The 72089-nt window shown below is 35.7% G+C and overlaps 4 protein-coding genes and 1 non-coding gene across 6 annotated transcripts; 4 read left to right on the top strand and 1 right to left on the bottom strand.

The window, feature by feature from the left end:
* The first annotated feature begins 37623 nt into the window (after positions 1-37623).
* LOC139887837 (NADPH-dependent pterin aldehyde reductase-like) lies at positions 37624-41048 on the top strand. The gene is made up of 7 exons (XM_071870889.1): positions 37624-37660; positions 37938-38185; positions 38534-38603; positions 39264-39352; positions 40092-40196; positions 40304-40476; positions 40778-41048. The coding sequence occupies exons 1-7, from the start codon at positions 37624-37626 to the stop codon at positions 40926-40928; spliced, it is 873 nt and encodes a 290-aa protein (XP_071726990.1). The 3' UTR covers positions 40929-41048.
* Positions 41049-42483: 1435 nt separating this feature from the next.
* Positions 42484-45322, top strand: LOC139890804 (glycosyltransferase BC10-like). The gene is made up of 3 exons (XM_071873719.1): positions 42484-43384; positions 44174-44490; positions 44945-45322. The coding sequence occupies exons 1-3, from the start codon at positions 42809-42811 to the stop codon at positions 45264-45266; spliced, it is 1215 nt and encodes a 404-aa protein (XP_071729820.1). The 5' UTR covers positions 42484-42808; the 3' UTR covers positions 45267-45322.
* A 212-nt stretch (positions 45323-45534) lies between these two features.
* Positions 45535-45607, top strand: TRNAR-ACG (transfer RNA arginine (anticodon ACG)). Its single transcript has one exon. It is a non-coding gene; the product is annotated as a tRNA-Arg (tRNA).
* Positions 45608-46463: 856 nt separating this feature from the next.
* On the top strand, positions 46464-48045 carry LOC139890805 (uncharacterized). Its single transcript, XM_071873720.1, has 4 exons — positions 46464-46519; positions 47258-47332; positions 47627-47731; positions 47861-48045. The coding sequence occupies exons 2-4, from the start codon at positions 47288-47290 to the stop codon at positions 47948-47950; spliced, it is 240 nt and encodes a 79-aa protein (XP_071729821.1). The 5' UTR covers positions 46464-46519; positions 47258-47287; the 3' UTR covers positions 47951-48045.
* Positions 48046-49674: 1629 nt separating this feature from the next.
* On the bottom strand, positions 49675-51503 carry LOC139890806 (probable protein phosphatase 2C 59). Of its 2 annotated transcripts, none has more exons than XM_071873722.1 (3): positions 51363-51503; positions 51176-51225; positions 49675-50771 (listed from the first exon to the last, which is right to left on the bottom strand). In XM_071873722.1, the coding sequence occupies exon 3, from the start codon at positions 50750-50752 to the stop codon at positions 49883-49885; it is 870 nt and encodes a 289-aa protein (XP_071729823.1). In that variant the 5' UTR covers positions 50753-50771; positions 51176-51225; positions 51363-51503; the 3' UTR covers positions 49675-49882. The 2 variants fall into 2 exon arrangements, with proteins under 2 accessions (XP_071729823.1, XP_071729824.1); XM_071873723.1 differs by having other exon boundaries at positions 51176-51261.
* Positions 51504-72089: the final 20586 nt, after the last annotated feature.

Below are 72089 nucleotides of genomic sequence, written 5' to 3' on the forward strand. Positions count from 1 at the left end.
ACCAACTGATTCCCCTTCGTGTTCGAGTTCTACCAGTGCTAAGCCAGCTGATGACCAATCTACTGGTCACCCAGTAGCTGCAGACAAGCCAGTGAAATGAAATACTGGCAAATCTAAGGCAGCAGTTAAGATACCTACTGGTTCATCAGCATCAGAAGACAAGCCAGCAACTTCCCACGCTAACTTGTCAAATGATAAAGGATAGACAGTTCGCCATGGTCATGGTACTGGTTCCAAAAGGAAAGCTGCCCTTAAGGGAAAAGCAAAAATTGACTCGACTGATGAGCTGTCTATCACTGAGATAATGACAGTCAAGCTTGACCAGCTAATTGAGGCAGTAACCAAAAGTCGACCCGATCTTACTGCCCCTATTAGATCTGTGCATGACCAGCCACAAAAGCCAAAAGTGAGAAAATGCTACAAATGTGGCAGCAAAGCTCACTTGGCTAACCAGTGTACTCAAACCCAAACCCCATCTGCTGCTTCTTCTAGCAAGCCAGTAGAAAAGAAGAAGTCATCAAAGGTGACTCCTTCAGAACCCATCCTTGGATGGGTTCCCAAAAAGAACTAATCTCTAAGCTATTGTGCAGGGCATTCAAAACAAGCAAATCTGGTATCTCGATAGTGGTTGTTCGAGACATATGACCGGAAGTAAGTCCCTGCTGATGGACTATCAGGAAAAGGATGGTCCAGTTGTTTCGTATGGAGATAATTCGTTGGGTTACACAAAGGGTTTTGGTACCTTGACAAATGGGAATGTCACGTTCTCAAATGTTGCATATGTAGTTGGGCTTAAACATAACTTACTCAGCATAAGCCAACTGACAAGCAAGAATAAGATAGTCCAATTCAGAAAGAAAATTGGTACTATTTTTGATAAGACAGGGAAGCCACTGCTGACTGCAAAACGTCATGAAAACATGTATCAAATTGACATGAACACAGCAGTCACAACAACTGATACTTGTTTCTATTCGAAGGCAGCAGACAACCTGAAGTGGTTATGGCATAAGAGACTCTCACATCTCAACTTCAAAGATATTCACAAATTATCCAGTAGAAGTTTGGTGTCTGGGCTACCCACAATGTCTTATGTGAAGGACAGATTGTGTCCTGGTTGTGAAAAGGGAAAACATCACCATGCCTCGTTCAAATCAAAGCAAATCTCATCTGTTGAGAAACCATTTCACTTACTTCATATGGATCTATTTGGTCCAGTGAATGTGGCCAGCTGTAGTGGGAAGAAGTATACACTGGTTATTGTTGATGAATACTCGAGATACACTTGGGTGTTCTTTTTGAGGCAAAAGAGTGAAGCTGCTGATGAAATCATCAATTTTATCAAAAGAATGGAGCTTTTGAATGGGCAACTGGTGAAGCAACTAAGAAGTGATCATGGTACAGAATTCAGAAATGCTACATTAGAAGAATTTTGTGCTGACAAAGGTATTTCCCAAAATTTCTCTGCTGTGAGAACACCTCAGCAAAATGGTGTTGCAGAAAGAAGAAACAGAACTCTCATTGAAGCAGCAAGATCTATGTTGGCTGAGTCTGGGTTGAAGAATTCCTACTGGGCAGAAGCTGTGAATACTGCCTGTTTTACCCAGAATAGATCTCTTATTGTGAAAAGACATCTGAAAACTGCTTATGAAGTTCTCAAAGGAAGAAGACCCTCAATTTCATTTCTTCATGTATTTGGCACTCCCTGTTACATTCTAAATAATAGGGATCAGCTGGGCAAATTCGATGCTAAAGCTGATGAAGGTATATTCCTTGGATATTCCAACATGTCAAAGGCATATAGGGTCTACAACAAAAGAAGGGGTTGTTTTGAAGAATCCATTAATGTTACATTCGATGAAACTGCCTCTGCTTCATCTACTGATCGTGAAGATGAAGTGTTACTCTTTGAAGAGCCTACTCAGCAAGCTCTTGATGATGAAGAGCCAGCAGCACAACCCTCACCAAACCATGCTGCTGGGTTCTCTGATGATGAAATGGAACATTCTGTTCCATCTGTGTCTAAACCAAGTGGACCTACTGGCTCTACTGAAGTGCTGCAACTTGAGCCTAGGTCTGCTGGTTCTGAGAGATCACAAGCTGGTACTGATTCTACTGATATTGATCAGCAACCTTCTGTTGCTGCTCACTCATCTGAACCCGCTGATGATCAAGATGCTGTGTGTTCTACAACCAGCTCACCTGTTCATAACACCAAATGGACAAGGGAGCATCCGATTGAGCAGATTATTGGTAATCTTGCGAGTGGTGTTAAAACACGGAGGCATGCAACCAGCAACTTTTGTATGCATGTTAATTTTGTGTCTACCATTGATCCCACGTGTCCTGAGGAAGCACTTCAAGATCCTAGCTGGGTTGGTTCAATGCAAGAAGAAATTACTCAGTTTGATAGGAACAAAGTGTGGACATTGGTACCTGAACCTGAGGATAAGACAAAGAAGATCATTGGTACTAAGTGGGTGTTTAAAAACAAGATGGATGAAGATGGTGTCGTTATCAGAAACAAAGCAAGATTGGTTGCTCAAGGGTTTAGACAGGAAGAAGGATTGGATTATGGGGAAACTTATGCACCAGTGGCTAGGATGGAAGCTATCAGATTTTTCTTAGCATATGCTACTAGGATGAACTTTAGAGTATTTCAGATGGATGTTAAATCTGCATTTCTGAATGGGAAGCTGCAAGAAGAAGTTTATGTCAAACAGCCTCCTGGTTTTGTAAGCAGTAAATATCCAGACCATGTCTACAAGTTAGACAAAGCTCTTTATGGCCTTAAACAGGCTCCAAGAGCATGGTATGAGACACTTCATGTGTATCTCACTGGTATAGGTTTTAAAGTTGGAACAATTGATACCACTCTATTCTCAAAAGAGATAGATGGTGATCTCTTGTTGGTACAGATATATGTGGATGATATTATTTATGGTTCTAAAAATGAAAAACATTGTCAAGATTTTTCAAAACGTATGTCAAAGGCATATGAAATGAGTTTACAAAGAGATCTGCAATACTTTTTAGGATTGCAGATCAAACAACTTGATGATGGAATATTTATAAGTCAAGATAAATATATCAAAGATATGTTAAAGAAATTTGGTCTGACCTGTTTAAAAGACATAGGGACTCCAATGGCAGCATCCATTAAAATAGATGCTGATCCAAATGGTGAACCAGTCAATATCACTGAATATAGAGGTATGATTGGATCCCTACTTTATCTCACAGCCAGCAGACCAGATATTATGTTCGCCACATGTCTCTGTGCCAGATATCAAGCTGATCCTAAAGAGTCACACTTGCTGGCAGTAAAAAGAATATTCAGATACCTAAAAGGTACTGCTAAACGTGGTCTTTGGTATCCCAAAGACCAGGATTTTGAACTAATTGGGTATTCAGATGCTGACTTTGCAGGGTGTAAAATAGACAGGAAAAGTACTACTAGTGGTTGCCAGTTACTGGGTAGTAGGCTAGTCAGCTGGACAAGCAAAAAGCAAAATACTGTGTCCACATCTACTGCTGAGGCAGAATATGTCTCTGCTGGTAGTTGTACTGCTCAAGTACTGTGGATGCAAAGCCAGCTAAAGGACTATGGTGTTCATGTTACAAAAACTCCAATCTACTGTGACAACACCAGTGCAATTGCTATCACCAACAATCCTGTGATGCACTCAAGGACTAAGCACATCGATGTTCGGTATCATTTCATAAGGGATCATGTTCAAAAGGGTGATGTTGAGTTACATTTTATTTCTACAGACCAGCAATTAGCAGACCTATTTACAAAGCCATTAGATGAGAAACATTTTAACTATCTCATCTCTGAGCTGGGTATGCTTGAACTTTAAATAAAAGACAACTTTTGTTGGTGTGCTGGCTCTACAACGTGTAGGGCAAACCAGTAAGTCACATTTATTTACTTACTGCCTACATGTCAAACAACCAGCACAGCAAGGTCTTTTATATTTTGGTTACTTAAATGGTTTCAATGAAATAATAAATAGCTCTCCAAATTTAATGATTCCTTAAAACTGGAAACTCATTTTCTTCCAATGATTTAAATTAAATTCATGACATATTAAATGTAACAAAAGTATTTTGTATTTAATGCAAAAATTATTTTTGAGGTTTTAAATCAATTTGTTTGAAATGAAATCTGATGCATTTAATGCTGAATGGGAAGAATGAGTGTTTAAGCCGTATAAATGTCATGTCAACAGTCTGTGTCCCCTTGAAAATGTGCCAGTCTGTCACATCTGCCCACGCGCCTGCAGATGACAGTAATTTTCTCTCTCCTGCACTTTTTCACCCAATCACAACGGATAAAAGTGTGTTTCATCTTACATAATAACCTTCGGTTATTCATTATTCAAAACACACATACTTTTACTCTCAAAATTTTTTCAATCTTCAATCTTCAAATCTTCATCCTACATTCATCAATGGCAGAACAACAACAACAATCACCACGTGCTGCAAGCCAGCAAGAGGAACAACAGCAACAACAACCTCAAACAGTCGAACCACAACAGCAACCACAACCTGCCCCACAACCGCAACCGGCACCGGCACCGGAGGAACCGGTGGTTCAAGAACAAGTCGTTCAAGGACCACTGTTCAATCTCCACCCCAACCTGATTAGGGCTCCCAATGCACCTGATCACTCACTGATTCGCCTATCTAGAGGCAATGCTGCATATGCCCTCTCTATCCCCAAATCGAAGGTTAACAAAGGGTATGAGGCCCTCATCGAATATATCCGTCAATCACCTCTGGCAAGAGCCATCACCGGTGTACCTTCCCGATTCTATGCTGCCTGTTTGGCACGATTTTGGTATACTGCCACTGTTGCCACCACTCCCGGAAACGTTCCATGTATTCGTGGCATGGTGACTGAAACCCTAAATTGCTCTGTCACCGTCGAAGCTATTAGACGTGCTCTTCAATTGCCAGGTGGACCATTTGTTGATTCACCTACTAGTGACGAATTCAGAAGGGAGGTGTTGGAGACCATTGGGTTTGCTGGACCAGTGGCACATACACCGTTGAGAAAGCATATGCCACCACTGTGGTACTACTTCTTTGGGTTGATGACTCAGTGCATGAGTCAAAAGTCAGGAAGCTTTGACCAATGCTCAGATTTTGAGCTCAAGCTTGGTCATGGGTTGTTGTTCAACAGGAACATCGATTACGCCCTTGAAATTTATTTGAGGCTAAGGGAAATGGTGACTGCTAGAGTAAGAACCAACTTGATTCCATTTCCACGATTCTTAAGCCTGGTATTTGAAAGTGAACTGGGTGAAGCTTATCAGCAAATTGCTGATCAATCATTTGAGGTCCCAGTAAAACAAGGGGGCATGCCAAAGGATGTACCTGCTGCTCCATATGCTGAGTTGACACCAGCAATGAACGAGTATCTTGCTGCTCGTCGTGGAGCCACCCAATCGACTGCCTCTGGTTCTGCACCAGCTGAGGGGGAGGGTCCTCAGCGAAAGCCAGCAACGCGAAGGAAGCAGCCAGCTACCTCAACTAGTACAGCCACCGTCTCATATACTGGTAAAGCAGTAGTTGTATTAGAATCTAGTGCTCTCTGATCATAAAGAACAGCCCTAGTCTTATATACTGACTACCCAATTCTAGTGTTGGAATCTGTTGCTCATCTATTTCTTGGTAACAGGCAAACCTAAGCGTGCTAAAGCTGGCTCCAAGCGAACCACAGGGGAGATTGCACCAGTCTCAGCTGCTGCTCCTGCAAAGGATGTAGCTATGGAACCTGGTGCGTTTCTAGACCAAACAGCAGAACAATCTAACTTAATTGAAAAAATTTTAACTGCTGACTTGAAAAATGTTGAGGGAGTTAAAGGTATAACCCTGGCTCCCAAGCTGACTGGTTTTAAAACAGGTGTCAAGAAGAGTAGCAACCCATACTCTTCTAACCAGACACTTCCACATTTTTCTGAAATGAACTTAATGCAATACTCTCTGCTGACAGTACAACCAGCAGAGAACATAACTGACCCCCAAAGAAGGCTTGAGCTGGATCTTCATCGTGTTGAACCAGCTCAGGTGACTGCACAGCCAGTATGTTACTCGGATACTGATAAGAGTCACACTCCTACATCATTAACAGCCAGATCTCTTACACTATCTGGGTCAACATGTGTTGCCAATGAGTCAGCAGAGTCACCGCTGTACTTACAGACACTTTCTTCTGTCTCATTCGAAGGGCTGACCAAATCACAAGTCTGTCCCCAGAGACCAAAAACAGATGCAATTGTTGAGTCAAATTTATTTGGTTCTACAGTTGCTAACATAACTTGTTCTATTGTTTCAGTTCTTAGCAGGGTAGATGAACAGGCAGAGGGGGAGCAAAATAAAGATGTTGTTATTCCTACTGGTGATATTGCTGCCTCTGCTACTGGTGTTGGTACCACTGATTCTGTTACTGGTGGTGCTGATGCTGGTACTGTTGATTCTGCTGCTGCTGGTGTTACTGAGGAGTTGGCCACTACTACTGTTCCTCCTCAAACTCTCAGTACCACTACTTCCACTACTGAGCATGATGTGGAAGATGTTATCATGGAAGAACCTCCTGTTCTTGAGAAGGTTATTGACAATATTGTCAAGGATGTTCTTCTTAATGAACCTGTCACCCAGCCAAGAGTGGACTCTGCATTAATGTCTGATGAGCCTGCTGATTCTTCTGATTCTTCTACTATGGAACGTCAAGTTCTTACAGAATCTGCAGTTCGTCATCCTATTGGTCCAATTTTGGTTGCTACTGAACCAACTGCTGAGATGGAGTTTGAAACCATTCAGCCGAATGCAGCTAATGTTATTGTCATTCCTGGTTCTGATTCTGGTATTGTTACAGCTGATGCTAGTGCTAGTGCTACGTTTCCATCTGATTCTGCTATGGATGCTGGTACTAGTGCTACTTTTCCTTCTGATACTGGTGCACAGGTTGCTGATGTTAAGGATACTGGTACCTCTGCTGACACAACTACTGATTCGACTAAGGCTCCTGTTACTGAAGAAAAAAAGCCATATGTTGTGCAGGTACCAGATCCAGATGAAGTTGTTCCTAACTTCATTTTCAAGGGAGCTTCAATCTCTCCCAAGATTGCTATGTTGGTCGATCAGCTGACCATTGATCCCGAATCTGCAATAGTCTCAGCCAGCAGATTACCTCGTGAAGAGATGGTTGAGCTATTATCTCAGCTTGATAGACCAGCTAGAGAAGAAATTTATGAGAGGATAGCCCTGCTGGAGCAAATCAATGAACAGCCTTACTATCATGTTTTTGGTATGGCTCCAGCTGCTTCGCCATTTCCTGGTACATGGAGGCCTCTCAAGTTTGTCATCGATCCTACTACTGGTAAGTTTGTTATGCAAAATGTCCCTGATTCGCCAGTACCTTCTTCTTCCTCAGCTTCTTCCTCATCATCTTCTTCTGATGGGGATGCTGATGAAGGTACTGGTAAGGGCGAACCAGTCATTCATGATAACGTGACTGGTTCCAAAGACAAACCAGTGGATCTTATTGATGACAATGCTGATAATAATGCTGATAAGGATATCAGTGGTTCTAAGCCTTCGGGCGAAGGTAAAAACGATGGTGATCATGGTGATGAGTCAGCTCCTGACCTTCCACCTCCACCACCCCACGGTGATACTCCTCTGTTAGCTGGTGCTGACCAACCTTCAACCTCTGCATACTTAAAGTTCAATGCAGATGAGGTTGCTGATATTTCCACCTTTGCTGTCTATAAGACACTGCAAGGGATCACACCAAATTTGGAGGAAACTATTCGCAGAGCTATTGTTGATAGTGTCTCTGCTGCTGTCAGATCTGCTGGAGAGGCTGTTACAACTCCTATTGATCTTAAACTCCAGCAGGTGTGTGCTTTTGCTGATGTGGCAGTCGAAGCAATCACAAAGCACCACGAAGATGAAGAGGAGCTTGAAAGGCGAATTATCTCTCATAATGAGTACTGTGAAAATATCACCCGACTCCAAGCTGATTTGGATGCTGCTAACCGCAGAAATACTTTCTTAAATGAGGAGAACAGGGTGTTACATGAGAGATTGGAATCGCAGGAAGCTCAAATGGCTAACATGATTCCTGCTGCTGCCTATGTTCAGATGGTTGAAAACATGCAACGAATGGCTGCTTTGCAAGGTGATGTTCGAGCCATCGTTGAACAAATGGCTATGGGTGTAGCCAAGAATGAAGTTAGATCCTCCAATCTTCTGCTAAGACAATTTGGTGTGGATCCTGGTGCCCATCTTACTCCAGAGGTTGCTGAGTGGAACAATTTTGCCTTCTCTGCTCCTCAGTCAGACAGTGATCTTGATGCTACTGTCTCCCCTACTATTCACCCTACTGCCCGTGCTGATGACAAAAAGGGGGAGAAAAAGTCCAAAAAGAAATCTAAAAAGAGAAAACAGTCTGAGGGGGAGCATGAACATGAAAAGGCTCCTAAACACCCCAGGAGAGATGGAGATGGTGATGGTGATGGTCAAGACACTGGCCCTAAGCCCAGCAACGCTCATACTGAAGCTGGTGGTGCACAGGCAACTGATGGTACTCAACCCAGTGTGTCTGCCACACCAGTGGATGATATTGGTTCTGGCAGTAAGCCCAGTGATGTTTCTGATATGGCTGTAGCTGAAGCTTCTGTGCTGTCTCAATCTATTGAACGTAAAATGAAGAGGAAGTTAGAGAGACATCAAAAGCGACAGCAGGAACTAGATGATGCCTTCAATGCCAAGTTTGAGGCCTTTGCTGAACTTAAACGTCGTAAGATTATGCACAGAAGATGGCTGAGTCCAAAAGCAATGGCAATCGATGATGACCTGACTGCCTTTGATAAACACAGAAAAGAGGCAAGAAAAAGAAATGCCAAGTTCATGGTCAAATACGACAAACAGAGGGCAAAGCTGTATGCACAGAGAGCAGAAAGAATCAGGAACATGACTCCTGCTGAGATGAAGGATTACCTTGATTCTACTAAGTCAACTGGTGGAGTTAGAGCTGATATTTTCATGAAATGGGTTGATGCTATGTTAGAAGCCAGCTCTACTCCTCAACCAGCATCTGCTGCTCAGCCAGCTACACAACAAATACAGCCAACAGAAACAATCATCCTTGATGATGATGATGTTATTAGTCAGGGGGAGCATCTTGCTATTGTTCCTTACCTGCCTCCTATTCAACCAGTATCGACACAAGAACCATCAGCTGAACCCAGGCCTATTGACAAACACAGGGTGAAATCTGCTCCTAGGGACAATCAGCCCCTGAGGAAAGGACCCCTATTCGAGGCAGCTGATGAAGGTACTGAAGTGGTTGAGCCAGCTGATACTAATCAGTCAGCTGGCATTGAAGACACAGCAAGGAGTGCTGTGATAGAATACCCAGCCAGAAGTGTGCTGCTGGGTAGTACAAGTGTTGAAGACCCAGCAAAGTTGGTTGAGCTGGGTACTAAACAAGTAGATGATGAAACGGTTGATCCTGCTGACTTCACAGTCTGGGGAAGAGACGGCCAAACATTTGTTCTATCTCCTCTTCCTCCCCAGATTCAAGTTTACTTTGACAGAACACAGGATAACCGGGTCAATCAGCATCCAGTTAGTTCATCTGGCAGCTATGAATCATCTATGTATCCTCCATCTTCCCCAAGGGTTCATGACAAACATATCACTTGGGAAGATGACTCAGTAACCCATAGTGAGCCGAACATCAGAAAAATGAACCCAGATGAAAGAGATGCCTACAGACTTCAGATCACTGTTCCAGAGCTGCTTGAACAAAGACAAATTGAGCTTAATGAAAGAATTCGTCAAGTCAGGCTGCTGCATCATCCTCTTGATCAGCCACACTATATTGCTGCACTAACCCATGGCATTGACATTAGGGTGTACTTGAATAACAGTGGTCTCAAGCTCTCCACTACTGATGAAAGAATTCATTTTGAAGATGCTCTCCAGCTGGGTATGGATATAAGGGAGTTTTGTGCTGCCCTTAGTACTGAAGAGGGTAGAAAGATGGTTGAAGCAGTAAGATCCCTGAACATTTCTTATGACGATTATCTGTTGGGTTTAGCTGCTGAAAGGGAAGCCAGAGAAGCTGCTGATGCTGAACTTGTTGAACGAACAAGGCTTCAGGATATTGAAGACAGATTGGCTACTGACAGAAAGCAACAGGCTGAGTCCCTCAAACTAGCCAGAGCCATTGTCAAAGAACAGGATAAGGTTTTTGATAAGATAGAAGCTGCTGAGAAAGTACCTACCACTGCTCCTGTAGTACCTGATCACAATATTGAGTTTCCTGATACTTATTATAAGAGCAGGTATGGTAATGTGATGAATAGAAGATCTAATCCCTGCAGAATTATCAAGGTAAACAGAGGGACAAAAAGGGCTTTCAATGTTGTCAGGGATAATAATGTTCAAGAAAGGATTAGTTTTGATGACTTAAGAACTCTTGGATTCAGTGAATGGATAGAAATCTTGGAGTATTTCATTGGTAAAGGTGAGAGTGCTATCAAGAGTGCTATCAAGACTTAAACTCCAATAACTGTTCAAGAAGGCAACTAAGTTTGGGAATGCACCAGTAGTTGATGTTGATGAATTTCTTGCTCAAAAGCCTAAAGGGAAGCAACCTACTGGTGAAGGACCAACTGGGAGAAGCCGAATTGTTCTACCTCCTTTCATCCCTGTTTTTGACCCTACTGAATTACCTCTCCTGTTCCCTGAAGCCTGGAAGATTAAACAAGAGGAGCTATCTGATGAAGAAAGAGAAAGAGAAAGGGATAAAGATAGATAGTCTCCTATGTGCTTAACTTGTATCTTTTGTAATTTACTTTTCATTACGAATTATCTTGTAATTATTGTATATATCTGATGTAACGAAAGTAAAGTAAGTTTATCTTCAAAATCATATCAAATTATAAGATATAGATAACTCACTAGGTCCCTAAGTGCTGGCTTTAGTGTTTTCTCTTCAAGTCATAGGTTTTGTCATCATCAAATAGGGGGAGATTGTTGAGTCCCCAAAATAATTAAGGATTTAATTATGACAAAACAATATTTATTTGCACTAAAGTGTTATGTGCAGCCAACACAAGTTTGTTTATGTATAGTCAGCTAATATAGCTGTGTCGAGTGTTTAGTATGCTGCCTAGTCTATCAGCACAAGGTAGAAATGTATTCTTCGAATCAGCACAGGATGTGCACCCAGCAAATCAAGAATATCAAGTGACTCAGCATATGAAGGACCAGTAAGTCTGGATATCAGCATACAACACAAGACAGCCATGCTCCATTACAAGCATGGTAAGTTTCCCTGAGTGGTCTACATCAAATGTACTATTCAACCGAAGTCGAAGACAAAGTTGAACAGAGAAGGACACGCGTCGGCGGCTGACAAGTGACCTTACAAGACCGCATGGGAATGCAGAAGTTTAACTTATGTGCAGACATAAGTTATCCGTTGTCAACACCTAGGGAACACAACATTCTATTTGTTTAATCAAATAGTGGTGCCAAACCGAATTGGGGTGTTCCTGCAAATAGCTACTAAAGAGGAAAGAAAGGGAGCACGCCTCCTTACACAATTGTCCCCTCAAGTACAGACATCCTATGTACCAGTGGACAATAGATCAATTACACGGTTAATAGAACTACTATATATATTGTTGTATCCACTATTGTAAAAACTAGTGGTGTGGGTTTATCTGTTAGAGTCCAAACCGTGTAATAGCTTTAGTTTATCTCTTAGCTATAATCTAGGTAATCTGTATCAACCAACTATCATTTCCGCCAAGGATAGTTGTGATTCTTTCTGATTTAATCAATAAAGAATAACCGTTGAAAATTACCTGTGACTCTATCTTATTTACTACAGAATACGAAACGTGTTTAACTGACTAGTTAATTAAGAAAAGAATTGTATTCACCCCCCCTCTACAATACTCCTGTTGTTATTAAGGGACCAACACTATGTAGCTATGGAAAACCAATTAAACCGACTATCTTATGAATGGGATAGATCATATAACTAAGAAATCTATTTCACAGGTATGTTTGTACAGTTTTTATTTTATTTTTTTTATTTTTAACCTTTTGATAATAAATGCTAATTTGTTCGTTATAAAGTATTAAATTGGTATTGAATAAAATTAGGTTTGGCGACCGAAATTATTGATATCATTCAAAAATTTATTACATCACTGCGAAATTTAACGTTTATTCTTAAGGTATAAATATCTTTAATCAATCAACCCAAAATATTTCAAAAATTTGTCATGAGTTAAATTAGGTCTTGGAACCGAAATTACTTTACCGAAAAGAGGGGCGCATATTTTTGATAATATTTGATTGATTAAAGTGGGATAAAAAGCCAAAAAAGATTTTTAATTTTATTTTTACCATGTTTTTAAAATCAATATTTAAATCTTAAATTAATATTGTAAACTTTGTAAAAACAATATTTTTAAAATTGTAAATATTTGAAAAATTAATATAAGTTTGGTGTGAATTTATAATATGAATTTTTAAATTAAGTTTGGTGCGAATTTTTAATTTTTAAAATATGAATTTTTAATTTTATGCATTTCAAATTTTAAGTTTGGTGTGAATTTTTAATATTAATTTTGAATTTTATATTTAAATTGTGTGAATTTAAAAACAAAAATTTACTTTATCTCATTAAGTTAAAAATATGATTTTTAAAATTCGTCGTAAGTTGAAGACTAGGTCTTTAAACCGAAATTGCTTTACCCAAGGGAGGGACGATACCTTTTATTATCATTATTTTTAATCTTATTGAATTAAAGTATGCCAAAAACATTAAAAAAAAACCCAAAAATCTTAGCTTTTAAAACAATCGCTACAAAAAGACAAATTTTAAAATTTTGTCGAAGGACGGACTAGGACATCGATCCGAAACGACCTCGTCCTAAATAACAAGGGAAACAAAATTTTAAAATTAATTACTTAATTGTTTTAATTAGTATAAGATGTTATAAAAAAAAAAAAAAAACTCCGCGAGTCGCGGAGTTTGAAGGGTAATATACCGCGACTCGCGGAGTTCCTAAAATCCAGAAAAAAAATATAAACGCAGAACTGATCAGTCCCCAACCCACAACACAGAAAAAACTGCGAAAATACTGCCGAAAAAACCCGCAAAAACACCCCCAAAATTACTATTTTTAACCGTTAATCATCAAATCTTTTACTAAAATCATGTTGAGAAGGATGCTATCAAGGAATTACTCAAGAAAAACGGTAAATTTCTACACCTAAACACCATTTAATCCGAAAATTAGTGTTCTTGAGCAATTTTTTCCCCAATTTGATTTTGATGCTTTTTAGTGTAATTATGCTTAAATTGCTTATGTATTATGCTTGTATAACCTAGATTGATGCTATTTAACATGATTAGAAGCCTTAAACTTCAAATTTTGAGTAATCTAGGGTTTGTGTTCTTGAGAAAATTTGGGGCTTTTTGATATAAACAGGTTATGGCCGATTTTTGTCATGAATTGTTGCTAAATTAAGTAGTGTAACATGTTTAGGTAGTTAAATGATCCAAACTTTGAGCCTAAACATGATTTTGAGAATTAAAGTGGACTTTTTCAAGTCTAAAATTCATGAACTTGATTTTTGAAAGATAATGCCATTTGAAACTTGTTTAATTGCTAGTAATGATTATTTTGACATGTTATTTGAGTTAAATGCTTATGAACTTGGCGAACATTTTCGTATATGCTTATTTGAAAAAGTGTAGATTTGATAAAAATATGAAAATGAGCTTAAGTTTGATATAAATTGATCATGTCATTGTAATTATTTTGATTGATGATTTTGCTGATACTAATGCATATTTGGATGCACAAAAATTGTGTTTGATGTGTTTTGCAGACTGAAAGGGGTGAATCTTCATCCTAAGCTCGCAATGCTCCTGCTGAGAATGCGGAACAACAGGAGGTGGATAACTACTACAAGCAAGATATACCTCATCCATTCATGATATTTTCTGATATGCACTTGGAAGATTTGCACCCGAACCTGAGATTTGACAGACTTTGGATAGATTATCCAAAATACCAAAGGGGTTTGCATACTCTTCATTCTAAAGTTGGTAAGGTACCTAGGGTCATAGAATGGGGACCATTAGAAGCTGTAGAATTGGCCGGGCCAATTAGGGAATTACTTGCACAGAGGTATGGTAATTCTACTTTTAATGACTGGGTACGTTTATTCACCATGCGTAGACCTGTATATAAAGTATGGTGTGAAGAATTGTTGTGTAGTATAGAATTAAATGATCGTGTAGCTAGTTTAACCGATCGATCTTTTATTAGATTTTTGTTAGGAGGTTCGATGCGCCACATGTCTTTACTAGATATGGCTCAGGCTTTACGTATATATACGCCTGAGGAGTTAGCATCTGCCGATTGTAGAGGGTTGATACTAAATGGTAGAAAGATAGATGAAAATTTTGATACACATGGTTTATGGAGTCAAATGACAAGCCATCACCGATTCAAAGGGGGAAATTACTCTTATTTGGATATAGATAGAGCTGAATTAAGAGTAATTCATAGGTTTTTAGCTAATTCGATTACACAAAGAGGTAAGAACAAGGAAAAGGTAAATGAACAGGATTTGTTTTACCATATGTGTATTCGAGACCCACAAAGCGCTGTAAGTATACCTTATTATGTGGGTTATTATTTATCAGCTATGGTTAGGGGGATGAGACAGCATAGCATAATAGGAGGTGGTATTTTTATTACTTTGATTGCTGAATATCTCGGTGTGGATATAAGTCGGGGGGGATTATTAGTCGAAGAACCAGAACCCCGCGATACTATAGGTTTAAATGTATACCATGATGCGAAAGTTTTGAAGAGGCGAAATAACGCCGCAGTACAATACCATGGTAGACATCCACAGGTTGAGAGAAACCAACAGCAAGGTAATGTAGGAGGGGGAAATGAAATGCAAGAAATGCAAAGGTTTATAGCTTCACATAAGTACGAAAATGCTAGACAAAGAGCATTTGAAAATTGGCAAGTTCATCAAAACCAAATCATAGCTTATTACCAACATATAGGTAGAAACTATATTCCTACTCCAAAGCCAATATTCCCTCCCTGGTCTATAGAGATTCAACCACCGTATCCTACGTATAACCCAGCCGAAGCATTCTATAGCACCTATGGTTATGCATGGAACCCCTATTGGTATCAGTATCATCCCTAGTCTACTTAGTTTTATTTATTTTGTAATTTGTAATGTTGATACGTTTAATACTTATGTTAATATTGTAATAGTTTTTATAATTTTCTAACTTTTATTCTTAGATTTTAATAATTTTTGAATGTGGGGTAATATACCAAACTTCAAAAATATGTATATATGTTTGCAGTTTATCTTATGTACACAACAGGGTAAAACAACGCATTTTCAAAGACTGGCATTAAGTTCGGCAAAAGCAACTAATTTTGACGACAAGATGCAAAATATATGTGAAATAACAACAAGACGGAATGAACAAATGATGTGCACCATTTATCATTCAGCAAACAAACGCCAATATATTTGGAAACTTTGGTAAAATTTAATCATTTTCACACAAATCACCCTCAATAATTTAAATTGTTACTGATTTCTTGCAAATGAGGGCATTGCAAGATCTTAAGTGTGGGAAGGGGTTAAATTCTTTCGGATTTTAAAATTTTTATCTTAAACACTGGGTTACCATTAAAAATACTAGTAAAGCAGTAGTTGTATTAGAATCTAGTGCTCTCTGATAATAAAGAACAGCCCTAGTCTTATATACTGACTACCCAATTCTAGTAAAATTTTTCAAAATTTTCAATTAAATGAACTCAAAATCATGTTTATACATATTTATGAACGATAAAACTAGGTTTTAACACCGAAATTATTGTAACCTCGGAAAGGACATAAATTGAGAAACAAACCAAAATATTAAAATTCATTTAAAATGGAATAGAGGACAATAAAAAGGAAAATAAAAGCCAAGTGTGGGAAAATTCTCCAAGTTATTCAAAACATATATCACATATTTTTGTACAAATAACTGAAAATACTTTTGCTTTGGACTAAACTAAAAAGTTTTACCTGATTTACTGTAAGAAAGATGGATCTACACGATGAATCAATTCCATCATTAAAAGGAAGTAAAGTCTTCCGAAAAAGACACGCGCTTCTTGATTTAGGTCAAGAAGTTGTCGTCCAGACCAGCTGTAGGTTGACGAAAAATCTAGAAAAGTCATCACTAAAATCAGCAGGAAATCCACGGACCTCAGCATTAAACAGGGTCGCCAAGTGGTCAGATTTATCCTAGCCATGAGAAGGATTTATCTCGTAAAATGGGGGGCATCATGCAAATTAGCTGGATAAGACTAATGAATCAGATCCCCAGAAAGGATAATCTCCTTAAAAGATCAAAAATCAGCTTTTAAGCCTGATATTACTCAATCCTTGAGATTGACCTTAAAGATTGAGAATTACAAACTCATGGAATTCAATGATATCTAAACTCGAGCTTGAACGAGAAAATATTTTGATCAAAATTACAAACCGATTTGTTTTCTGAAAACCCTATTTTCAATGCGTTCATTACCATTGAACGTAAAATCCTAGGAATTCACCTGGAATTCATTAGGTCACCTGAACTAAATCGGGTGTCAACCGTAAGAACGGTGGTTGCATAGTGGTCAAAGACAGGACCTTGTGCCAGACCGAAAAATCATAAGGGTGAGCTTTACTATTGCTCCTACCAAGGATAGTAATTGCGTCCGACACGTTATAGACCATAATTAAAAGCATGTCAGGGGACATTTCCTTAACAGTTGCTTGTTCAACGCTTTCCTTTACAGCCGGACGGTAGTTTACCGAAAGGTAATATACGGGACAAGTAAACTGGACGTGTTGCTTTCCAAATACAAGGTTAGCAAGTGGGTGACACAAAATCGCAAGTTTTGAGCTAAAATTTTCAAATCTGAAACCCACCAAACCCACAAAAATATTTTGCAAACACCGGTAAAGGGTTATTCCGGAAAACTTATCTAGGGTAAAAACTAGATTTAATTTTCAAAAGATCAAATGTTTTCATAAAGATCCAATTTCCTTAATGGATCTAAATTTTTATAGTCATGTGGGACTGTAAACCATATCATTACTACCATTGTTTATACAGAAATCACTGATGTACAAAGTGTGAAGAATAAAGAAGTGATTCTAGCATTTCAAGACGATATTGCTTGAGGACAAGCAACGCTTAAGTGTGGGAATATTTGATAATGCTAAAAACGAACATATATTTCATAGCATTATTCCTCAAGAAAGACAAGCTTTTAGTTGCAATTGTTCTATTTACAAGTGATATTCGTTTAAATAATAAAAGGTGATGACAAAAGACAGATTCGACGAATTGAAGACGCAAACGACCAAAAAGCTCAAAAGTACAAAAGACAATCAAAGAGGTTCCAATTATTGATAAGAAACGTCTCGAAATTACAAGAGTACAATATTCAAAACGCAAAGTACAAGATATTAAATTGTACGCAAGGACATTCGAAAATCCGGAACCGGGACCAGAGTCAACTCTCAACGCTCGACGCAACGGACTAAAAATTACAAGTTAACTATGTATATAAATATAATATAATATATAATTAATTATATAAATTATATATATATTATATTTATATAATAAACCATCGGTAAACAAAGAGCCAAAATGGAGTGAGCTGTATTTACAAACTCCGCGACTCGCGGAGTTTGAAGGCAAAAAGGGCCGCGAGTCGCGGAGCCCCAAATTCTGAAACTCCCTATAAAAGCAAACGAATTCTGATCGCAAAAACCAACATATATATCCATCCTCTCTATATCTATACGTAAATATTTATATTTATATTTTAATTTTAATTTTAATTTTAATTTTAATCCTAATAATAAGGGTATGTTAGCGAATGTTGTAAGGGTGTAAGTCGAAATTCTGTCCGTGTAACGCTACGCTATTTTTAATCATTGTAAGTTATGTTCAACCTTTTTAATTTAATGTCTCGTAGCTAATTTATTATTATGCTTATTTAAAACGAAGTAATCATGATGTTGGGCTAATTATTAAAATTGGGTAATTGGGCTTTGTACCATAATTGGGGTTTGGACAAAAGAACGACACTTGTGGAAATTAGACTATGGGCTATTAATGGGCTTTATATTTGTTTAACTAAATGATAGTTTGTTAATGTTAATATAAAGATTTACAATTGGGCGTCCCTATAAATTACCATATACACTCAATCGGACACGATGGGCGGGGTATTTATATGTACGAATAATCGTTCGTTTAACCGGACACGGGAATGGATTAATAGCCACTAGAATAATTAAAACAGGGGTGAAATTATGTAAAAGGACACTTGGCATAATTGATAACAAAATATTAAAACCTTGGGTTACACTCAGTCGACATCCTGGTGTAATTATTAAACAAAGTATTAAAATCTTGTTACTGTTTAAGTCCCCAATTAGTTGGAATATTTAACTTCGGGTATAAGGATAATTTGACGAGGATACTCGCACTTTATATTTATGACTGATGGACTGTTATGGATAAAAACCAGACGGACATATTAAATAATCCAGGACAAAGGACAATTAACCCATGGGCATAAAACTAAAATCAACACGTCAAACATCATGATTACGGAAGTTTAAATAAGCATAATTCTTTTATTTCATATTTAATTTCCTTTATTTTATATTTAATTGCACTTCTAATTATCGCATTTTTATTGTTATTGTATTTAATTGCACTTTTAATTATCGTACTTTTTAATTATCACAAGTTTATTTTATCGCACTTTTAATATTCGCAATTTCATTATCGTTATTTACTTTACGCTTTAAATTAAGTCTTGTATTTATTTATTATTTTACATTTGGTTTTAAATGCGACTAAAGTTTTAAAATCGACAAACCGGTCATTAAACGGTAAAAACCCCCCTTTATAATAATAATATTACTTATACATATATTTGTATTTTTATAAAAGTAAACTAATATAGCGTTAAGCTTTGTTTAAAGATTTTCCCTGTGGAACGAACCAGACTTACTAAAAACTACACTACTGTACGATTAGGTACACTGCCTATAAGTGTTGTAGCAAGGTTTAAGTATATCCATTCTCTAAATAAATAAATATCTTGTGTAAAATTGTATCGTATTTAATAGTATTTTCTTGTAAAATTTAATAGTATTTTATACCCCTCCGCTACGACATCAGAACTTGAGAGAGATTAATTAGATGAAGAAAATTGAAGAATGAAAGTATTTGTAGGTGTTTTTGGTCGTTGGTGTATGGATTAGATATAAAGGATATGTAATTTTGTTTTCATGTAAATAAGTCATGAATGATTACTCATATTTTTGTAATTTTATGAGATATTTCATGCTAGTTGCCAAATGATGGTTCCCACATGTGTTAGGTGACTCACATGGGCTACTAAGAGCTGATCATTGGAGTGTATATACCAATAGTACATACATCTAAAAGCTGTGTATTGTACGAGTACGAATACAGGTGCATACGAGTAGAATTGTTGATGAAATTGAACGAGGATGTAATTGTAAGCATTTTTGTTAAGTAGAAGTATTTTGATAAGTGTATTGAAGTCTTTCAAAAGTGTATAAATACATATTAAAACACTACACGTATATACATTTTAACTGAGTCGTTAAGTCATCGTTAGTCGTTACATGTAAGTGTTGTTTTGAAACCTTTAGGTTAACGATCTTGTTAAATGTTGTTAACCCAATGTTTATAATATCAAATAAGATTTTAAATTATTATATTATCATGATATTATCATGTATGAATATCTCTTAATATGATATATATACATTAAATGTCTTTACAACGATAATCGTTACATATATGTCTCGTTTAAAAATCATTAAGTTAGTAGTCTTATTTTTACATATGTAGTTCATTGTTAATATACTTAATGATATATTTACTTATCATAGTATCATGTTAACTATATATATATATATCCATATATATGTCATCATATAGTTTTTACACGTTTTAACGTTCATGAATCACCGGTCAACTTGGGTTGTCAATTGTCTATAAGAAACATATTTCAATTAATCAAGTCTTAACAAGTTTGATTGCTTAACATGTTGGAAACATTTAATCATGTAAATATCAATCTCAATTAATATATATAAACATGGAAAAGTTCAGGTCACTACAGTACCTACCCGTTAAATAAATTTCGTCCCGAAATTTTAAGATGTTGAAGGTGTTGATGAATCTTCTAGAAATAGATGCGGGTATTTCTTCTTCATCTGATCTTCACGCTCCTAGGTGAACTCGGGTCCTCTACGAGCATTCCATCGAACCTTAACAATTGGTATCTTGTTTTGCTTAAGTCTTTTAACCTCACGATCCATTATTTCGACGGGTTCTTCGATGAATTGAAGTTTTTCGTTGATTTGGATTTCATCTAACAGAATAGTGAGATCTTATTTAGCAAAACATTTCTTCAAATTCGAGACGTGGAAAGTGTTATGTACAGCCGCGAGTTGTTGAGGTAACTCAAGTCGGTAAGCTACTGGTCCGACACGGTCAATAATCTTGAATGGTCCAATATACCTTGGATTTAATTTCCCTCGTTTACCAAATCGAACAACGCCTTTCCAAGGTGCAACTTTAAGCATGACCATCTCTCCAATTTCAAATTCTATATCTTTTCTTTTAATGTCAGCGTAGCTCTTTTGTCGACTTTGGGCGGTTTTCAACCGTTGTTGAATTTGGATGATCTTCTCGGTAGTTTCTTGTATAATCTCCGGACCCGTAATCTGTCTATCCCCCACTTCACTCCAAAAAATCGGAGACCTGCACTTTCTACCATAAAGTGCTTCAAACGGCGCCATCTCAATGCTTGAATGGTAGCTGTTGTTGTAGGAGAATTCTGCTAACGGTAGATGTCGATCCCAACTGTTTCCGAAATCAATAACACATGCTCGTAGCATGTCTTCAAGCGTTTGTATCATCCTTTTGCTCTGCCCATCAGTTTGTGGATGATAGGCAGTACTCATGTCTAATGCTTGTTGCAATGTCTGCCAGAACCTTGAAACAAATCTACCATCCCTATCAGAGATAATAGAGATTGGTATTCCATGTCTGGAGACGACTTCCTTCAAATACAGTCGTGCTAACTTCTCCATCTTGTCATCTTCTCTTATTGGCAGGAAGTGTGCTGATTTGGTGAGACGATCAACTATTACCCAAATAGTATCAAAATCACTTGCAGTCCTTGGCAATTTAGTGATGAAATCCATGGTAATGTTTTCCCATTTCCATTCCGGGATTTCGGGTTGTTGAAGTAGACCTGATGGTTTCTGATGCTCAGCTTTGACCTTAGAACACGTCAAACATTCTCCTACGTATTTAGCAACATCGACTTTCATACCCGGCCACCAAAAATATTTCTTGAGATCCTTGTACATCTTCCCCGTTCCAGGATGTATTGAGTATCTGGTTTTATGAGCTTCTCTAAGTACCATTTCTCTCATATCTCCAAATTTTGGTACCCAAATCCTTTCAGCCCTATACCGGGTTCCGTCTTCCCGAATATTAAGATGCTTCTCCGATCCTTTGGGTATTTCATCCTTTAAATTTTCTTTTTTTAAAACTCCTTGTTGCGCCTCCTTTATTTGAGTAGTAAGGTTATTATGAATCATTATATTCATAGATTTTACTCGAACGGGTTCTCTGTCCTTCCTGCTCAAGGCATCGGCTACCACATTTGCCTTTCCCGGGTGGTAACGAATCTCAAAGTCGTAATCATTCAATAATTCAATCCACCTACGCTGCCTCATATTCAGTTGTTTCTGATTAAATATGTGTTGAAGACTTTTGTGGTCGGTATATATAATACTTTTGACCCCATATAAGTAGTGCGTCCAAGTCTTTAATGCAAAAACAATCGCGCCTAATTCCAAATCATGCGTCGTATAATTTTGTTCGTGAATCTTCAATTGTCTAGACGCATAAGCAATCACCTTCGTTCGTTGCATTAATACACAATCGAGACCTTGCTTTGATGCGTCACAATAAATCACAAAAGCATCATTCCCTTCAGGCAATGACAATATAGGTGCCGTAGTTAGCTTTTTCTTCAATAACTGAAACGCTTTCTCTTGTTCATCATTCCATTCAAATTTCTTCCCTTTATGCGTTAATGCAGTCAAGGGTTTTGCTATTCTGGAAAAGTCTTGGATGAACCTTCTGTAGTAACCAGCTAGTCCTAAAAACTGATGTATGTGTTTCGGAGTTTTCGGGGTTTCCCACTTTTCAACAGTTTCTATCTTTGCCGGATCCACCTTAATACCTTCTTTGTTCACTATGTGACCGAGGAATTGAACTTCTTCCAACCAAAATGCACACTTTGAAAACTTAGCGTACAATTCTTCCTTTCTCAATACTTCTAACACCTTTCTCAAATGTTCACCATGTTCTTGGTCATTCTTTGAGTAAATAAGTATGTCATCAATGAAAACAATGACAAACTTGTCAAGGTATGGTCCACACACTCGGTTCATAAGGTCCATGAACACAGCTGGTGCATTAGTTAAACCAAACGGCATGACCATAAACTCGTAATGACCGTAACGTGTTTTGAAAGCAGTCTTTGGAATATCATCTTCTTTCACCCGCATTTGATGATACCCGGAACGTAAGTCAATCTTTGAATAAACAGACGAGCCTTGTAGTTGATCAAAAAAGTCGTCGATTCTCGGTAGTGGATAGCGGTTCTTGATGGTAAGTTTGTTCAACTCTCGGTAGTCGATACACAACCTGAATGTACCATCTTTCTTCTTGACAAACAAAACAGGAGCTCCCCACGGTGATGTGCTTGGTCGAATGAAACCACGCTCTAAAAGTTCTTGTAATTGGCTTTGCAGTTCTTTCATCTCGCTGGGTGCGAGTCTGTAAGGAGCACGAGCTATTGGTGCAGCTCCTGGTACAAGATCTATTTGAAATTCAACGGATCGATGTGGGGGTAATCCCGGTAATTCTTTCGGAAATACATCGAGAAATTCTTTTGCAATGGGAACATCATTGATGCTCTTTTCTTCAGTTTGTACTTTCTCGACGTGTGCTAGAACAGCATAGCAACCTTTTCTTATTAGTTTTTGTGCCTTCAAATTACTAATAAGATGTAGCTTCGTGTTGCCCTTTTCTCCGTACACCATTAAGGGTTTTCCTTTTTCTCGTATAATGCGAATTGCATTTTTGTAACAAACGATCTCTGATTTCACTTCTTTCAACCAGTCCATACCGATTATCACATCAAAACTCCCTAACTCTACTGGTATCAAATCAATCTTAAATGTTTCGCTAACCAGTTTAATTTCTCGATTCCGACATATATTATCTGCTGAAATTAATTTACCATTTGCTAATTCGAGTAAAAATTTACTATCCAAAGGCGTCAATGGACAACTTAATTTAGCACAAAAATCTCTACTCATATAGCTTCTATCCGCACCCGAATCAAATAAAACGTAAGCAGATTTATTGTCAATAAGAAACGTACCCGTAACAAGCTCCGGGTCTTCCTGTGCCTCTGCAGCATTAATATTGAAAACTCTTCTGTGGCCTTGTCCATTCGTGTTCTCCTGGTTCGGGCAATTTCTAATAATGTGGCCCGGTTTTCCACATTTATAACAAACTACATTGGCATAACTTGCTCCGACACTACTTGCTCCGCCATTACTCGTTCTGACACCATTTGTTCCTTTCGTTCTATTAACCCCTGGTCCGTAGACCTCACACTTTGCCACGCTATGACCATTTCTTTTACACTTGTTGTAAAATTTGGTGCAGAACCCCGAGTGATACTTTTCACACCTTTGGCATAGCTGCTTCTGATTGTTGTTGTTGTTGCGGTTATTATTGTTGTTGGGATGATTGTTGTAGTTGCTGTTGTTGTTGTTGTTGTTGTTGGGCCATTTGTTGTAGTTGCGATTGATGTTGCGATTGTTGGGATAATTGTTGCGATTATTGTTGTAATTGCTGTTGTTGTTGTATTGGTGATTCTTATCACCGTTTTCCTCCCACTTTCTTTTGACTTGCTTCACATTGGCCTCTTCAGCAGTCTGTTCTTTAATTCTTTCTTCAATCTGGTTCACTAGTTTGTGAGCCATTCTACATGCCTGTTGTATGGAGGCGGGCTCGTGTGAACTTATATCTTCTTGGATTCTTTCCGGTAATCCTTTCACAAACGCGTCGATTTTCTCTTCCTCATCTTCGAATGTTCCCGGACACAATAGGCACAATTCTATGAATCGTCTTTCGTACGTGGTAATATCAAATCCTTGGGTTCGTAACCCTCTAAGTTCTGTCTTGAGCTTATTGACCTCGGTTCTGGGACGGTACTTCTCGTTCATCAAGTGCTTGAATGTTGACCACGGTAGTGCGTACGCATCATCTTGTCCCACTTGCTCTAGATAGGTATTCCACCATGTTAACGCAGAACCTGTGAAGGTATGCGTAGCGTACTTCACTTTTTCCTCTTCAGTACACTTACTTATGGCAAACACCGATTCGACCTTCTCGGTCCACCGTTTCAATCCAATCGGTCCTTCGGTTCCATTAAATTCCAAAGGTTTACAGGCAGTGAATTCTTTGTAGGTGCATCCTACACGATTTCCTGTACTGCTAGATCCAAGGTTATTGTTGGTATGTAGCGCAGCCTGTACTGCGGCTATGTTTGAAGCTAGAAAAGTACGGAATTCCTCTTCATTCATATTCACGGTGTGTCGAGTAGTCGGTGCCATTTCCTTCAAAATAGTCAAATGGAACAAGTTAATCATACAGAATATTAAGAGTAGTTAATAGTATTTCGTAGCATAATATGAACTCATTTATAAAAGCTTTTTCTTCATATTAGCGTTTTATAAGTTTAAATTCGGGTAGTACCTACCCGTTAAGTTCATACTTAGTAGCTAATATACAATTCAACTACTACAATTCTATATGAAAAACTGATTATAATAATATTTCGCGTTCAAACTTTTACACAATATTTTACAAACTTACAATACCGCTTATTTTACATATAGCATGAAATATAGCACACAATAAATTTGATACAAGATGGTTGTGAAGATAATTCTAGCTAGTACACAAGTCGTTCAACAAAGGCAATAAAGACACGTAATTCATACGTCCAGAAAAAAGTCATGCATTCTGGTTTTACTAGGATTACTTCCCATCCTTGGTCTTGTGGAACATAACCGTTATGGCCATTGATATTTTGTTTAAGTTATGTGCAAAACAGGAACAAAAACAGTAAAAATGAAGAAAGTTAGATGAAGCCGCCGGCCTGTGGGTATTAAAGCCGCCGGCTTCCCTGAATATATTCAGAATGTTCCAGACTTGATCGTATAATGTGATGAACTTGAAGCCAAAGAAAAAATAGAGTAAAGCCGCTGGCTTCACCCTGAAGCCGCCGGCTTTAGTAACACGGTTTCTCGACTTGTCGACCAAGTTCACGTAAAAATGGAAACAAAATCAAAAAGATTACTGGATCCAAGAAGCCGCCGGCATGCTACCAAAGCCACCGGCTTAATTATGACGGTTACACGTTTTGTGCTTGTGGATCAAGTTTAACTTGAAGAAGAATTCACCGACTCAAGGAAGACGCTGGCTTCACACTGAAGCCGCCGGCTTGGCAACCGTTTTGAATCAGTATAAATAAAGGCCTTAGGTTAGAGTTTTTTATCATCAGATTAGTTTTACTCTGCATTCAGAGCAAAAACACGAATTAGTTAGGGTTTTATTTATTTTCAACATTCAAGTTCATTAATCAATCATTTGTTTTTCAATCTCTTCTATGTCAGTATGATCTTTTATCTTAATTCTTATCTTTTATTTGTTTTTTACTTTAGTTATGGGCTAACAGCCTTACATATGCTTGAATCATGTAACACTTTGTGATCAATTGCCTAAATAATTAAACTGTATGGAGGAAAACAGAAACCCGGATTTGGGACATGAAGCTGTCGGCTTCATGAACCAAAGCCGCCAGCTTTATTTGATTATTTTAGTATTCGTATGTTATTTATACTCAGCTCAAATTAAAAAGTATTCGGCGGAATTATTCAACAAATCCAACGAAGCCGCCGACTTCGTTGACAAAGCCGCCGGCTTTATGTAATAAAAACAGAAACTGTATTTTGACAGAATCTCTGGAATTCCTGTTATGTTTTATGTCTGATTAAAGCACCACCGTTAGATTAATCTGATTTACATTAATCAATTATTATTATTATTAGGTTTTAACTAGAACATCAGTAGGTTTAAAACTTGATAAACTCAAACATAATCGGATTAATTTAGTTGTGAGAATTATAGGGACGAGGGTTACGTAATGTCCAACAGTCCCGTAACAATCTAAAAACCTCATTTCTTACCCCAATTACCGACTCTGTCACTTGTGGGAACGTTTTGTTTAATAGTTGTAGCCCGATGTTCTTGTTCTCACTTTGGTTAGAAGCGAACATTACTAATCCGTAAGCATAACATGCTTCTTTATGTTGCATGTTAGCCGCTTTTTTCTAAATCACGAAGTCCAATATTCGGATATATTGAGTCAAAATAATTTCTTAACCCATTGCGTAAAATAGCATTTGGGTTCCCCGCAATATATGCGTCAAAGTAAACACATCGTAACTTATGGATTTCCCAATGTGATATCCCCCATCTTTCGAACGAAAGCGTTTTATAAACCAAGGCATTCTTGGAACGTTCTTCGAATGTCTTACAAACTGATCTCGCCTTAAATAGTTGTGCCAAAGAATTCTGACCGGCTCTAGACAAGATTTCATCAATCATGTCTCCGGGTAGGTCTCTTAAAATATTGAGTTGTCTATCCATTTTGTATTTTTATACTGTAAAATAGACAAGAGTTAGATTCATAAAAAAAATACTTATTAATACAAGCAATTTTTACATATATCATAAAGTATAAGCACACTATATTACATATATTACACCACACGAATACAACTATCTTATTCCGACTCGCTTGTTTCTTCTTCTTCGGTTTTGGTTCGTTTTGCCAAGTTTCTAGGGATATATGATGTTCCCCTAATACGAGCCGTCGTTTTCCACATTGGTTTAGAAAAACCTGGTGGTTTAGAGGTTCCCGGGTCATTGCTACAACTTAAGGACTTCGGGGGTTGACGATACATATAAAGTTCATCGGGGTTGGAATTAGATTTCTCTATTTTTATGCCCTTTTCCTTATTATTTTCTTTTGCCTTTTTAAATTCAGTTGGGGTAATTTCTATAACATCATCGAAATTCTCGTCGGAATCCGATTCATCAGAGAATTGGTAATCCTCCCAATATTTTACTTCCTTGGTGGAAACACCATTGACCATAATTAACCTTGGTCGGTTGGTTGAGGATTTTCTTTTACTTAACCGTTTTATTATTTCCCCCACCGGTTCTATTTCTTCATCCGGTTCCGATTCTTCTTCCGGTTCCGATTCTTCTTCCGGTTCCGACTCTTCTTCCGGTTCCTCTTCGGGAACTTGTGAATCAGTCCACGAATCATTTCAATTTACATTTGACTCTTCATTATTATTAGGTGAGTCAATGGGACTTGTTCTAGAGGTAGACATCTATCACATAATATCAAACACGTTAAGAGATTAATATATCACATAATATTCACATGTTAAAAATATATAGTTTCCAACAAAATTTGTTAAGCAATCATTTTTCAAGTAAACACGGTCGAAGTCCAGACTCACTAATGCATACTAACAAACTCGATAAGACACACTAATGCAAAATTCTGGTTCTCTAAGACCAACGCTCGGATACCAACTGAAATGTCCCGTTCTTATTGATTAAAAACGTTCCATATTAATTGATTTCGTTGCGAGGTTTTGACCTCTATATGAGACGTTTTTCAAAGACTGCATTCATTTTAAAACAAACCATAACCTTTATTTCATCAATAAAGGTTTAAAAAGCTTTACGTAGATTATCAAATAATGATAATCTAAAATATCCTGTTTACACACGACCATTACATATTGGTTTACAATACAAATATGTTACAACAAAATAAGTTTCTTGAATGCAGTTTTTACACAATATCATACAAGCATGGACTCCAAATATCGTCCTTATTTAAGTATGCGACAGCGGAAGCTCTTAATAATCACCTGAGAATAAACATGCTTAAAACGTCAACAAAAATGTTGGTGAGTTATAGGTTTAACCTATATATATCAAATCATAATAATAGATCACAAGATTTCATATTTCAATACACATCCCATACATAGAGATAAAAATCATTCATATGGTGAACACCTGGTAACCGACATTAACAAGATGCATATATAAGAATATCCCCATCATTCCGGGACACCCTTTGGATATGATATAAATTTCGAAGTACTAAAGCATCCGGTACTTTGGATGGGGTTTGTTAGGCCCAATAGATCTATCTTTAGGATTCGCGTCAATTAGGGTGTCTGTTCCCTAATTCTTAGATTACCAGACTTAATAAAAAGGGGCATATTTGATTTCGATAATTCAACCATAGAATGTAGTTTCACGTACTTGTGTCTATTTTGTAAATCATTTATAAAACCTGCATGTATTCTCATCCCAAAAATATTAGATTTTAAAAGTGGGACTATAACTCACTTTCACAGATTTTTACTTCGTCGGGAAGTAAGACTTGGCCACTGGTTGATTCACGAACCTATAACAATATATACATATATATCAAAGTATGTTCAAAATATATTTACAACACTTTTAATATATTTTGATGTTTTAAGTTTATTAAGTCAGCTGTCCTCGTTAGTAACCTACAACTAGTTGTCCACAGTTAGATGTACAGAAATAAATCGATAAATATTATATTGAATCAATCCACGACCCAGTGTATACGTATCTCAGTATTGATCACAACTCAAACTATATATATTTTGGAATCAACCTCAACCATGTATAGCTAACTCCAACATTCACATATAGAGTGTCTATGGTTGTTCCGAAATATATATAGATGTGTCGACATGATAGGTCGAAACATCGTATACGTGTCTATGGTATCTCAAGATTACATAATATACAATACAAGTTGATTAAGTTATGGTTGGAATAGATTTGTTACCAATTTTCACGTAGCTAAAATGAGAAAAATTATCCAATCTTGTTTTACCCATAACTTCTTCATTTTAAATCCGTTTTGAGTGAATCAAATTGCTATGGTTTCATATTGAACTCTATTTTATGAATCTAAACAGAAAAAGTATAGGTTTATAGTCGGAAAAATAAGTTACAAGTCGTTTTTGTAAAGGTAGTCATTTCAGTCGAAAGAACGACGTCTAGATGACCATTTTAGAAAACATACTTCCACTTTGAGTTTAACCATAATTTTTGGATATAGTTTCATGTTCATAATAAAAATCATTTTCTCAGAATAACAACTTTTAAATCAAAGTTTATCATAGTTTTTAATTAACTAACCCAAAACAGCCAGCGGTGTTACTACGACGGCGTAAATCCGGTTTTACGGTGTTTTTCGTGTTTCCAGGTTTTAAATCATTAAGTTAGCATATCATATAGATATAGAACATGTGTTTAGTTGATTTTAAAAGTCAAGTTAGAAGGATTAACTTTTGTTTGCGAACAAGTTTAGAATTAACTAAACTATGTTCTAGTGATTACAAGTTTAAACCTTCGAATAAGATAGCTTTATATGTATGAATCGAATGATGTTATGAACATCATTACTACCTTAAGTTCCTTGGATAAACCTACTGGAAAAGAGAAAAATGGATCTAGCTTCAACGGATCCTTGGATGGCTCGAAGTTCTTGAAGCAGAATCATGACACGAAAACAAGTTCAAGTAAGATCATCACTTGAAATAAGATTGTTATAGTTATAGAAATTGAACCAAAGTTTGAATATGATTATTACCTTGTATTAGAATGATAACCTACTGTAAGAAACAAAGATTTCTTGAGGTTGGATGATCACCTTACAAGATTGGAAGTGAGCTAGCAAACTTGAAAATATTCTTGATTTTATGTAACTAGAACTTGTAGAATATATGAAGAACACTTAGAACTTGAAGATAGAACTTGAGAGAGATCAATTAGATGAAGAAAATTGAAGAATGAAAGTGTTTGTAGGTGTTTTTGGTCGTTGGTGTATGGATTAGATATAAAGGATATGTAATTTTGTTTTCATGTAAATAAGTCATGAATGATTACTCATATTTTTGTAATTTTATGAGATATTTCATGCTAGTTGCCAAATGATGGTTCCCACATGTGTTAGGTGACTCACATGGGCTGCTAAGAGCTGATCATTGGAGTGTATATACCAATAGTACATACATCTAAAAGCTGTGTATTGTACGAGTACGAATACGGGTGCATACGAGTAGAATTGTTGATGAAACTGAACGAGGATGTAATTGTAAGCATTTTTGTTAAGTAGAAGTATTTTGATAAGTGTATTGAAGTCTTTCAAAAGTGTATAAATACATATTAAAACACTACACGTGTATACATTTTAACTGAGTCGTTAAGTCATCGTTAGTCGTTACATGTAAGTGTTGTTTTGAAACCTTTAGGTTAACGATCTTGTTAAATGTTGTTAACCCAATGTTTATAATATCAAATGAGATTTTAAATTATTATATTATCATGATATTATCATGTATGAATATCTCTTAATATGATATATATATACATTAAATGTCTTTACAACGATAATCGTTACATATATGTCTCGTTTAAAAATCATTAAGTTAGTAGTCTTATTTTTACATATGTAGTTCATTGTTAATATACTTAATGATATGTTTACTTATCATGGTATCATGTTAACTATATATATATCCATATATATGTCATCATATATTTTTTACACGTTTTAACGTTCGTGAATCACCGGTCAACTTGGGTTGTCAATTGTCTATATGAAACATATTTCAATTAATCAAGTCTTAACAAGTTTGATTGCTTAACATGTTGGAAACATTTAATCATGTAAATATCAATCTCAATTAATATATATAAACATGGAAAAGTTCAGGTCACTACACCTGTAGCGGGTGGAATATATGAGCTAGAAACTATAGTGTCAGATGAAGTAGAAGGCCGAGTAGGACCTGCTGCATCCATGTAATCCAAAAATACCAAACTTGCAGGATCAACAGAGGGTGAATTTCCTTTGAACGGAAAAACAGCTTCATCAAATTGTGCATGACGTGTAACATATTCACGACCAGTGTTAATATCTAGGCAACGGAAACCTTTGTATTGGGAGCTATATCTAATAAAAACACAAGAAATGCTGCGAGGAGCAAGTTTATGCAATGAGTAGTCTCTTAAATATGGGAAGACACGGCAACCAAAGGTACGAAAAGTACCATAATGTGGTGTGGATGAAAAGAGAAGCTCATAAGGACTTTTGTTAAGTAAAACCTGTGATGGGAGCCTATTAATAATATAAGCAGCAGAGCTAAAAGCATCAGGCCATAGAGAAGCAGGAGCATGTGAGTGAAACATTATAGCCAATCATGTTTCAGTGATGTGACGGTGTTTGCGCTCAGCTCTACCGTTTTGTTGTGGTGTATAAGGGTACGATATACGATGATGTGTACCATTGTCCGAAAGTAGAGAATTAACTTTGGAATTAATAAATTCTGTACCTCCATCACTTTGAAACACTTTAACCTTGCATTCAAATTGAGTCTGTACAAGATTTAGGAAGGCTGAAGCACGCTGAAAAAATCAGATTTAGCTTTTAGCGGGTAAAACCAAGTGAAACGAGAGAAGTCTTCCACAAATATTACATAATATCTGTACCCATGCGTAGACATAACATGAGCAGGTCTCCACAAGTCACAATGTATCAAGTCTAAGACACGAGAAGAACGCTTTTCATTATTAGGAAAGGATAAGCGTTTACTCTTGGAGAGTTGACATGATGAACAAAGGCCCGGTTTCGTTAATAAGGATGTGACCGATAACCGTCCTAATTTATTTAATAATAAAATAATGTCAAATGAGACATGACCTAGACGACTATGCCATCGTTCAAAAGAGTCACGAAGCTTGATAGAATGTAACTTCGAAAGAAATGCCTTGTGTCCCCGCTTAAGCACATAAAGATTTTGACTACGCCGACCTGTTGCTAAAACTGCTTTTGTGAGACGATTCTGAATAACAAACTCATGCTCATTAAATAATATGTCAACAGGGTTATCAGATGTCAATTTGCTAATAGATAAAAGATTCTTGGTAATATAAGGAACAACAAGAACATCTAGCAATTTAATATCTTTAGAGATGAGGGAAGAGCCGATATGTGATATCGGTATCACGTTACCATTACCAACCATGATTTTTTCATTGCCGGAGTAGGGTGCAGCTGAGTCAAGATGAGATGATGATGGAGTCATGTGTGTGGTAGCCCCTGAATCAATATACCAAACCGGAGAATTAGAGTTCACATGACAATTTGCATGAAAGGCTTGAGCCAAGTTTGCAGCAAAAGGAGATGAGCGAGATGCATAAATATGGAGATCAGGACACGCATAAGCATAGTGCCCGTCATTACGACATAACTGACAGCGAGAAGGTCGTCTACCAAAAGCATAGCCTGTCATGATACTCTGTTACACGGGTAACACACGATAGCAATATTGCGTTAAGGCTTGATAAAAGCAACAAATAAATAATTCAAGCAACCAGATGATTGCTCCTTATGTATGCCAACAAGAGGCACGAATCAATTAATTAACTAATTGCGTTGAGATCAATCAGATAGCAAATAAATAATGATGACGATCGCTCAAACGGAATGAGATATTAAGCTACAGCGATATTGAGAGTGAACAAAATAACAATCAATTAATTAGTGGAATTAATTGCGCTTTGTGTTATTCAATATAAAAGGCCACCGAAATAAAGTCCTCACACTTTGTGTGTTGTTGAAAAACAGAAGCAAATATTAAATTAATATAGTGCGACGGTGGGCTAAAGAAGATAATTTGTTTTCTTTGTTTCATATGCAACGGAGTAAAAACGACAACGGGATATTGTAGCGTTGAGGAAGAAGGTAAATAGGAAAGAAAGGGAGGTGAGTTAGGTTAGGGATCAATTAGGCTGATACCATATAAGAAACTAAATCTCCACACACTTGTGGGATGATGTTATTGATATATTTATATATAATACATATCTTGAAGAAAAAGATAAAAAGTATATGAAAATAATATTTACAGTATAAAATAACTAAATTTGTTCTCCAAGTACGTGATCATTACCATGATCAACTAATTACGTGATCGTGTCTCTAATAGAATTGATTTTTAATGTAGATTTAATCATGGTTTTAGTTTGTATTAGGGAATATGGAATTAGGGATTTTATTTGTTAAATTTAAATTTGAAATTAAATTTTTAATGTTAGTGTATTAAGAAAGGTTGTAAAAGACGCGAGTCGGGGATGCATCGGTCATGCCTAGAAAACGACGCGTCGGACGCAACGGTGACGCAACGGGCGTTAACTAACGTTGACTTTTTAAAATAGTTTTATTAAATATATATTTATATATGATATTATATAGATCAAATCTTTAAATATAAACTATATTTACAATAAACATGAACAATTAACAATTATTAACAATATTACAAAAAAAAAAAAAAAAAAAAAAATTGACCGACATTGACCGACTTTTTCCGAATTAGACCGACTTTTTCCGACTTTGACCGACTTTTTACCTTTGACCGACTTTTTAGCAACGACGCGTTGGTCATGCTTAAAAAACGACGCGTCGGCCGACTCGGCCGACTTTTGCAACACTGGTATTAAGAGATACATGAAGGATAAGGAATGACACATTGGCTGAATTAAGAGTAAAGAAAAAGAAAAAAAAAGTCGCATGTGCTTGGCTCGTGAGTCCGCTTAACAAGAATTATTATTATTATTATTATTATTATTATTATTATTATTATTATTATTATCACTATGCGTTAGAAGCACAGAGTGTTGTTCGGTGTCAATTTTCAGTGTCTTTTGGAGATACTGAAAGTAACTGAGAAAAGAGAAACAAGAGGTGTCGTTCAATGTCCAATCCCGGTGTCTATTTTTCTTTTCCTTAATTTTTTTATTCATTTTTAATTGTAAATATTTTAATTAATATTAATAAATATAAATATAAACAACAGAGTAAAACCGTTGCACTAATTAAAAAAAGAACTACAATACTAAAAATTAAATAAAAAAAGTAAAACAAATTAAACCACACAAGTACGATTGTTTTTAAACACACAAATCAATCCGATGATTGATCGGTTTCACCAACACGTTCAGATTCTGCATTCATCGCGGCCACATGACTCTGCATCTCGCGCATGATCGCCTCCTTTTGTAACGTGATCAACTCTCTATCTTCCTCCTCCATATCAATCGACAACATTGCGATTTGTGATTCAACTTTCCTTGCATGATTGTACGATACTTTTTGTTCGCTAACCGTACTAAATCTTGTTGAACCGCATTCGAATCGACTCACGAGAAGAACTACCGGATGACCCACCTTCTGACCTAACTTTCCTTGACTTACTTGGCTTTTCTTGATAGTACGATGAAGTGTATATTGTATATATAAATTAGAAGAAAATAGTCGTTGAAATTAAAAAAATAATAAAAAAAACGACAAACTCACCGTCGGTTAAGTGACACTTTTTTTTTTGAAAAGCAAACTTTTATTAAATTCCCAAAAATAAGTACACAAGAGGAAGCCAACAAACAAAGGCAACCCCAAATAACAATCACAAAAATGTACAAAACAAGATGCTAAGATGGCATCAAAAGACTAAGGCTAATTACATAAGAAAACTAGAAGGGTTATGAAACCAATTATGCCAATCAAGAACCTTAGTTTTAAAGCGCTTCGCAACCCATTCGTAGCTTATTATTTGTATCTCACTCAACGCATTTGGAGTACTCCAACTTTTATTTTTAAATGTCACTTGATTACGATTCTTCTAAAAAAGATAGCAAGTAATCCAAACCACCGCTTGCCAAATGTGTTTACCTTCAACCGACCCATGTTGCATCGCACCATCTTGGAGAAGATCATCTAGATTCGTAGTCGACGAAGAGCATAATCCCCACCAAGAAAAGACTTTTTTCCACACCTCCTCAACCTTTTTGCATCCAAATAACGAATGATCAACCGACTCGACCTCATCATCGCATAGAGGACAAAGAACCGAATTAAGACCGACCCCTCGTTTATCAAGCTCAAATCGCACCGGAAGCCGTTTTTTCCTTGCTCGCCAAATAAAAACCTCCACTTTTTTCGGAACCAAATTGTTTTTTAAAGTCTTCAATGCGTTTGTACCCGCACGAAGCGTCTTCTCATTTATAAACTTTGTAAGATTGCAAGTAGTGAACCTCTTGATATTATTACATGTCCATTCCCATGAGTCACCCCTTGAAGGGTTCATAGGAATCGATCTCAGCAAGGAGCCAAGAGCCGAAACCTCACCCAGGGATCGACCCGTGGGCGGTCTGATCCAACAGAAAGAAGGGATCGCAGCTGATCCATCCCATTGAATTCGGTCACCAACACTCGCATCCGGGTTAGTTTTCAATCTTGCAAGCCTTTTGAATCTTTCTTTGAGTGTAGTCTCACCAAGCCAAACGTCGTTCCAAAAAGAAATAGAAGAACCATACCAATCACCCGAGCAAATAGATTTCTGAAATTCACTCCCAATGATTCGAGATGATTACCTGTATCAATCACATTTGCCCAAACAGTTTTGTATGACGAAAGAGGGCATCGAAAACCAACATCAAGACCCCCGGAAGGACCATAGATGCTCGAAATGACCCTAACCCATAAGGAGTCGGCCTCGGTTTTAAACCTCCACCACCACTTACCGATTAGGGCCAAGTTTTTTTTTTTAAGAGACCCCAAGTTTAACCCATCCAACCCAAAATCAAGTAAAACATCATCCCATTTAACCCATGAAATAAAAGATTTTTTCCCCGAACCCCCCAAAAAAAGGAACGTCTTACACTCTCAAGTTTTTTGATCACACATGGCGGGGCACGAAAAAGCGAGAAGAAGTACAACGGCAAACTATTCAACACGGATTTCACAAGGGTCAAGCGTCCACCATAAGACATCGAACGTGCTCTCCATTTGGACAATCGTTTCTCAAACTTATTAATCACCGGCATCCAACTTTCAAGTTTATTCATTCTACCTCCAACCGGAATCCCAAGATAGGTGAATGGTAACATTCCGGAGTTACAACGGAAATATCTAGCCATGTTCTCAACAATAGTTTTATCAACACAAACACCATAAAGAGTACTCTTTTGATAGTTTACTTTGAGCCCCGAAGTGAGTTCAAAGCATTTTAGGATCAACATAAGATTACGAAGGTTTGACTTACACCAATCACCAAAGAAAATGGTGTCATCCGCATATTGAAGGTGGGAAATATGAACGTTATTGCCACCAACATCGACACCCCTAAATAAGTTATTTCTAATAGCCATTTTTGAAAGAACATTAAGACCTTCACCCGCAAGAATGAAGAGGAAAGGGGATAGGGGGTCCCCTTGCCTCACCCCACGTTCAAGTTTGAATTCGGATGTCGAAGAACCATTAACAAGAACCGAAACTGTGGCGGTATTTAAACAAGAAAGAATCCACTTAATCCACCTTTTCCCAAAACCCATAATCGACATAATCTCTTCCAAGTATTCCCAATTTAGACAATCAAATGCCTTTTCGAAGTCAACTTTAAAAACAAGACTCTTCCTACGATTATTCTTTAAAAATGAAATAGTTTCGTTCGCAATTAAGGCACCATCCATAATGTTCCCTCCCTTGATAAACCCACTTTGCTCAAAATTAACTAGGTTAGGAATAACTTTTTTGAGACGATTTGAGAGCAACTTCGCAAGGATCTTGTAAAAACTTCCAATTAAACTAATTGGGCGATATTCTTTAAGACAAATCGGATCTGAAACTTTAGGAATTAATGTGATAAATGAAGCATTACATCCCCTAGATATTTCCCCGGATTCCCAAAAACTTTGAATTGCAATCACAAGGTCGTCTTTTATAATACTCCAGAATTTTTTGAAGAACCCAATATTAAACTCGTCCGGTCCGGGTGCTTTCGAACTCCCACAATCATTAATAGCACCCCAAATCTCTTCTTCACAAAACTTGGCCTCTAAACTCTCAGCTTCCTGTTTACTAATTCGATTAAGAGATGTATGATGATTCGTATCAGAAGCAGAATTAGAAACAGACCCGTTAGCAGGGGTGCAGGCCCAGGAGGCCCAGAAGGCCCATTATCTGAGTTGACTGGCGAGTGATAACCAGTTGATAAAATTCGGCATGTTAAAGTTCTTTTCTTTAAAATCATCTCTAAAATACTCCATTATAAATGGTTTCACAACATCCGGATTTTCACACCATGACCCGTTGATATTTAAACCTCTAATATTACATTTAGAATACTTTCTCCGGATGGATGAATGGAAATATTTCGTGTTCTCATCACCCTCTAAAATCCACTTGACCCGAGCTTTTTGACGCAACATGTTTGTGACAGTGTTGTGCCTCACATTCTTTAACACCAACTCCAGAATTTTTTGAAGAACCCAATATTTCCCGGCGGCGGTGTTGAGTGAAAACGGTGGGAATTGGTACGACACCCGGTGCTCTAATATCACCTGTTCTTCAACTACTCGTATTAAGAATCAAAAAACACAAAGCAGGCCGAAATCGGAAATGACGACGGCTGTGATGAACGGCGTGGAGGAGGAGGAGGAGCTAAAGGTGTAACCGTCGCCCAAAAGACGGTGTTAATAACAGGTGTAAGCAGAGGTTTAGGAAAAGCACTAGCCCTAGAAATAGCAAAAAGAGGTCATTTCATAATCGGATGTTCTCCTTCTTCTTCATCATCTTCATCTGAACACCAACACATCTTTCTCAATGTTGACGTCGTTAGTTTTCCGTCTCTTTTACTCATTACTCTTGTTTAATTTATGCAATTTACTCTTATTATATATGCTCTTTTGGTTTTCATAGCTTCAAGAGTTCAGCACCACAGATGTTAATTACTTTGTTCTGCTTATTATCAAGCATTAAAAAATAAAATCACAATCACTTAGAATATGCGATTTGATTTTTTTATTTTTTTTGGTTAGTTAAGAATTTAGTGTATAAGATAGACAATTAACTCTTTGGTTAACATTTTCAAGATGATTATGTTGTTGAATTATATCCAGATATTGTGATTAGGTCTTTACATTAGTTAATTGTTGATGAAAGCCTATAATTTACATGTGTAGTGTTCAAATAGCAGTGTTCAAGAGTTGGCACGAGTTGTAATGGAGAAGAAAGGTGTTCCAGATATCATTGGTAATCATACATTTTTTTTTTTTTTTTTTTTTAACTTTCTTTTTAGTTCTTAGCACTTGTTGTTACATGATTAATCATTTTATCTTTTGTTTAGTGGAGTAATATACATTTTGTAAATGATGTAATATACACGTGCTGAAGCTCATACAAACAGAAATTTGACCTTGAGCACAAGAATTAAGGCCTCAAACTATTTAAATTAAATTACAATTACAATCACTAAGGTTAAAAGGTGCTATGATCAATTGAGAAAGTAGAGTTTGTTAAAAGAAGTTGGTGTTAGTGTTGTGCCTCACATTCTTTATCTCACCTAGATTTTCATGTATGTTTTAGACCCATTTTTCGCTTTACAGTTTAGACACCAGTGTTAAACACAAAACAATTCATATCGATTTGTAATACTTAAGGAACACGATGACGTTACACGGAGTGAATAAATGATTTCTTTATATTAGTTTTTGAATCTAGTTTATAATAATGTTCCTCTCAATAAGTGTGGACTTTATAATTTGATGTTTGGTTATGGTTCTATAATTGCATGTAATGTTATGTAATGTGATTCGGACTGTAAATCATTCATTTTAGGAGATGTACGTTATTCAGTTAACTTATATTATCTTTAAGAGGAAATGTGCTTATGGAAGCAGCATGTATGTGCAGTAAATAATGCAGGTACCATAAACAAAAACAACAGACTATGGGAAGTTCCAGAGGAGGAATTAAATGCTGTCATAGATACTAATCTCAAGGTTCAAGTGGCATTAGAATCTCATGGTTATCGAAAACGTAAGCGGGTTCGTAATTCGGGCCCAGGTTCTTTTGAGAGTGGTGGGATCTTAGGGAGTGGTTTTAAGGGGAATGGTGTTAGGGAGACGGGCTTTAATCCGGGTAGTATAGGTTTTGAAATTGGACAGTCGAGTAACACAAGGGACGAGGTGACAACGGGTCGAGTGGAATGGATCGTGGCAGGTTTGGGAAGGCTAACGGGCATGATGACGGGCTTGGATGTGGGTCCGGGTTGGGTACTGTTTCTGGGAATGTGAATGGGCCTGGAGATGGGCTTGGGCTGAGACATGAGGCGGCTAATGGCGTAGACAAAGGAGGAGGGTCGGGTGAAAAGTTTAGTTTCTTTGAAGAGGCTGTGAAGGATTTGGAAGGTTTGGTTCGGGTGGAAGGAAAGTTGATCGGGTCGAAGACGCTTCCAAAGGTTAATGAGAAAACAAAGACGCGGTCAAGGAAAGGTAAAGGGGTGGTCGTTTGTAGATCCAAGTTTGATGGTTAATATGTTTTGTTTGTTGATTCGTTTATTTTTCTGTCTCCTTTTGTTATTTGGTTAGTTTGTGTTTTCGTTGAGGTTTTGTAGTTTGGTTGGCCGCGTTGCCTTTGTTTGTATTCTTGTTTTGAGGCTTCATTTTTTTTATGAAGCTTCATGGTTATATAAAAGTTTCGGTTTTTTTGCCAAAAAAAAAGAAAAAAAGAAAAAAAAAGGGACTTGCAAATGTTTTACGTCACTTTATTCCCCTTATGATCGAGAAAAAACAAGGCATTATTGTCAATATGTCGTCCGGATGGGGAAGGTCTGCAGCTGCACAGGTAAAAAAATAAAATTTTTTAACAATTTACGTTTGTATTTTTTCATGCCTTTCATATCACCTATGAACTCATGCTTATTATTAAGATGGTTTGTAAAATGGTGACAGGTGGCCCCTTATTGTGCTTCGAAATGGGCAGTCGAAGGGTTGACCAAGTCAGTGGCAAAGGAGTTGCCCGCTGGAATGGCAATTATTGCACTTAATCCCGGGGTCATAAATACCGACATGCTTCAATCATGTTTTGGCAGTTCATCTAGTTTGTACCAGGCACCTGACTCATGGTACATATATTTGACTTACTTTGACTGTATGTAAACTTTTGCGAAGCATTTTGTTTTGGTCATTTAAAATAGGACGGACATATATAAATTTTTTTGTTCAGCTGCTTATTACATTGTACACTTATTCAATATGTGTACATTTAAAACTAGTAATTTCAATACTATGCAAGTAAGAGTGTGCTTAGTAAAAGGTTTTATATCTGTGCTGTATTGAGTTGGCGGGTAAAGTATTTTCTTGATTATTCATGTGATTACTTGTTCGCTTAATTCGTTTATCTAAATCTGTACCTTCTGTCTACAGGGCTCCTAAGGCAGCTGATATGATACTAAATCTAACTATGGCTGATAATGGTGCATCTATTTCGGTATTATTATTTGAGCTGTGCTATCTATCACGCCAAGTTATTACTTTACTAGAGTTCAAATACGAGCTTCGTAGTTTAGCTCACTAAAATGTATGGATCTTGTTACATCCCTAGCCTAACTAACATGTATTAAGTTGTATTTTAGTTGGGGAATGAAGTAATAATACACTAAAACTAGAAGAGTAAAAGTGCTATGGATTCTGTTTGTAAGGGTTGAGTATGGATTTTGTTACATCCTTGCCTAACTTAAATGTATCAAGTTATCATTATTGGGGAATGAGGCAATAATACATAATACACTAATAAAGTGCTATCTTCTACTAACATCTATGCTACCAAACACGTTGATAGTTTATTTCAGTGATAGTTTGTATTATAAAACAAAACAACTACAAAGACGGTAATTCTCGTGTCATACGTAATAAACAAAGCGTACCAACTCTACAAAAACTTACTACCAAAATATTATGTAACCAGATGAGTGAACAAGAACACCTCCCCTACCAACAAATGCCTCAACCAATTTCATATCTTTTACCACTAATTATATCTAAGGCTCTGTTCCAGAGTTACTATTATTCTATTAAGAATTAAGAAAATAGAAAGAAATTAAAAAAATTTGTGTTTTCGAGTTTTAATTAGGAGAGAGAAAATGAATTAGAATGATTATTTTATTTTTTATTTTTAAACAGAGATATTGGAATCATTGACGGAAACACCAAAGGAGTTCCCACTAACAATCAATTGTAGTTGCAGTCGATTTGTGGATTAGGAACGATGCATGTACGACGCTTGGACAACCAATTCCCATCTTACGTATACAGCGACGAACATGACACCCAAACCTCGATCCAAAAACCACAAAATTAAAACTACAAAAGACGGTAATTCTCGTGTCATATCTAGAAGACAAAGCGTACCAACTCTACAAAAGCTTAATACATAAGTATTATGTAACCAGGTCAGTGAACAAGAACACCAACCCCTGCTAACAAATGTCTCAACCAATTTCGTTTATTTTATCAGTAATTAGATATGAGAAACTCAGACTGTGATGCTTTCAAAGGACTGCATAACCAACTGCTAAGTAAATTGCATTATTAAATTCTTAGGTGAGACTTAAACTCGAGACTTCACAGACACCTAGAAGGACGACGATAACCACCCAGCTAAATGGAAATGATTGAATTTAAATAATTACAGTATTATTTTCCTTCAATAATCCTTTCAGAAAAGATTTACTTCCTTCCCTTTAATTCTTTTCGCTTCATCTCTTTTCTTTCATCCTTTTTCTTCTATATCTTACCTTTAGAATTGATTTTAATTGTTGTTGTATTGAATTAGGGTAAAATAGTCTACTCATATTAAATGGTGTGTACATATCTTAATATCGCGTGGAATCATCACCTCCTTTTAAATGTAAATGTAAATTTTTTAAAATGAAAATGGTAAAATTAAGTATGGTACAATTTCAATGTAATTTTTTAAGTAAATTATACGTAATTTTGATGTATATGGAAATTGTAATTTTGATATATAATAAATTACGTAAACGATTTTTGCAATTAACAAAAAAAAATTCAAAAAAGTAAGTAAAAAGTGATCAATAAGCGAAAAAACCGAGAAACAGGGAACCCATTGACAACACCGCACGACTCTCAATCTGTCACGTCTCTTTTAGTCTTAAAAACGATCATGTCGTGTTAGATTTTCAACAGTTTTTTTAGTTTCTCTTTCTTTCACACACACAAAAACGCACATTCAAGTTTCGATCTTGATCTTGTTAAACACATCGTCCCATGTTTCTGTATCTGGGTTTTAAAATTCTTTATAAACCCTAACATGGGTCACCTTTAATTTCAACTCATCTTTACTGATTTGATTTCTTGTTCACCACCAAACCCTAAATTCCACCCCCACAATGTCACTTATCATCCTTAATTTGATCTAGTCATCTTGCATTGAAGATGAAGGGTAGAAGGGAAAAAGATGAATTTGTAATTAAAGATTCATCAATTGGATTAGTAAGACTTTTATGTTCTTTAATACTTTTTGGGATTGGTATAATAGTTGGTTTAACTTCAAGTTCACATGTAGATAAGTACTTTACATCACAACCCCAAAATTTTTATAAGAATTATGTAACTATTGCACCTGCTCCAAGTTCTGATACTAGCATTGCGAATTCGGTTACTTTTGATCATAAGAATTGTAGTACTAATTTGAATAGTTGTAAGAATGATGATTGTTCGAGTATGGAGAGTTTTAAAATGCCTAAGAATTTGACTCATCGAATGACGGATAATGAGCTGTTTTGGAGAGCTTCATTAGTACCTGAAAAACCCGAGTATCCGTTTGAGAGAGTACCTAAAGTTGCTTTTATGTTTATGACTAGAGGGCCTCTTCCGTTTTTGAAGTTGTGGGAGCGTTTTTTTCGTGAGCAGGATTTAAATAAGTACTCCATTTATGTGCATACGAACCCCGGAGTTCGTATGAGTTTTGACAATTCTTCGGTTTTTTACAATCGTGTGATTCCTAGCCAGGTATGGATCTGTTCTTAGTTGGATTAGGATGTTGTTTGCTTATTATCTTATGATTGTTTGATGTTGAAATTTAGATGCTTGACAATAATGTTAATTAGTACAATGGGGATCATTATTTTCGAGATTACCAGGGCCGTTTCAACAATTTAGAAGGCCCCGCGTTATGTTTTATACATATGAAAATAATTTTAAAAATTATCAATACAAAAAAAGTTCTCAACACAATCTTGGCAAAATGTTTTTTTTTTCTTTAGTGTTATAACATTATTGATTTGTGATATTGGTGTATAAATAACTTTCAAATTTCTCGACCCTTCTAAATTTTTGGGCCTTGTTTAGTTGCCCATCTTGCCCTTTCTCGAAGACGCTTCTGGGGATTACTTACTATAAAATGGTTATTTGCTTACAGTATTAAGTGAGTACCAATCTGTTAATTTGTTTCCTTCGAGAATAAGGAGATAAGTGGTTTTCACAAGTGTCTGGGATTGTTTTCATATATGTTTAAGCAGTAAACATATAAACACTTATATAAGCAATACCATACATCTCTTAATTGTGTGTCCTACTCCTAACTGCTATTGTATTTGAAATCATTGTCAAATTAGAGGATTTCTCATGTTTTTGGACACAATCTAGGAAAACAGAGGTACACTATCCTGTTGTTTAATGATTTAATCCCTGAATTTAGTGTTCTAGAGTGCAATTCTACGGGTTTTATTAGGAATGTTACATTTGGTACTCACACTTTATTAAATTTTAATATATGTATACAATTCTTATTTATTTTAGAAAGTGTATTGGGGAACTGTCACACTTGTGGACGCGGAAAGGCGACTTTTAAGCAATGCCTTGCTCGATTTCTCCAACGAACGATTTGTTCTCTTATCAGAAAGTTGCATCCCGATATATAACTTTCAAACCATTTATGATTATCTTGTTGGTTCAAGCTTCAGTTTTCTTGATTCGTATGATGATCCATCTCGTTATGGGCGGGGCCGCTACAGTCGCCGTATGAGACCTGATATTAAACTGCGTGATTGGAGAAAAGGGTCTCAATGGTTTGAGATGCACCGCACTTTAGCCATCAAAATAGTCTCTGATACTAGGTACTTTTTTTTGCTTTTCTTTTTTAAAAATGTCAAAATTTCATTTAACAGATAAAGAGATATATAGGCATCAAAATGGACCGGTCGTACTGTTTGGGTAACATGTTTATGTTGAAACTTGAAACAGGTTGGGGTAAAAATTGCAACTTGCTTTGCTTAAAAATATTGAAAATTTGTTAGTGTGAGATATTAATAGAAAATTATACTATAGTTTAACTCTTTAAATAAAATAGAATCGGAGGTTTTCTGCATTGAGAATACAATTTGTGTGACTTTTGACCCGTTTCCATTGTAGCTCTTTTTTTTTAACCTGTTAGAGATAAAATAATACCCAAATTGACTTATACATAAGTAAATAGGCCGAAATTGCCACCTTTTATTTTATAAAAGAAAAAAAAAAAAAAGAGTATACTTGAGTTGATATTTTAACTGCCATACAAATTTTTATATGCAGGTATTATAGTCTCTTCAAATCATATTGCTTACCTTCTTGCTACCCAGATGAGCATTACCTGCCAACATTTGTCAACATGTTTCATGGTTCATTGAATTCTAATCGTACAGTAACTTATGTTGACTGGTCTTTGGGGGGCCCACATCCAGCAATGTTTCGAGCCGAACACATTACAGCAAATTTGATACAATCAATTAGGAATAACGGGACAGACTGCTCCTATAATAAAGGGAGAAGTTCTGTTTGCTTCTTGTTTGCTCGGAAGTTTCATCCGAGTGCGCTTGATCCTTTACTTGGCCTTTCATCGACATTAGGATATTAGTGTGATTTTGTCCAACGTATTCTCCATATATGGTAGATTTTGAATTTTGATTTTCATATTCTTTTTTCTCTATTATAGTTGAAATTGTAGACAAATTTTTATCATGCCAACACATATAATTTTAAAAATATTAATAAAATAATTATTCTTTCTCCCTAAGATCTTAACCATATTCTTGTCGGTTGTGATTGCAAAGTAGTTCAAGAAAAGTTGGGTTGTAATTATATACTCTTTAATAGTGAATAGATGGTATAATAGAACATGTAATGACTCTGTGGCCCAATGGATAAGGCGCTGGTCTACGAAACCAGAGATTCTGGGTTCGATCCCCAGCAGAGTCGTTTTGTTGTACTTTTTCAGGACTTTTTCTTTTATATTATAGTATAGTAAGGAAAAAAAAGTCTAAACACTATTTTGAACATATGTGAAAAACTGAAAAAACGTCATGTTCCATAAATCAATGTGCTTAATGAGTGGTGAATGATCTTTACTTATTCCACTATATTGTATATTACAATAAATCATTCCTAACACGAGTAATGTCTCTTAAAAATCTTTAACATGCTCCATCCAACGTTAAACTTATAATATAATTTTAATTTTTCGTTGTATTATGAAATAATAGTAAACTTCATGTACAATATTTGCATCGTGTTGAGGAGTACTTTATATATGTTACTCAAATGGATACACGATTTTTGAGAAATTTGAAGAAGATGGTCAAACTCATCAAATCTTCCATTGTTTGATTTTGTTATGTTCTTTTTCTCAATGCTTGTTTGATATAAGTGTAAGTTATCGTTATTCATTATTAACATAATAATTTGCTTTGTATTCAATCTTCTTGTAAAGAAAACATCAGTTAATTTTAATTTCATGATTTAATACTCCCTCCGTCCCACTTTAAATGTCTACCTTTTCATTTTGGGTTGTCTCATATCAAATGTTCACTTAGGATTTCAATCAATCAGAAGAGGTTATTTTGGAGAGGGAAGATTTCTGATTGATAGAGAATAGAGTTAGTGGTATTTCCTAAAATTGTGTGCAAAAAGTAAGTGGACACTTGTAATGGGACGGAGGATCGGTGATAAAATAACGAAACGTCCAGTTGAGGGTGTAAAGTGGCTGTTTTCCAAACTTTTGTTGCCAAACAAAAGAATAATAAAAGGTGTTGTCAAATAAAAAACTCCGTCTTCACCTGTTGAACGGTTTTTCAGTTGGAGAAGAAACTAGGGCACCAAATGTGAATTAAGGTGAGATTAAAGCTTTTGATTTCATTACAAAATTGTTGTTTTTTGGTGCATAATATTTTTCCAATTGGATCTCAATTTTAAGTATCAACAACTAAATCATTACGTGTGGTTTGCATATAATTACGTGACTTTCTATTTTGGATACCTTTTATTGCATATTTTTCTCCACTCTGTACTGAATCTCTCTATTCATAGATACATAAACTAGGCGATTTGAGGGAGTTAGGCTTAACTAAATTTAAGTGTCTACAGACTATTGGAAATTTAGACCGCTGATAAGCTCCTATTATATTACTCCGTAGTTTATATGAAGGAGTATATAATTTATAATTAAATATTAAGATATATGATATTATATTATATTATATTTATATGCTTTAAATTTTTATCTTTTGGTCTTATCTAAGTAGTTGATATCATTACTTTATGCTCTAAATTGGAGTGAACAATTTTTTGTTTAAATGGCATCCGATTACTATGACCTTGAATCAATGACCTATTTTGTTGGTGTCTCTCATCCTAGAAACTTAATTAAAGCAAACACTACAAGCGCTCAGATAATTTCTTAGGTTTGAATAAGCTTTTATTGTTTTTTTTATGAAATTGTAGAACTTGTTTTTTATTTGAATTTGACTGTAGATTATGTAACTTTTTTTATGTCTTTATTTGTTACTCCATGCGTTGTTTCTTTTCATGATGATGTAAAGCAGAAGTTTTTTAATGTTACAATTGATGCAGTGCTCTCTATTTTGATTGAAATACGTGAAAATGCATCCTCCTTTGACGCTACATAGACACCCAATGTGTGCTGAAGTAAGTTAAAATACTCGTTTTTATCTTTTAAACTCATGTTAAACAGCTATATAACTACAAATTGCTTTATATGGATTTAGTATATGAACATTAGTTAGATATCATACAAACAAAAAGATCGGTACATTAAAGGATGTAGTTTGAATATTTATTTTAACTGATATATATGAAATTGTTTTGGTACATAAAATTGCCTTATACTGTGTAGGTGTTACGCATGAAGTTCTGTTAATATTATTGGTTAGTTATTGAAACCATGAAACTTACACTTCGTTTGTCTTGTGTTTGATTTAGATAATCGAGCTATTTCAGAAATGTCATATGGACCATCCTTACGGAAAATTCGTTGGCGAGTACACAGATATCAAGATAAAGCTCGATAAATGTTTCCGGCAGGAAGTAAGCTTTTCTAAAAACATGTTTTTATTGTGTTATTCTACAAAAAATATTGAGATAAAAAGCTTTTTGAAAAGTTAAAGTTTTCATAATGAGTTACATTTTCTCTCAAGTCTTTTCCTTTTATGGCAGAAAGCTGTAAAAAGGAAGGCGAATTTTGAAGAGAGCAAGAAACTGAAACAGAGACTACAAGCTTATAGAAAAGAAACTGGTGAAACCTAGTAGAACATTATGTAAACACCTGAGAATTTTTTGTCGTGAACATTCATATAATAACCAGATAAGTTTCAGTGTCGTAGTTGGAGACGGATGATATACATATAAATAAAAACAATCTGCAAATGATGTTGAAATACGTTTATTCTAGCGAACATGTTTATGGAATGTTGTAATTTGCAAATCCTGTACCCTAAACTGTGTCGCTTGTTTCTGTTCAACACGCCTATGAACATCATGTTCACAGGAATAGATCCTTCATTCAAGAATTTCTTAAAAAGCTCTACAGTTTCCATACCTAATCCATGTAATTCACATATCGTGACATTCCATGATAAGATATTTTTTCGTGGCACTTTGTTAAACAAATGCCGAGCTTTATCGATGTACCCGCATTTAGCATACATATCAACAAGCCCATTCCAAACATGCAGTAATCGGACAATAATTTTCGTCTATAACTAAATGAATTGCTATACATTTTCAAACAATCCTAGTTGAAACCAGGATGAAGGAACTATCACAAAAATAGTCTTATTAGGCAACAATATTTTTTTTTTTTTTTTTTTTTTTTAGGACAGCGAAATTGGGATCACCCGAGGAGGACTAAACCACCCGTTGCGATCATCTCCCGTTTCGACTATGCCGATGCAGCGATAATAACCCCGCCCTCATCGCTGCCCGGGAGGAAACCTTGAAACCGATCCAAGGGCACGACCAAGTAAAACCCCTCATCCCTTTACCCCACTTAGGGGTGCCCCGGGTGATTCCGGACGGGCATGATAGAGTTGCATTTACATTTAAGTAATTGTTGTAGCCGGGTGGAGTCGAACTCCTAACCTCAAGTGTATTAGACCTCAAGTGTATTATAGGCAGGCCACTACCACTCAACCACTATCATTATTATCATTATTATTACTATTATAAGTATTATTATATTACCATTATTATTATTATTATTATGATTATTATAATATAATTACTATCATTATTATTATTATCACTATTATCATTATTGTAGATATTATTATTATTAGTATTAGTATCATTTTATTAGAATTATTATTACTAGTAACATAATCATTATTATAAATATTATCATTATTATCATTTTTTTTTACTATCATTAAAAATTATCATTATTATTATTATTATTATTATTATTATTATTATTATTATTATTATTATTATTATTATTATTATTATATTTATTATCAGTATTTTTTTTTAAATAACTATGATTACTAAAATAAAAGTTGTAATGACGTATTTAAAGTTATAAGTATGAAAATAAAGATTATATATATATATAAATATATTATGTACACATAACTTAACTAGATTAACATTTATATATATAACATGAAAATATATAAATAAATAATGAAACTTATAACTTATTAAATATATAAATTACATCCCTAATAATAATATATATATATATATATATATATATATATATATATTTATTAGAGTACGATTATATATTAATGAATACACAAATGATAATAACGATTATATATTAGGCAACAATTTAACATCCCTTGTTCGTTTACAACAGTCCAACCCTTATTCCAAATAATCGTGCTGAATATAACCTGTTATCAAAAAGCTCCATGAAATAACATCTCTCTCAGGCATTTCACCAAACACCTTCTCCACATCATCAACACGCCAGGGAAGCAAATCTCGACACAAAAGACTCTCATCAAATAGTCATACAATTAGTAATAGTCATACATTTAAGAACAAACAAATAGCACACTGTCAATATTACATTAAAAAAATAACATAAATAGACACTACTTGTACATTTATTATCTTTTCAACTCACATAGAAATTGTATAAAACACAGCAACAAAAAGTTGGTCATCAAACATTGCTAGTAACTCAAAACACAATCTATAAAAGAGCCAACAAACATCATATTTCCAATTTCAATGTGACGAAGTCGAACCACTTGCGCGATTCTCCAAGAAACGAACAACAACTACTGTAATATTGTCAGCACTACCTCTTACTGAAGCTTCTTGCATCAGCTTTTTCGCTGCTTCTTCTGGGCTCTCAATGGGTCCCACCATCCCAACAGCTTCATCATTACTCACAACATCCCAAAGTCCATCACTAGCAAGAATCAAAAACTCAAGTGAGTTATCAACTTTTTCCTCTTGAATTTCTGGATCTGCAACCACATATTGTTTCAACAATTTATCACCAAACGCACGAGAAACAGCTAAAACACCACCAACTCTCCAAGTACCCGCCCACATAACAAATCCACCAGCATCCTCAATACGTTGTCGTTCATCACTTTGATCCGGCTTATGGTCACGAGAAACAGCAAAAGCTTTCCCGCCCCTGCTAATAACAGCACGTGAGTCACCAACGTTTGCAACCAATAAACGGTCGCCAACTAGGATTGCAGTTGAAGCAGTTGACCCTGCATCTCGGTTCTGATTGTTCTCAGATTTCAAAAACTCGGTATCAGTATGACTGTATGCATCAGATATTGCTGCTTTAGTATCAGATATGAATTTTGGATGTTTAATAAGATTACTAAACAAATGTTGTTTCACGTATTCAGCAGCTCGAGCACCACCATGACCGTCAAAAACTCCAAAAAGGCCGATGGTTTCACCCTCGACACTATTGATTCTTGCCTCGTAAAAATCTTCCATTGATGATCTCTTTCCAGGTGAACTTGCAAATCCGTAGCTGAATTTAGAATCTTCGCTTAATCCACCACCACTAACAGGCGAATCACCATTGGGTTGACCCGGCGATGATATTGAATTCAGATAGCCCATATTCAATTAATCAAAATTCCTAACAAACAACAGATCTTAATTCACTATACAAAATTGTATCAATGAAAAAGAAACTTATAATTTAACAATCAATGATCATTAAGCAGCTTTAAATAATCAGCTCGCCAACTGCTTATTCAAAATTTCTTATAATCATTTCATAAATAAATAAATAAATTATAAGCAGTTCAAGGCCACGCCCATAAATTAAAGCTTCAGATACGATTTTTTTCAAAAATTGGTCAGAATTCAAGCTTTATAATTGCTTCTTTTTTTCTATTTTTGTACGAACAAAGGGTGAAATCATTTTTTATTATTACAATTAAAAATAAGTTACCATCTAAATTAGGGTTTGACGTAAATGCAATAGATTAAACAATTTACCAACATATACAGAAAAATTTGAATTGAAAGAAAATTTACCTAATCTGAGATGATGATGTGAATCCGTCAGACGGTTAATCAGCGCGAATCTGAAAAACGAAATCGGAAAATGATGTGAGGATAACCTACAAATATATACGGAGTATATAAATACAAACAAAAATATAGAAAAAAAATATATATAAATGATCATTATACGTATCTATTTTTAGAGATGAATTCATACCTATTTGGGATGGGATGTGATCCCTAACAAACAATACAACTCAAATAAAGACGATTGATTGATTATTATTAGATTAGATTCAATAAGATCCAAGAAATAGAGCTAGTTCAAAAAGTTGACATTTTGACCAATTTCAATTGTTTTCTATTAAACGGGTATTCATTCAATTATCAGAGATCCGCTATTTACTCTCGTATGATTGTTTTTCCCCTTTGACGTTTTTAATACTTTTAAATAACCCCTTGTACGTTTTCAAGTTTGTAAATCAAGCATCTTGTTTTACTTAACCAACGTTTTTTAATCGAGTATTTTTTTAGAGATTGTTGAAGCAATTATTAAATCCCTTTTTCTGTTAACCCATTGAATACATAGAGAAAAAATTAAATACGAGTCAAGTTGACTGGTGTACACCTATAAGTAGGAATGTCAATCGTCCGATACATCGGATATTTATCTGATCCGATTCATTTAAATGATATGGATAGTCTAAATGGATGATAAGTGGATATGGATGATGTGAAAATTTAGTAGATCGGGTATGGATGAAAATCTAACATCCATGGATATATCCATTTAGCACCCGAAATACATATCTATATAGTCTAATAAACCTCTAAAATGATGATGTCATCATTAAGCTTAATTTTAATAATGATGATGTCATAATTATGTATTAATTTAATTTTAAAAATAATACAAAATCTTTTATAAAAGGAAATATTAATCTCTCATAAATTGTAATTTTATTTTTCTAAAAAAATGCAAAATACATTTATTATTATTAGTTATTATTATTATTATTATTATTATTATTATTATTATTATTAAAAATATAAATATAAATACTCAACTTTGAGCGAACTTTATGTTTGTAAAATCAACGACAAGTTTCTTAGTCGGAATCCGTGATTCTACGGGGCAATAAACTAAATGACTTTAACATTTACATTCACTTAATTCCTAAAACATATCATTAAATTATTTCGTTTAAACAAACCCGTGTTTTCACGGGTCATTTCACTAGTATACATATAAATATATACATATTTACTCAAATGTATGCATATATATTTACATTTCATTATATATGTACATTATAAAATATTTAAATGTTATCGAAAATATAGATTGTGAAGATACAACTATGTGAATAGTATTAAATTTATATATCTTATATAATTTGTTAAGAATACTTTGATGATTTCATTTCATAATAGGAATATTTTAAAAAAAACTTAATATCCAACGGATATCTATTAACCCGTTTAATTCAACGGATATGAATATGGATGAATTATATTTAAATGGATATGGATATTAAAAATTAAATGGATATGAATATGAATATAGGCGCATCCGATCCATATCCGATCCATTGTTATCCCTACCTAAAACCTACAATTGGATTGAAATTGCCATATTTATTACCTATTAGTTTAAAAGTCTCATGTATGACTTATTGACTCTTTCTGTTCAGGAAAGGTTTTTAGATGATGAAAAAATGATTAATTTATATTTATATGATTTACATATGTACTACAGTACTATTATGTAGGTTTTTAAGATCTACTAAACTAGAATAATAGTTATCTAAGAAATTGATAACAATGACAGTCATACTACACAGAGAGCAATTATTTTCTTTCTTAATCCAAATTCTTGTAGATAAACTTATTGCCAATATTTGCCATCATTTTTACACAACTATTAATGTGATTCAGTTTTCAATGCAGAAGCTATCGTCGATGTAATGACCTAGATGTAATTACTACCGAATACCAAAAGATCATACTATGGTTGTAATAGCTTGAAGACATTGGGTGTATGCAAATACTACTTATTTGGCTTGTAGTATGTTTTGGTTTCATGTTGTGTTTGCGAATTCAGTTTTCTCAACATGATCTAGGGCTATAAAACGGCCTTTGAAATTGAACCGTGGCCTTCTCAGCAATCATCTTCTTTATGTAGTTTATTGAATGCTTTGAACCTTTAAAATTATGGTTAGCACCTCTTGTTTTATTTGAACCTTTTAATACTTATAATAAAGATATATAATATCTCCAACTTAGCTTTACAAACATATCATGAAAGAAAATTCCTTTGGAACACTTGACGGTAATGATTTCAAATATGAATATGTGCCCTTTCTGCAACTCATTCCCAAAAGATGGTGATCACTTGCCTCTTCATGTAGATACATCATGCCACTATGGATGAGCTTGTTTAGTTGGTGGAATATAGCTTGTTTAATTTGGGGCACAAGGTGTTAGAGGAAATCATACTAGTTACTTTATAGGTATATACATCTTGCTGTGATTTATGGAAATGGAGAAATAAGTTAGTCCATGGGTCGATTGAACACAACGAAACTCGATCCTAAACGAAGATGTGTTTGCTACCTTGAAGATTCTCTTGCATATGTGAGTGTTAAAATGGGAGGTTGGCTTTAATGAATAGCGTTCGAATCCCATGAGTATAGTGGCTTGAGCTTTATCTACAGGTGTTATGGTGCTTTTGGTGTTTTTATAATGTAAAAAAAAAGTTAAAAAAAGGAAACCCAAACACTAGCTATGTTGTAATGGTTTGTTTTTATAATGTAAAAGGAGAAAGGTATTCATGCTCTCGTCTTGAGAGTTTCCTTTAATCTGCATAATAATAATAATAATGTACCTTGGTGTTTTAATGAATAAAAATTCTTAACTTTCCATTAAAAAAACGTATTGCACTCAAATCTTTAAACGAGCATGATGCAACAAACCAAAAAAATAGCATGGCAGTTTCACAGCTAAGTCAAACACAGTACCTTCATTCATTCTGATCTCGTCTCCAAACAAAATCGGGCCACAAACAAATAATCTCAAGAAAAAAACTCGAGTCGTTCGTTTTGGGCGACAAAAGGCAAGTAAAGAAGGGTAGTTAGCTAAATCTTCATGGTAGCTTTTATATCTTCACGATTTGAAGGTCGCCCTCGGAGTATGTAATCAATAACTGCTTTAAGCATGATGGATGTATCCCTCCATATCCTTCTACGGAATTGTAGGCCTTCAGTATCTTTTTTAGAATTTGCAAAAGCTAAAAGAGACAACTGGAAAAGACCATTATACATATGAACCATTTCTAAACTAAGGACAAAAAAAAAAAAGTAAAAAATATTGGCACATCAACCAAACACAGTCCAATGTGCATTCTTCTCGTCGATATGTTTTTCATCGCCTACCTCAATCTGGCATATTTAATGGGATTTCTGAAAAACAAACATATTAGGATCTACACTATATTGTTGGACCAATCTTGACAGAAAGTAATAGTTAGAGGTTTATTTTGTGAAATTATATCTCAAATGGATTTGAGGAGGTGGAACATGTGAACGGATAACAAGTGGGCTAGTCGTCATTGTTTTCAATTTTGCTTCTTCCTTGACTTTTCTACTTTATTCTAGACTTGACTATCCTAGATGATTCTAGACTTGGTTATCCTAGATTATTCTAGACTAGACTTGATTAACTTAATGGATAAGGTTAATCAACTATAAATAGGGATGTAATAAGGAGATTGTAATAAGAGTTTTTCTATAATTGGAGAAGGATTTCCAATAAGTTCTTGTTCTTAAATTTTACTATTCTGTCTTCATAATCTGGTACCAAATTTCTTCAATTGGTATCAGAGCTGAGTTACAAAAGGGATCGTGTTGTTGATCAAAAGGACTAGATCAATCACCAGATTCTAAGACAGAAAAATACGAGCGTCGATCGAAGACCAGATTCATGGGAGATATTATCAATACCGCGGATGCAATCAAGGATACCAGCCATCTTACGTTCCAGTGCCCTATCCTAACTGCGACCAATTATCCCATCTGGTCGCTTAGGATCAAAGCGATTTTTAAGGCACATGGAATCTGGGAATCAATTGAACCTGGAACTGATGTCGATCAGAAAAAGGATAATGATGCAATCGCTTATCTGTATCAGTCTTTACCTGAAGACTTGATTCTTCAAGTTGCAAGTTGCACCCATGCGAAGGAAATCTGGGATGCAATCAAGACCCGTCACCTTGGAGTTGAACGAGTAATGGAGGCTCGGCTTCAAACTCTTAAAGCTGAATTTGAAGCAGCAAGGATGAAAGATAACGAAAAAATTGATGATTTTGCAGCAAAACTTTCTGGAATTGCCTCAAAATCAGCTGCACTTGGAACCGTCATTGAGGAAACCACGTTGGTGAGAAAAATATTAACTGCCATACCAGAAAAATTCTTAAATATGGCAGCCACTATCGAACAACTGGTTGATCTCAAAACGGTGAAATTCCAGGAAGTTGTGGGTAGGCTAAAAGCTTACGAAGAACGAACCAGTCTAAAGACTACAAATAACAGCCATGACTAACTTCTGTTGTCCTATGAAGGATGGGACTCAAGAAAGAAAAGGGAAAACAACTTTGGTCGAGGTCGAGGGAATGGCCAAGACACCCGGGGTAGGGGCCGAGGTCGTGGACAGTTTGGTGGTCGAGGAAGGGGTTCAGGCCGCGAACAAAACTTTTTTGCTGGTAGACAAATAACTGAAAACTTAACTAAAGATCGATCAAAGCTGCAGTGTTTTCGATGTGATGCATTTGGACACTTCTCATCCGATTGTCCAACACGAAAGAAAGGAGAACAAGCAAATTTGACTCAAGCTAGATCAACCGAACTACCGGTGGCTAATGATGATAGAACTGCACTATTGATGTCCGTAGCCAATCAAAGAAGCGAGAAGGAAGTAATTCATCTAAGTGAAAAGAAGGTTTTTCCAGCAAAGTATGAGTCACATGATGGTGGAGAAAACATGTGGTACTTAGATACTGGAGCAACAAACCACATGACAGGAAACAAAGGACTGTTTTCAAAACTTGATACGGATATTGGTGGTACAGTGAGATTTGGGGATAACTCGTGTGTAGATATAGAAGGAAGAGGATCTATTCTTTTAACATGTAAGAATGGTGAACAACATTTGTTGACCGACATACTTTATATCCCATACTTAAAGACTAACATATTTAGTCTTGGGCAAGCTGAAGAAGGGGGTTGTGTAATCTTGATCAAACATGGTTTCTTGTATATGTTTGAGGTAGATGGATCGCTGCTAATGAAGGTTCAAAGGTCTCCTAATCGGCTGTATAAAATTAATCTCGAGGTTGGGACACCAATCTGTTTACATGCCAAGATTGATGATCCAGCATGGTTGTGGCATGCCCGTCTCGGTCATGTGAACTTTGATACAATAAAGCGGCTAGGGACCAACAATCTAGTTGATGGAGTGCCGGTTATTGATCACCCTACACAGATGTGTGAAGCATGTTTAGCAGGGAAACATTCACGACAAAGTTTTCCTGTCCAGACGACTTTTAGAGCCCAAAATCCACTGGAACAGGTTTATGCAGACCTGTGCGGACCCATATCCCCTACCACCCAAGCGGGAAACAAGTACGTTATGCTGATTGTTGATGATCACAGCAGGTTTATGTGGTCCAATAGGTCGGTGTCCTTGGGGTAGATCCATTAACTCCCAAGTATTATTCCTTTCAATGGAAGCTATTTCACCTTCCATAGCTTGCTGCCATTCTTTATATCTTGTAGCTGAAATGTCCCGTTCTTATTGATTAAAAACGTTCCATATTAATTGATTTCGTTGCGAGGTTTTGACCTCTATATGAGACGTTTTTCAAAGACTGCATTCTTTTTTAAAACAAACCATAACCTTTATTTCATAAATAAAGGTTTAAAAAGCTTTACGTAGATTATCAAATAATGATAATCTAAAATATCCTGTTTACACACGACCATTACATAATGGTTTACAATACAAATATGTTACATCGAAATCAGTTTCTTGAATGCAGTTTTTACACAATATCATACAAACATGGACTCCAAATATTGTCCTTATTTTAGTATGCAACAGCGGAAGCTCTTAGTATTCACCTGAGAATAAACATGCTTTAAACGTCAACAAAAATGTTGGTGAGTTATAGGTTTAACCTATATATATATATATCAAATCGTAACAATAGACCACAAGATTTCATATTTCAATACACATCCCATACATAGAGATAAAAATCATTCATATGGTGAACACCTGGTAACCGACATTAACAAGATGCATATATATAAGAATATCCCCATCATTCCGGGACACCCTTCGGATATGATATAAATTTCGAAGTACTAAAGCATCCGGTACTTTGGATGGGGTTTGTTAGGCCCAATAGATCTATCTTTAGGATTCGCGTCAATTAGGGTGTCTGTTCCCTAATTCTTAGATTACCAGACTTAATAAAAAGGGGCATATTCGATTTCGATAATTCAACCATAGAATGTAGTTTCACGTACTTGTGTCTATTTTGTAAATCATTTATAAAACCTGCATGTATTCTCATCCCAAAAATATTAGATTTTAAAAGTGGGACTATAACTCACTTTCACAGATTTTTACTTCGTCGGGAAGTAAGACTTGGCCACTGGTTGATTCACGAACCTATAACAATATATACATATATATCAAAGTATGTTCAAAATATATTTACAACACTTTTAATATATTTTGATGTTTTAAGTTTATTAAGTCAGCTGTCCTCGTTAGTAACCTACAACTAGTTGTCCACAGTTAGATGTACAGAAATAACTCGATAAATATTATCTTGAATCAATCCACGACCCAGTGTATACGTATCTCAGTATTGATCACAACTCAAACTATATATTTTTTGGAATCAACCTCAACCCTGTATAGCTAACTCCAACATTCACATATAGAGTGTCTATGGTTGTTCCGAAATATATATAGATGTGTCGACATGATAGGTCAAAACATTGTATACGTGTCTATGGTATCTCAAGATTACATAATATACAATACAAGTTGATTAAGTTATGGTTGGAATAGATTTGTTACCAATTTTCACGTAGCTAAAATGAGAAAAATTATCCAATCTTGTTTTACCCATAACTTCTTCATTTTAAATCCGTTTTGAGTGAATCAAATTGCTATGGTTTCATATTGAACTCTATTTTATGAATATAAACAGAAAAAGTATAGGTTTATAGTCGGAAAAATAAGTTACAAGTCGTTTTTGTAAAGGTAGTCATTTCAGTCGAAAGAACGACGTCTAGATGACCATTTTAGAAAACATACTTCCACTTTGAGTTTAACCATAATTTTTGGATATAGTTTCATGTTCATAATAAAAATCATTTTCTCAGAATAACAACTTTTAAATCAAAGTTTATCATAGTTTTTAATTAACTAACCCAAAACTGCCCGCGGTGTTACTACGACGGCGTAAATCCGATTTTACGGTGTTTTTCGTGTTTCCAGGTTTTAAATCATTAAGTTAGCATATCATATAGATATAGAACATGTGTTTAGTTGATTTTAAAAGTCAAGTTAGAAGGATTAATTTTTTTTTGCGAACAAGTTTAGAATTAACTAAACTATGTTCTAGTGATTACAAGTTTAAACCTTCGAATAAGATAGCTTTATATGTATGAATCGAATGATGTTATGAACATAATTACTACCTTAAGTTCCTTGGATAAACCTACTGGAAAAGAGAAAAATGGATCTAGCTTCAACGGATCCTTGGATGGCTCGAAGTTCTTGAAGCAGAATCATGACACGAAAACAAGTTCAAGTAAGATCATCACTTGAAATAAGATTGTTATAGTTATAGAAATTGAACCAAAGTTTGAATATGATTATTACCTTGTATTAGAATGATAACCTACTGTAAGAAACAAAGATTTCTTGAGGTTGGATGATCACCTTACAAGATTGGAAGTGAGCTAGCAAACTTGAAAGTATTCTTGATTTTATGTAACTAGAACTTATAGAATTTATGAGAACACTTAGAACTTGAAGATAGAACTTGAGAGAGATCAATTAGATGAAGAAAATTGAAGAATGAAAGTGTTTGTAGGTATTTTTGGTCGTTGGTGTATGGATTAGATATAAAGGATATGTAATTTTGTTTTCATGTAAATAAGTCATGAATGATTACTCATATTCTTGTAATTTTATGAGATATTTCATGCTAGTTGCCAAATGATGGCTCTCACATGTGTTAGGTGACTCACATGAGCTGCTAAGAGCTGATCATTGGAGTGTATATACCAATAGTACATACATCTAAAAGCTGTGTATTGTACGAGTACGAATACGGGTGCATACGAGTAGAATTGTTGATGAAACTGAACGAGGATGTAATTGTAAGCATTTTTGTTAAGTAGAAGTATTTTGATAAGTGTATTGAAGTCTTTAAAAAGTGTATAAATACATATTAAAACACTACATGTATATACATTTTAACTGAGTCGTTAAGTCATCGTTAGTCGTTACATGTAAGTGTTGTTTTGAAACCTTTAGGTTAACGATCTTGTTAAATGTTTTTAACCCAATGTTTATAATATCAAATGAGATTTTAAATTATTATATTATCATGATATTATCATGTATGAATATCTCTTAATATGATATATATACATTAAATGTCTTTACAACGATAATCGTTACATATATGTCTCATTTAAAAATCATTAAGTTAGTAGTCTTGTTTTTACATATGTAGTTCATTGTTAATATACTTAATGATATGTTTACTTATCATAGTATCATGTTAACTATATATATATCCATATATATGTCATCATATAGTTTTTACAAGTTTTAACGTTCGTGAATCACCGGTCAACTTGGGTGGTCAATTGTCTATATGAAACATATTTCAATTAATCAAGTCTTAACAAGTTTGATTGCTTAACATGTTGGAAATATTTAATCATGTAAATATCAATCTCAATTAATATATATAAACATGGAAAAGTTCGGGTCACTACAGTACCTACCCGTTAAATAAATTTCGTCCCGAAATTTTAAGCTGTTGAAGGTGTTGACGAATCTTCTGGAAATAGATGCGGGTATTTCTTCTTCATATGATCTTCACGCTCCCAGGTGAACTCGGGTCCTCTACGAGCATTCCATCGAACCTTAACAATTGGTATCTTGTTTTGCTTAAGTCTTTTAACCTCACGATCCATTATTTCGACGGGTTCTACGATGAATTGAAGTTTTTCGTTGATTTGGATTTCATCTAACGGAATAGTGAGATCTTCTTTAGCAAAACATTTCTTCAAATTCGAGATGTGGAAAGTGTTTTGTACAACTGCGAGTTGTTGAGGTAACTCAAGTCGGTAAGCTACTAGTCCGACACGATCAATAATCTTGAATGGTCCAATATACCTTGGATTTAATTTCCCTCGTTTACCAAATCGAACAACGCCTTTCCAAGGTGCAACTTTAAGCATGACCATCTCTCCAATTTCAAATTCTATATCTTTTCTTTTAATGTCAGCGTAGCTCTTTTGTCGACTTTGGGCGGTTTTCAACCGTTGTTGAATTTGGATGATCTTCTCGGTAGTTTCTTGTATAATCTCCGGACCCGTAATCTGTCTATCCCCCACTTCACTCCAACAAATTGGAGACCTGCACTTTCTACCATAAAGTGCTTTAAACGGCGCCATCTCAATGCTTGAATGGTAGCTGTTGTTGTAGGAAAATTCTGCTAACGGTAGATGTCGATCCCAACTGTTTCCGAAATCAATAACACATGCTCGTAGCATGTCTTCAAGCGTTTGTATTGTCCTTTCGCTCTGCCCATAAGTTTGTGGATGATAGGCAGTACTCATGTCTAGACGAGTTCCTAATGCTTGCTGTAATGTCTGCCAGAATCTTGAAATAAATCTGCCATCCCTATCAGAGATAATAGAGATTGGTATTCCATGTCTGGAGACGACTTCCTTCAAATACAGTCGTGCTAACTTCTCCATCTTGTCATCTTCTCTTTTTGGCAGGAAGTGTGCTGATTTGGTGAGACGATCAACTATTACCCAAATAGTATCAAAACCACTTGCAGTCCTTGGCAATTTAGTGATGAAATCCATGGTAATGTTTTCCCATTTCCATTCCGGGATTTCGGGTTGTTGAAGTTGACCTGATGGTTTCTGATGCTCAGCTTTGACCTTAGAACACGTCAAACATTCTCCTACGTATTTAGCAACATCGGCTTTCATACCCGGCCACCAAAAATGTTTCTTGAGATCCTTGTACATCTTCCCCGTTCCAGGATGTATTGAGTATCTGGTTTTATGAGCTTCTCTAAGTACCATTTCTCTCATATCTCCAAATTTTGGTACCCAAATCCTTTCAGCCCTATACCGGGTTCCGTCTTTCCGAATATTAAGATGCTTCTCCGATCCTTTGGGTATTTCATCCTTTAAATTTTCCTCTTTTAAAACTCCTTGTTGCGCCTCCTTTATTTGAGTAGTAAAGTTATTATGAATCATTATATTCATAGATTTTACTCGAATGGGTTCTCTGTCCTTCCTGCTCAAGGCATCGGCTACCACATTTGCCTTCCCCGGGTGGTAACGAATCTCAAAGTCGTAATCATTCAATAATTCAATCCACCTACGCTGCCTCATATTCAGTTGTTTCTGATTAAATATGTGTTGAAGACTTTTGTGGTCGGTATATATAATACTTTTGACCCCATATAAGTAGTGCCTCCAAGTCTTTAATGCAAAAACAACCGCTCCTAATTCCAAATCATGCGTCGTATAATTTTGTTCGTGAATCTTCAATTGTCTAGACGCATAAGCAATCACCTTCGTTCGTTGCATTAATACACAACCGAGACCTTGCTTTGATACGTCACAATAAATCACAAAATCATCATTCCCTTCAGGTAATGACAATATAGGTGCCGTAGTTAGTTTTTTCTTCAATAACTGAAACGCTTTCTCTTGTTCATCATTCCATTCAAATTTTTTCCCTTTATGCATTAATGCAGTCAAGGGTTTTGCTATTCTGGAAAAGTCTTGGATGAACCTTCTGTAGTAACCAGCTAGTCCTAAAAACTGGCGTATGTGTTTCGGAGTTTTCGGGGTTTCCCACTTTTCAACAGTTTCTATCTTTGCCGGATCTACCTTAATACCTTCTTTGTTCACTATGTGACCGAGGAATTGAACTTCTTCCAACCAAAATGCACACTTTGAAAACTTAGCGTACAATTCTTCCTTCCTCAATACTTCTAACACCTTTCTCAAATGTTCACCGTGTTCTTGGTCATTCTTTGAGTAAATAAGTATGTCATCAATGAAAATAATGACAAACTTGTCAAGGTATGGTCCACACACTCGGTTCATAAGGTCCATGAACACAGCTGGTGCATTAGTTAAACCAAACGGCATGACCATAAACTCGTAATGACCGTAACATGTTCTGAAAGCAGTCTTTGGAATATCATCTTCTTTCACCCGCATTTGATGATACCCGGAACGTAAGTCAATCTTTGAATAAACAGACGAGCCTTGTAGTTGATCAAATAAGTCGTCGATTCTCGGTAGTGGGTAGCGGTTCTTGATAGTAAGTTTGTTTAACTCTCGGTAGTCGATACACAACCTGAATGTACCATCTTTCTTCTTGACAAACAAAACAGGAGCTCCCCACGGTGATGTGCTTGGTCGAATGAAACCACGCTCTAAAAGTTCTTGTAATTGGCTTTGCAGTTCTTTCATCTCGCTGGGTGCGAGTCTGTAAGGAGCACGAGCTATTGGTGCAGCTCCTGGTACAAGATCTATTTGAAATTCAACGGATCGATGTGGGGGTAATCCCGGTAATTTTTTCAGAAATACATCGGGAAATTCTTTTGCAATGGGAACATCATTGATGCTCTTTTCTTCAGTTTGTACTTTCTCGACATGTGCTAGAACAGCATAGCAACCTTTTCTTATTAGTTTTTGTGCCTTCAAATTACTAATAAGATGTAGCTTCGTGTTGCCATTTTCTCCGTACACCATTAAGGGTTTTCCTTTTTCTCGTATAATGCGAATTGCATTTTTGTAACAAACGATCTCTGCTTTCACTTCTTTCAACCAGTCCATACCGATTATCACATCAAAACTCCCTAACTCTACTGGTATCAAATCAATCTTAAATGTTTCGCTAACCAGTTTAATTTCTCGATTCCGACATATGTTATCTGCTGAAATTAATTTACCATTTGCTAATTCGAGTAAAAATTTACTATCCAAAGGCGTCAATGGACAACTTAATTTAGCACAAAAATCTCTACTCATATAGCTTCTATCCGCACCCGAATCAAATAAAACGTAAGCAGATTTATTGTCAATAAGAAACGTACCCGTAACAAGCTCCGGGTCTTCCTGTGCCTCTGCCGCATTAATATTGAAAACTCTTCCGCGGCCTTGTCCATTCGTGTTCTCCTGGTTCGGGCAATTTCTAATAATGTAGCCCGGTTTTCCACATTTATAACAAACTACATTGGCATAACTTACTCCGACACTACTTGCTCCGCCATTACTCGTTCCGACACCATTTGTTCCTTTCGTTCTATTAACCCCTGGTCCGTAGACCTCACACTTCGCCGCGCTATGACCATTTCTTTTACACTTGTTGCAAAATTTGGTGCAGAACCTCGAGTGATAGTTTTCACACCTTTGGCATAGCTGCTTCTGATTGTTGTTGTTGTAGCAGTTATTATTGTTGTTGGGATGATTGTTGTAGTTGCTGTTGTTGTTGTTGTTGTTGTTGTTGTTGTTGTTGTTGTTGTTGGGCCGTTTGTTGTAGTTGCGATTGATGTTGCGATTGTTGGGATAATTGTTGCGATTATTGTTGTAATTGCTGTTGTTGTTGTATTGGTGATTCTTATCACCGTTTTCCTCCCACTTTCTTTTGGCTTGCTTCACATTGGCCTCTTCAGCAGTCTGTTCTTTAATTCTTTCTTCAATCTGGTTCACTAGTTTGTGAGCCATTCTACATGCCTGTTGTATGGAGGCGGGCTCGTGTGAACTTATATCTTCTTGGATTCTTTCCGGTAATCCTTTCACAAACGCGTCGATCTTCTCTTCCTCATCTTTGAATGCTCCCGGACACAATAGGCACAATTCTGTGAATCGTCTTTCGTACATGGTAATATCAAATCCTTGGGTTCGTAACCCTCTAAGTTCTGTCTTGAGCTTATTGACCTCGGTTCTGGGATGGTACTTCTCGTTCATCAAGTGCTTGAATGCTGACCACGGTAGTGCGTACGCATCGTCTTGTCCCACTTGCTCTAGATAGGTATTCCACCATGTTAACGCAGAACCTGTGAAGGTATGCGTAGCGTACTTCACTTTGTCCTCTTCAGTACACTTACTTATGGCAAACACCGATTCGACCTTCTCGGTCCACCGTTTCAATCCGATCGGTCCTTCGGTTCCATCAAATTCCAAAGGTTTGCAGGCAGTGAATTCTTTGTAGGTGCATCCTACACGATTTCCTGTACTGCTAGATCCAAGGTTATTGTTGGTATGTAGCGCAGCCTGTACTGCGGCTATGTTTGAAGCTAGAAAAGTACGGAATTCCTCTTCATTCATATTCACGGTGTGTCGAGTAGTCGGTGCCATTTCCTTCAAAATAATCAAATGGAACAAGTTAATCATACAGAATATTAAGAGTAGTTAATAGTATTTCGTAGCATAATATGAACTCATTTATAAAAGCTTTTTCTTCATATTAGCGTTTTATAAGTTTAAATTCGGGTAGTACCTACCCGTTAAGTTCATACTTAGTAGCTAATATACAATTCAACTACTACAATTCTATATGAAAAACTGATTATAATAATATTTCGCGTTCAAACTTTTACACAATATTTTACAAACTTACAATACCGCTTATTTTACATATAGCATGAAATATAGCACACAATAAATTTGATACAAGATGGTTGTGAAGATAATTCTAGCTAGTACACAAGTCGTTCAGCAAAGGTAATAAAGACACGTAATTCATACGTCCAGAAACAAGTCATGCATTCTGGTTTTACTAGGATTACTTCCCATCCTCGGTCTTGTGGAACATAACCGTTATGGCCGTTGATAAGACAGCGTGTTGTAACGTCGTCAAAGGGACGAGGGTTACATAATGTCCAACAGTCCCGTAACAATCTAAAAACCTCATTTCTTACCCCAATTACCAACTCCGTCACTTGTGGGAACGTTTTGTTTAATAGTTGTAGCCCGATGTTCTTGTTCTCACTTTGGTGAGAAGCGAACATTACTAATCCGTAAGCATAACATGCTTCTTTATGTTGCATGTTAGCCGCTTTTTCTAAATCACGAAGTCCAATATTCGGATATATTGAGTCAAAATAATTTCTTAACCCATTGCGTAAAATAGCATTTGGGTTCCCAGCAATATATGCGTCAAAGTAAACACATCGTAACTTATGGATTTCCCAATGTGATATCCCCCATCTTTCGAACGAAAGCCTTTTATAAACCAAGACATTCTTAGAACGTTCTTCGAATGTCTTACAAACTGATCTCGCCTTAAATAGTTGTGCCGAAGAATTCTGACCGACTCTAGACAAGATTTCATCAATCATGTCTCCAGGTAGGTCTCTTAAAATATTGGGTTGTCTATCCATTTTGTGTTTTTATACTGTAAAATAGACAAGAGTTAGATTCATAAAAAAAAATACTTATTAATACAAGCAATTTTTACATATATCATAAAGCATAAGCACACTATATTACATATATTACACCACACGAATACAACTATCTTATTCCGACTCGCTTGTTTCTTCTTCTTTGGTTTTGGTTTGTTTTGCCAAGTTTCTAGGGATATATGATGTTCCCCTAATACGAGCCGTCGTTTTCCACATTGGTTTAGAAAAACCTGGTGGTTTAGAGGTTCCCGGGTCATTGTTACAACTTAAGGACTTCGGGGGTTGACGATACATATAAAGTTCATCGGGGTTAGAATTAGATTTCTCTATTTTTATGCCCTTTTCCTTATTATTTTCTTTTGCCTTTTTAAATTCAGTTGGGGTAATTTCTATCACATCATCGGAATTCTCGTCGGAATCCGATTCATCGGAGAATTGGTAATCCTCCCAATATTTTGCTTCCTTGGCGGAAACACCATTGACCATAATTAACCTTGGTCGGTTGGTTGAGGATTTTCTTTTACTTAACCCTTTTATTATTTCCCCCACCGGTTCTATTTCTTCATCCGGTTCCGATTCTTCTTCCGGTTCCGACACTTCTTCCGGTTCCTCTTCGGGAACTTGTGAATCAGTCCACGAATCATTCCAATTTACATTTGACTCTTCATTATTATTAGGTGAGTCAATGGGACTTGTTCTAGAGGTAGACATCTATCACATAATATCAAACGCGTTAAGAGATTAATATATCACATAATATTCACATGTTAAAAATATATAGTTTCCAACAAAATTTGTTAAACAATCATTTTTCAAGTAAACACGGTCGAAGTCCAGACTCACTAATGCATCCTAACAAACTCGATAAGACACACTAATGCAAAATTCTGGTTCTCTAAGACCAACGCTCGGATACCAACTGAAATGTCCCGTTCTTATTGATTAAAAACGTTCCATATTAATTGATTTCGTTGCGAGGTTTTGACCTCTATATGAGACGTTTTTCAAAGACTGCATTCTTTTTTAAAACAAACCATAACCTTTATTTCATAAATAAAGGTTTAAAAAGCTTTACGTAGATTATCAAATAATGATAATCTAAAATATCCTGTTTACACACGACCATTACATAATGGTTTACAATACAAATATGTTACATCGAAATCAGTTTCTTGAATGCAGTTTTTACACAATATCATACAAACATGGACTCCAAATATTGTCCTTATTTTAGTATGCAACAGCGGAAGCTCTTAGTATTCACCTGAGAATAAACATGCTTTAAACGTCAACAAAAATGTTGGTGAGTTATAGGTTTAACCTATATATGTATCAAATCGTAACAATAGACCACAAGATTTCATATTTCAATACACATCCCATACATAGAGATAAAAATCATTCATATGGTGAACACCTGGTAACCGATATTAACAAGATGCATATATATAAGAATATCCCCATCATTCCGGGACACCCTTCTGATATGATATAAATTTCGAAGTACTAAAGCATCCGGTACTTTGGATGGGGTTTGTTAGGCCCAATAGATCTATCTTTAGGATTCGCGTCAATTAGGGTGTCTGTTCCCTAATTCTTAGATTACCAGACTTAATAAAAAGGGGCATATTCGATTTCGATAATTCAACCATAGAATGTAGTTTCACGTACTTGTGTCTATTTTGTAAATCATTTATAAAACATGCATGTATTCTCATCCCAAAAATATTAGATTTTTACTTCGTCGGGAAGTAAGACTTGGCCACTGGTTGATTCACGAACCTATAACAATATATACATATATATCAAAGTATGTTCAAAATATATTTACAACACTTTTAATATATTTTGATGTTTTAAGTTTATTAAGTCAGCTGTCCTCGTTAGTAACCTACAACTAGTTGTCCACAGTTAGATGTACAGAAATAACTTGATAAATATTATCTTGAATCAATCCACGACCCAGTGTATACGTATCTCAGTATTGATCACAACTCAAACTATATATATTTTGGAATCAACCTCAACCCTGTATAGCTAACTCCAACATTCACATATAGAGTGTCTATGGTTGTTCCGAAATATATATAGATGTGTCGACATGATAGGTCGAAATATTGTATACGTGTCTATGGTATCTCAAGATTACATAATATACAATACAAGTTGATTAAGTTATGGTTGGAATAGATTTGTTACCAATTTTCACGTAGCTAAAATGAGAAAAATTATCCAATCTTGTTTTACCCATAACTTCTTCATTTTAAATCCGTTTTGAGTGAATCAAATTGCTATGGTTTCATATTGAACTCTATTTTATGAATCTAAACAGAAAAAGTATAGGTTTATAGTTGGAAAAATAAGTTACAAGTCGTTTTTGTAAAGGTAGTCATTTCAGTCGAAAGAACGACGTCTAGATGACCATTTTAGAAAACATACTTCCACTTTGAGTTTAACCATAATTTTTGGATATAGTTTCATGTTAATAATAAAAATCATTTTCTCAGAATAACAACTTTTAAATCAAAGTTTATCATAGTTTTTAATTAACTAACCCAAAACAGCCCGCGGTGTTACTACGACGGCGTAAATCCGATTTTACGGTGTTTTTCGTGTTTCCAGGTTTTAAATCATTAAGTTAGCATATCATATAGATATAGAACATGTGTTTAGTTGATTTTAAAAGTCAAGTTAGAAGGATTAACTTTTTTTTGCGAACAAGTTTAGAATTAACTAAACTATGTTCTAGTGATTACAAGTTTAAACCTTCGAATAAGATAGCTTTATATGTATGAATCGAATGATGTTATGAACATAATTACTACCTTAAGTTCCTTGGATAAACCTACTGGAAAATAGAAAAATGGATCTAGCTTCAACGGATCCTTGGATGGCTCGAAGTTCTTGAAGCAGAATCATGACACGAAAACAAGTTCAAGTAAGATCATCACTTGAAATAAGATTGTTATAGTTATAGAAATTGAACCAAAGTTTGAATATGATTATTACCTTGTATTAGAATGATAACCTACTGTAAGAAACAAAGATTTCTTGAGGTTGGATGATCACCTTACAAGATTGGAAGTGAGCTAGCAAACTTGAAAGTATTCTTGATTTTATGTAACTAGAACTTATAGAATTTATGAGAACACTTAGAACTTGAAGATAGAACTTGAGAGAGATCAATTAGATGAAGAAAATTGAAGAATGAAAGTGTTTGTAGGTGTTTTTGGTCGTTGGTGTATGGATTAGATATAAAGGATATGTAATTTTGTTTTCATGTAAATAAGTCATGAATGATTACTCATATTCTTGTAATTTTATGAGATATTTCATGCTAGTTGCCAAATGATGGCTCCCACATGTGTTAGGTGACTCACATGGGCTGCTAAGAGCTGATCATTGGAGTGTATATACCAATAGTACATACATCTAAAAGCTGTGTATTGTACGAGTACGAATACGGGTGCATACGAGTAGAATTGTTGATGAAACTGAACGAGGATGTAATTGTAAGCATTTTTGTTAAGTAGAAGTATTTTGATAAGTGTATTGAAGTCTTTCAAAAGTGTATAAATACATATTAAAACACTACATGTATATACATTTTAACTGAGTCGTTAAGTCATCGTTAGTCGTTACATGTAAGTGTTGTTTTGAAACCTTTAGGTTAACGATCTTGTTAAATGTTGTTAACCCAATGTTTATAATATCAAATGAGATTTTAAATTATTATATTATCATGATATTATCATGTATGAATATCTCTTAATATGATATATATATACATTAAATGTCTTTATAACGATAATCGTTACATATATGTCTCGTTTAAAAATCATTAAGTTAGTAGTCTTGTTTTTACATATGTAGTTCATTATAATTATACTTAATGATATGTTTACTTATCATAGTATCATGTTAACTATATATATATATATCCATATATATGTCATCATATAGTTTTTACAAGTTTTAACGTTCGTGAATCACCGGTCAACTTGGGTGGTCAATTGTCTATATGAAACATATTTCAATTAATCAAGTCTTAACAAGTTTGATTGCTTAACATGTTGAAAACATTTAATCATGTAAATATCAATCTCAATTAATATATATAAACATGGAAAAGTTCGGGTCACTACAGTAGCTTCCCTGAAATTTGTTGGTTCTCCTTCAGTAAGAAGAAGATCATATACATCACTTTAATTTTTCCAATCTCGAGGTGGTGTATCATCATATGTCTCCTCTTCTGCCATAGATGGATCTGACTCATTGACTGTATCTGTCGGGAGACGAGACATCATAGGTCCTCACTGTTTTACTGTTGTTTCAGGACTGCTAACATCAGAATGAGTTATGCTTTCCTCATTGGCCGATCTTCCTTGACTTGAGGAGTTGCTGCTTTGTGGGCTATATGAGCTACTTGGGCTGCCTGGTTCAGTAGGCCCATTTTCGGAATTTTGATCAGTCGAGAAAACTTCACCGGGGTTTATATGTATCACGAATTCTCCTTTGTGATTAGGTTCTTGATTGTATTCTACTTCGGAATGCCAATCCCATTTGCGTGCTTCATCAAATTCCACATCTCGACTGATTACTATTTTCATCTTCTCGGGATCATACATACGATGTGCCTTAGTTCCTGGTTCAGTTCCTAAATAAACCATAGGAATACTTCTGTCATCAAGTTTTTTTACTTGATCTGAAGGTACTTTCACATATCCAACACATCCAAACACCCGTAAATGATCAAGATTTAGTCTTCTTCCTTTTAAAGCCTCATATGGTGTTTGATTTTTCAGAATCTTCGCGTGCAAACTGTTTAGAATATAAACCGAGTGACGTACTGCTTCAGCCCAGAAACTTTGTGGCATATCCATTGCTTTAAGAATACTCCTTGTTGTGCTCATCACTGTTCGATTTCGCCTTTCAACGATACCATTCTGCTGTGGCGTGTAAGGTGCAGTCAAATGTCTTGTGATTCCAGCATAATCACAATACTGATTGAACTCGTTGGATGTAAATTCTCCTCCCCGATCAGTTCTCCTCACAATACTGATTGAACTCGTTGGTTTTTAATTATCCAACCCAAAACAGCCCCCGGTTGCACTCCGACGACGTAGATTTAGTTTTTAAGATGTTCTTTGTAAAACCAAGTTATATCTTGTTAGGTTAGCATATCATTATGATATATTACAGGTCTTGATGCATATAGTTATGCACCTGAAAAACCCTCAAAAACTGAGTAAACGTTTGACACGTATCTGTTCTAGTTCCTTTGACATTGTTATCTTGTTTTAGTCGTAGTTTCTTCATTACAACTCCGTTTTTGTTGGTTCAACTTGCCACTTCCTTGGATCGAGTCAAATTTTAAGAATATTGCGGGAAACAAGTACGTCGTTGGATGCCTTCGGTATTTAACTCATACACGGCCGGATCTTGCATACACGGTGGGATATGCAAGTAGGTATATGCAAACTCCTAAAATTACTCATCTTCAAGCTGTTAAGCAAATTCTCAGGTACTTGAAAGGTACAGTAGACCTGGGTATTCACTATCGAAGGAATGGTAGCAATAACCTACTTGGATTTAGTGACAGCAGCTTCTCGGTGGACCCAGATGATGGAAAGTGTACTACTGGATTAGTGTTCTACTTTGATGATGGACCTATTGCTTGGAATTCACAAAAACAACAAACAGTGGCCTTATCATCCTGCGAAGCAGAATTTATGGCTGCTACTGCAGCAGCTTGTCAAGCAACATGGTTAAGGGGACTCTTAGCTGAAATAACTGGAAGAAAAGAAGAACAAGTCGTGATCAAAGTTGATAATAAGTCAGCAATATCATTGATGAAAAATCTGGTATTTCATGGAAGAAGTAAGCATATCGACACACGGTATCATTTCATACGAGAATGTGTTGAAATGGAGAAGATTAAAGTTGAACACATCAGTGGGGATCAGCAACGGGCTGATATTCTTACAAAAGCATTGCCGAAGTTAAAATTTGCTGAAATGAGAGAGATTCTTGGGGTTCAAAGGATTGAAGACTCAAAGAAATAAATGATTTCTCAAGGTCAAGATTGAGGGGGTGATTGTTGGACCAATCTTGACATAAAGTAATAGTTAGAGGTTTATTTTGTGAAATTATATCTCAAATGGATTTGAGGAGGTG

The sequence above is a fragment of the Rutidosis leptorrhynchoides genome, chromosome 2 (assembly GCF_046630445.1).
Source record: "Rutidosis leptorrhynchoides isolate AG116_Rl617_1_P2 chromosome 2, CSIRO_AGI_Rlap_v1, whole genome shotgun sequence".
Lineage (NCBI taxonomy): Eukaryota > Viridiplantae > Streptophyta > Magnoliopsida > Asterales > Asteraceae > Rutidosis > Rutidosis leptorrhynchoides.

Excerpts from the sequence above, each read along its gene's own strand:
- LOC139890804 (XM_071873719.1), top strand. The coding sequence starts at position 42,809 with ATGAAGGGTAGAAGGGAAAAAGATGAATTTGTAATTAAAGATTCATCA. Across the intron at positions 43,385-44,173 it reads ATCGTGTGATTCCTAGCCAG|AAAGTGTATTGGGGAACTGT; the intron begins GTATGGATCTGT and ends TATTTATTTTAG. Across the intron at positions 44,491-44,944 it reads AAAATAGTCTCTGATACTAG|GTATTATAGTCTCTTCAAAT; the intron begins GTACTTTTTTTT and ends TTTTATATGCAG.
- LOC139887837 (XM_071870889.1), top strand. The coding sequence starts at position 37,624 with ATGGTTTCACAACATCCGGATTTTCACACCATGACCC. Across the intron at positions 38,186-38,533 it reads TCTTTCTCAATGTTGACGTC|TGTTCAAATAGCAGTGTTCA; the intron begins GTTAGTTTTCCG and ends TTACATGTGTAG. Across the intron at positions 38,604-39,263 it reads AGGTGTTCCAGATATCATTG|TAAATAATGCAGGTACCATA; the intron begins GTAATCATACAT and ends ATGTATGTGCAG.
- LOC139890805 (XM_071873720.1), top strand. The coding sequence starts at position 47,288 with ATGCATCCTCCTTTGACGCTACATAGACACCCAATGTGTGCTGAA. Across the intron at positions 47,333-47,626 it reads GACACCCAATGTGTGCTGAA|ATAATCGAGCTATTTCAGAA; the intron begins GTAAGTTAAAAT and ends TGTTTGATTTAG. Across the intron at positions 47,732-47,860 it reads ATAAATGTTTCCGGCAGGAA|AAAGCTGTAAAAAGGAAGGC; the intron begins GTAAGCTTTTCT and ends CTTTTATGGCAG.
- LOC139890806 (XM_071873722.1), bottom strand. The coding sequence starts at position 50,752 with ATGGGCTATCTGAATTCAATATCATCGCCGGGTCAACCCAATGGTGAT.